Source organism: Pelobates fuscus, chromosome 12, assembly GCF_036172605.1.
Source record: "Pelobates fuscus isolate aPelFus1 chromosome 12, aPelFus1.pri, whole genome shotgun sequence".
Classification (NCBI taxonomy): Eukaryota; Metazoa; Chordata; class Amphibia; order Anura; family Pelobatidae; genus Pelobates; species Pelobates fuscus.
In genome coordinates, this window is record NC_086328.1 from 87,041,408 (window position 1) to 87,102,355 (window position 60,948).

Below are 60,948 nucleotides of genomic sequence, written 5' to 3' on the forward strand. Positions count from 1 at the left end.
TTCCACAAACTAATCCTGGATTAAGCACACTCTTGAATCACGCTAGAGCACTCACTCACCAAGCATTATCACCCAACACTGCTATCACTTACAATAGGGCAATTAATATATTTAACAAATTCACTGCAGAATTCGGTCTACAAGGTGACTTCTCTATTCAAACCATGGTGTCTTTTGCCTCTTTCTGCCACCTACACCTTAAACTATCTCACAACACCATTAAACTTTATCTCACGGGGGTTCAGCATCACAGCCTCACCTATTTTCCTAACAATACTCCTTTCCTGTCATCATACCCCATCAAAAAGGTCTTGAAAGGTATATCAAAGGTTTCACCTCCACTCACTACCACTAGATTACCTATAGATGGGCCTATCTTCAGGTCACTTAGCAATCTCCTTGACACAGCCCCATTCGACATCGGCACAAATACGGTGATCAAAGCTGCTATATATCTCGCTTTCTATGGTTTTCTCAGACCTAGAGAGTTCACCGTGGTTTGCCAAGGAGATATAACGCTATGCCTTAAAATATCACACCTCACTAAGATAGAGGATCACTATCTGCTTTTGATCCCTACCACTAAAACCAACCGATCACTACACCCTACTATAATTCCTCTCTTCCCTACTGATAATGCCTGGTGTCCGGTAAAAGTACTAGACCACCTACGGTCAACTCTGCACGGTCACCTACCGGACTCTCCGCTCTTAACACTACAAGGGCACCCGTTAACCACAGCAAAATTGATGGTTCACATCAGATCTCTGTTAGCTAAGCTCGGACACAACCCGACTGCATTCTCCGGGCACTCCTTCCGTATAGGAGCCGCCTCTGCAGCCTCTAGCACTAACACACCGGTCCATATCATCAAGAGACTGGAGCGGTGGAAATCCTCCATATATACTGCATATATTCCACAGCCGGAGAAAGAGCCTCGCCAAGCTTTCAGGAACTTGGTCTTGTAAAAAATGCAATAAAGTGTGTATTTCTCGAATTTATCTTTTGCCCTCTTTTATTTACAGGCCCACTCGTACGTTGGTTTCGGCACACCACAACCAACTTTGCTCACAGTTACTATCCATTACGTATTTAAATTCCGAGCACAAGTTAAAAGGCCTGAACTTGTGGAGGCCTGAATTTGTGGGAGGAGTAAGTCCCCTACTTAAACTCCCAGCCCCTACTCACCTCTGCCGTTCAGCTGATTGTCCCCACCCACCTACACCCTGTTATAATTACATTCTCCTTGGTGGGCCCTCTTTTATTTACAGGCCCACTCGTACGTTGGTTTCGGCACACCACAACCAACTTTGCTCACAGTTACTATCCATTACGTATTTAAATTCCGAGCACAAATATATATATATATATATATATATAAATTGTCCACACCCACCTTCACCCTTATAGCATTACAATTCGCCTTGGTGGGTCCCCTTTTATTTAGAGGCCCACTCGTACGTTGGTTTCGGCACACCACAACCAACTTTCATCTCCGACACTATCCATTACATATTAAATTCTGAGCACAAAATATATATATATATATATATATATAATCCGCCAGAAAATTTATTTAATCAATATTATTGATTTTAATATAATAATATTTTCAGCAAGTCTTGACAGAATTGTTTTAATGAAGTATATCTAAAATCCCTACATTTAGTGTATAATATGCACCTTGAGTCACATAGTGTTTGAACACTGACAGTCTCTGTGCTCTCCCCTGCTCCTGTGCTCCTTGATAAATAAGTAGCCAGTTATACACTATTTGAAGGAAAAGTATTTGGGGACACACCTCTTAATGATTGAATTCAGGTGTTTCAATCAGACCCATTGTCACAGCTGTATAAAATCAAGCACCTATACATGCAGTCTGCATTTAAAAATATTTATGAATAAAATGGGTCGTAGAGCATCAATCACAGTACTAATCTTGAATTCAATGGGTCGAAGAGCTCAGTGAATTCAAGAGTAGTACTGTGCTTGATGCCACCTTTGCAATAAATCAGTTCATGAAATTTCATCCTTGCTAGATGTTCCATGGTATACTGTAAGCAGTATTAATGGCAAATGGAAGCTTTTTGGTACATTAGCTACTTGGCCACAAAGTGGAAGACCACATAAGTCACAGAAAGGGTTAATCGATTGCTGAGTCGCACGGTGCTTAAAAGCCTGCCAGCCCTCTGCTGATTGCACAGCTGGTGAGTTCCAAACCTCCACTGGGATTAATATCAACACAGAAACTGTGCAGACGGAGCTTCATGAATTGGGTTTCCATGGCCAAGCAGCTTCATGCAAGCCTCACATCCCCAATAAAATGCCAAGCGTCGGATCGAGTGGTGTAAAGCATGCCGACACTGGAATCTAGAGCAGTGGAAATGTGTTCTATGGAGCGATGAATCACGCTTCTCTGTATGGCAGTCTGGGTTTGGCCAATGCCAGGAGAATGTTACCTGCCTGCCTGCATTGTGCCAACTGTAAAGTTTGGTGAAGGAGGGATAATGGTATGGGGCTGTTTTTCAAGAGTTGGGCCAGGTCCCTTACTTCCAGTGAAATCTTAATGCTTCATCATACCAAGAAAATTTGGACAATGCTATGTTTCTAACTTTGTGGGAACATTTTGAGGAAGGCCCTTGTCTATTCCAGCATGACTGCACCCTAGTGCACAAAGCAAAGTCCATAAAGACATGGTTGGATGTGTTTGGTGTGGAATAACTTGACTGGTCCACACAGATCCCTGACCTCAATCCCATCGAACACCATTGGGATGAACTGGAATAGAGATTGTGAAACAGGCCTTTTTTTCCAAAATCAGTGGATGAATGGGCAGAAATTCCTACAGAAACTGTTTTCACAGCAGAGGGGGGGGGGGGGGGGGGAGCGCAACTACATAATGATGTGTCCCAATACTTTTGTCCATAGTGTATGTCCTATGTGTCCCTTCCTATTTGCTTTTGGCATTATTGCCTCTAGGTGGAGCAATCACATCATAATATTGCAAGAAAAGAAATAACGATTCAAATATGGAAAACAACACGTTCCATATGTAAGTTCATGATGTTTGAATAGGAATGCTGGTACTACCATGCTTGCGTACCATTCATCGGACGGGAAATTCTTTATTTAATGGAGTTTTGTCTATATGGCAGGCAGTATTTATCATTTATTTGATTTCACTTCTGTGGTATATGAAGAAAAGCACTTTTTATACATGTTCTAATATCTTGATGAAGTGCTATGTGTTAAAGAAATTATGATGGACTTTGTGACACTAGGTGTCATGTATGTTCTGTAGTGTTTGAATTATCTCGGTGGATCTGCTCCCCCCTCCCCATGAATGCTTACTCTACTACTTTCAAATATCGCCACCCAGGCTTGGTGATCCAGTCTCCTTCCAGCAACACTGTAATCCACCTAAAAGAAGGAACTATTTGGATACCACCACTCCAATGTAGGAAATATTAATGTATAATAAAAGGTAGATCAGTATGTTCTAAGTTTTTTTTTTTTAAATGTGATATATAGTATATATGGTAAACTTGAACTCCAGGAAAATAATATTAAATGCCCAGTGCTGGTCTGACTGATGCATGCAAAAATCCTCAACGTGACCGCACTCCAAGGCCTTAATCCAAGTATAAATTTCAGGATTTGCCATCCTGATGAAAGCTCCAGAGGGAGCTGAAACGTTATTTGTTATTTTAACATTATGAATTAAAAGTTAAATTTTATACTTGGAAATAAGGCCCTGGAGTGCGGTCACTGTGAGGATTTATTTATAAAACAAAAATAGTCTTGCACTCCACTTACTGGTGTCTCTGCCCGGTGCATATCGGCATAGTATAACCAAATTACGTAGAGATAGCACTCCCAGGACTCCAAAGGTGTAAAAAATAAAATCTAACTTTTATTTTCATAGTTACATAGCTGAAAAGAGACTTGCGTCCATCAAGTTCAGCCTTCCTCACATACGCTTTTGCTGTTGATCCAAAAGAAGGCAAAAACCCCAGTCTGAAGCGCTTCCAATTTTGCAACAAACTAGGAAAAAATTCCTTCTTGACCCCAAAATAGCAGTCAGATGTCTCCTTGGATCAAGCAGCTATTACCCCACTAATTAGAAATTATATCCCTGTATGTTATGTTTTTGCAAGTATTTATCCAATTGCAGTTTAAACATCTGTATAGACTCTGACAAAACCACCTCTTCAGGTAAAGAATTCCATATCCTTATTGCTCTTACTGTAAAAAAACCTTTTCTTTGCCTTAGATGAAATCTCCTTTCTTCAAGCCTAAATGTGTGACCTTGTGTCCTTTGTATAGCCCGGTTTATGAATAGATATTCAGATAATGGTTTGTACTGGCCCTGAATATATTTGTATAATGTTATCATATCCCCTCTAAGGCGCCGTTTTTCCAAACTGAAGAGATTTAAATTTTTTAACCTTTCTTCATAACTAAAATGCTCCATTCCTTTTATCAATTTTGTAGCTCGCCTCTGCACTTTTTCTAGTACCATGATATCTTTCTTTAGAACAGGAGCCCAAAATTGCACAGCATATTCAAGGTGTGGTCTTACCAGCGATTTATAAAGAGGCAAAATTATATTTTCATCTCGAGAATTTATGCCCCTATTTATACATGACAAAACCTTACTGGCCTTAGCAATGGCAGATTGACATTGCATATTGCTACCTAATTTATTGTCTATAACAATTCCCAAATCCTTCCCGTGTGTGGTTATCCCTAGTTCACTACCATTTAGGGTGTAAATTGCTTGTGCATTCTTAACCCCGAAGTGCACAACTTTGCATTTTTCGACGTTAAATTTCATCTGCCATTTTAGTGCCCAGTCCCCCAATCTATCCAAATCCCTCTGCAGCAAGGCAATATCCTGCTCACATTTTATTACTTTACAAAGTTTTGTTTCATCTGCAAACACTGATACATGGCTTTCAATGCCCATTTCAAGATCATTTATAAATATGTTAAATAGAAGCGGCCCCAAAACAGAACCCTGAGGGACACCACTTACCACTTTTGTCCAGCTTGAAAATTTACCATTTATGACAACTCGTTTCAAAATTTAAAAGATCAGCGTTTCAGTTTGTCACCCAAACTTTCATCCTTGGGTGACAAACTGAAACGTTGATCTTTTAAATTTTGAAAATAAAAGTTACATTTTATTTTTACACCTTTGGAGTCTTGGGAGTGCTATTGATACCGGAGAAACTGACGGAAGCCAAGCACAGAGAGATGGACACAGGTTTCTTCAGGAAGGAAGAGATTCTTTATTGGATCACCGATCGGGACTCAGAGGGACTAGCGTCACCAAAATACAGCAAAGTCTGAGTACTGAATACATAGAGTACATTCCTTATATAGCACTGTAGCTCCTCCCACAATTAACTACACCCACACATACCCTTAACCTATTTAATAAATAGAGTCTAAACTCATCCATCCGGTCTAACCACGTGGCTCATCTGATACAAAGGAGAGGGACGCGTAATTCCAGTTCTTACATTCCTGCACCTGGTCAGTACAGTGATAACAGTATCTTAGCTACGTGTAATTAACTAACTGATACTACAAACACATATACATACATATGCCTTGTGGCAATCTTAGCCTGCTAAACTTGTATTTTACTGGAATTACATCACATTCCCCCCTTTGATGCCTCTGATATTTCACAATTACTTGAGGCATCACTTAACCTTGGTTTGCATATACCTCAGGTTACCATGAACCAGACCAGACTTATCTTATGATGTGAATCTTTTAACACTCATCTTCCTGCATTGGTTCTCCTTGATCTAGAGCCTTATACTTATATATCGCCATTATCTGTGCAGCAGCCTTCCTCTCTGCTATACTTCCTATCAGGCTTTGCACAGACCTAACTACTAAGGGTATAAGACACGGTAGGAGTAGACACAACAGTAAAATCAGTAGGACTCCACCTACCACTGCCTTAAGCCCTCCAAACCACTCATACCAGCTACCAAACCAACTACTTGGATTGTACCCTTTCCATACCTGAGTAGGCACATGCACTAGTTTAACCATATGGCTAGTAAGCTCAGCTATTGCTTGCCCTTCGTCATCTATTTGAAGACAGCAATTGCTCAGGTTAAACTTCCCACATACACCTCCCTCTACTGCCAAAAGGTAATCCAAGGCTAATCTATTTTGGTACACTGCTGTCCTCATCCTGGTATTATGCTTCGCTAGAAGATTGAGTGCTTGTGAGGTCTCATTAGTAATAATCTCAACCACCGCCTGTAATCTTATAATACGGTTGAGCATATAAATTGGGGTTCTATAACCAAAGGTACCATCTTCTGCCCACGTGGCTGGCCCATAATAATCTATGATACGCTGGGGAGGCCATTCATTATCTTCCCAGGTGCCTATCTCTAAGGGTCCCCTTTTCTTCCTATGATTCACATCATACACTTTAACACCTAAAGTCTCACCTGTTTCAATCGGTAACAAGAAGAAGGATGGTTTGAGCATACCCAACACACATGCCCCTTCCCAGTCCTGTGGCAACTCCGAATAGGCTTTCTTACCACAGATCCAGTACAAATTTGCTGGGGCTCTCCAGGTAGATGTGATGGATAAATCAAACCACACATCCTTTAAACTGGCATATCTAGCAAACGGGTTAGATGGTTCTGAGACATTTGAAGCCGACCACCAAGTTGTATTTTTAGTATCATCATCATAAGCTTTTTGCCCTAGACAAGTTAATTCTCCTACAGAAGTATTATACATTATTCCTTTCCTTGCTATGCAAACATAACCTATGATGGAGGTCTTTAATCTCCACTCAGATTTACCTCTAACACTCAAATGATAATCGGCTTGTGTAGATATTAGTTGGTCAACTGCCTCAGAACCGGACATTACCTCCTTTGCTTCCCAAGGCCATTGGTCTCCCATGTTAGTACCTCCACACACATAGCAGTTGGTAACATTAAGACTACCGGCAATACTTTCAGCTAGGTCAATGAACAGGTTTTTAGCGTTATGGGGGATCTTATTATCTATACTCATCTCTTCATAAAAGGAATGGTATACTTGATGAGTCTGGGAGGATACCGTATCAGTCTCTATTCCTATAAACAATAATGTCCCAGGATCTAAACCCGTCCCGTATATCTGAAACCCAAATAAATTTCCATACTTATCTAGGAACTTGTCGGGGTTATTAATAAGTATATGGACTGGGTTGCATTCCATAGACTTACAATAAGGGCTAGTCGGCAACTTAGTCACTATCATGTCTTTATCTACTGTCTGTCCCCAAGTCGCCCACCCCACACAAGACCAATATGGACAAAAGTTATAGTCTTTATTTGGGCATCTAGGACTCACATATTTATTTTTACTACTGGGACAAATATATTTATCATTAGACCCATACGTCCTCTCCCATCTAAGATCCCCACATACATTCCACGGTTTTCTACCACTTGATATCGCCTTACATGCATCAAATAGCAGAACACCCGAAGAATGTACGGATTCTAACACCGTCTTATTAATTAGGGTCCCCTGAGGATCTCCATTCCTGAGAGTCAACCAAATTGTACGAGGTTGATACTCTGGACTGAAGCACTTAGGTTCTCCTACTCCTAAATGGCACACACTATAGTCTATATTTAGGTATCTACATCTTGATACCTCTCCTTTACATTCGTATTGTGAATGCCAAATTAGGGTTTGGGAAATATGGTTACCTGTTCTCGTAGTCTTAATGCATACCTCACAGCTAGGAGTGTCGGTACCTCTACCTTCCTGAATATAAAAACACATGTAAATAAACACAATCAAAAGCACATCTTTCGCCGTCATCCTCAGTCTTCGTCCGTGCGATGGAACCTCAGCTTCCAGGATGTGAGGGCTGCAGGGAATGGAGTTCTGCTCGTCTTCACAGGTGTCCCTTCGAGACTTTCCTGGCTTATACACTATGTGTTGGTAAGCGGACAGGCTTTATTATGGCCTTCTCACTCACACCTGTAACAATAAAATTTGTAATCCACAATAATTCCTCGTTACTCCGACTGAGTAGTGCGTTTCAACCGGATCCTGCAGGGATTCTCTGGATCTGCTGTAATTTGCCAAGAATCGACTGCTGCTGGTTTAACCCTGGAGTGATGTATCCACGGAGTTACTTCGGCTACTTTTATCGCTGTAGGGGTAGACAAAAGAACAACATAAGGACCTCTCCACTTGGGCCCTAACGGTACATTATTCCACTCTTTAATCCACACTTGGTCTCCTGGATGATAACTATGAACAGGGGGATAAATATTCACAGGTAATCTATCTTGTACCCATTTCTGTACCTCCTCCATAGTCTTACCCAACTCTACAACCTGCTGCCGGGTAATTCCTTCTCCCAACTGACTCAAGTCCCCCCTTAAGTTACCAAGTACGGGAGGTGGTCGCCCATACATGATTTCAAAAGGAGAGAGGCCCATCCTTCTGGTAGGGGTACTGCGGATTCGCAATAAAGCTATGGGTAAGAGAACGTTCCACTTAAGTTGGGTTTCCTGACACATTTTAGCCAACTGGTTCTTTATAGTTCTATTCATTCTCTCTACCTTACCAGAACTCTGGGGTCTATATGCAGTATGAAGCCTCCACTTTATACCAAGCATATGAGTCAGTTGTTGTAGGCACTGATGAACAAAAGCTGGACCATTGTCCGATCCTATAGAACAGGGTAGTCCATATCGGGGTATTATTTCTCGTAGCAGGAATCTTACAACTTCTCCTGCTTTCTCTGTACGAGTAGGACATGCTTCTACCCAGCCTGAATAGGTGCACACAATTACCAACAGGTAACGATGTCCACCCGATTTAGGCATTACTGTAAAGTCTATTTGTAGATCGGACATGGGGAGTCCCCCCATAAACTGGACTCCTGGTGGCTTTACTGGTCCTTGTCTTGCATTATTCTTAGCACACGTTACACATCTGCGTACAATGGCCTGAGTCAAGTTGGACAATCTTGGTATGTAGAAATGTTTCCTGAGAGATTCTTCAGTACTGTCTCTCCCAGAATGTGTCCCGTTGTGATAATTTTGGACAATTTCTACCGCTAGTGATGCTGGTATGACTATTCTTCCATCTTCTAGCTGATACCACTTGTTCTCCAAATACTTTCCCGGTTCAGTCTTTAACCACTCCTCTTCTTGAGCTGTATAAACTGGAGTCCATTGGGACAGTGGAGTTGGTATAAGAGCAGCTATATGCCCCACATACTCCTGTCTTCCTGATTCAGCAGCACGCTTAGCTGCACTATCTGCCATCCGATTTCCCTTGGTTACATCACCATCTCCTCTCAGATGCGCTCGACAATGTATGATACCGACTTCTTTCGGCTCCCACACTGCTTCCAATAGTTGTAGGATTTCAGCTGCGTATTTGATTTCTTTGCCTTCTGAATTCAGTAGTCCTCTTTCTTTATACAAAGCTCCGTGGGCATGAGTGGTTAAAAACGCATACTTAGAGTCCGTATAGATATTTACTCTTAAACCTTCAGCCAATTGTAACGCTCGTGTTAGTGCTATTAATTCTGCCTTTTGTGCTGATGTTCCTTTCGCCAGTGGCCGAGCTTCTATCACCTTGTCTATTGTTGTCACTGCATATCCTGCATAGCGGATCCCTTCTTTCACATAACTACTGCCGTCGGTGTAATATTGAACATCGGGGTTCTGGATGGGAAAATCACGAAGATCTGGTCTACTTGAAAATACTTCATCCATTACTTCCAAACAATCATGTTGACTTTCAGTAGGTTGCGGCAAAAGGGTAGCTGGATTTAAGGTGTTTACAGTCTCTAAATGCACTCTTGGGTTTTCACACAACATTGCTTGATACTTGGTCATACGGCTGTTACTAAACCAATGATTTCCTTTGTAATCCAACAACGTCTGTACTGCATGTGGGACTCGTACATAAAGTTCTTGACCCAGAGTGAGTTTATCGGCTTCAGCTACTAGCAGGGCGGCTGCAGCTACGGCTCTTAGACAAGGTGGAAGTCCGCTGGCCACTGCATCCAGTTGCTTAGACATGTAGGCAACAGGTCTTTGCCATGATCCCAAGTACTGTGTCAATACTCCCACAGCCATTCTTCTTTGCTCGTGTACATATAAGTAGAATGGTCGTGTGTGATCAGGTAGACCTAATGCTGGGGCACTCATCAAAGCCTTCTTCACATCTTCAAATGCCGTTTGCTGTTCTTGGGTCCATAAGAAGGGGTCGTGCTCTGTACCTTTGATGGCTGCGTACAGAGGTTTTGCCAGTATCGCATAGCTGGGAATCCATATCCTACAGAAGCCTGCTGCCCCCAAGAATTCTCGCACTTGTCTTCTATTCTTGGGTATTGGTATTTGGCAGACAGCTTCTTTTCTCTCTGGCCCCATAATCCTTTGACCTTCAGAGATATGGAATCCCAGATACTTGACAGTTGGCAAACACAACTGAGCCTTCTTCCTGGACACCTTGTATCCTGCCTTCCAGAGAATATGTAGTAGATCGTGCGTTGCTTGCTGACATTTTTCTTTTGTAACTGCTGCTATCAACAAGTCATCTACATATTGTAACAATACACATTCTCCTGGGATAGACTCGAAATCCAGTAGATCTTGACTTAGAGCTGAACCAAATAGGGTAGGTGAATTTTTAAACCCTTGGGGCAGTCTTGTCCAAGTCATTTGGCGTTTTGAGCCCGTTACAGCGTTCTCCCATTGGAAAGCGAAAATACATTGGCTTTCTGCGGCAATTCGGAGGCAAAAGAAGGCATCTTTGAGATCTAAGACTGTGAAGTAAGTAGCCCCGCCCGGAATTAAAGCAAGCAGGTTATATGGATTGGGTACAACTGGATGTATGCTAACAACCGCATCATTGACTGCTCTTAAGTCCTGTACAGGTCGATACTCATCTGTACCGGGCTTTTGAACAGGCAGCAATGGGGTGTTCCAGGGGGAAGTACAGAATTTTAGGATACCATACCGTATGAACTTATCCAGATAGGATTGGATGTTCTTCTTAGCCTTCTGCGGAATGTGATATTGTCTTAGGCTCACTGGATAAACCCCATGTTTCAGTTCAATTTTTATTGGTGGAATATTGCGGGCCAGTCCTGGTGGGTTGTTCTCTGCCCAAACTCCTGGTATGTTAAACAATGTCTCATCACTCCTAGGGTTTTGGCTAGTCAACACTGTATAAAGTCGCCACTCTTCTTCCTTTGGTACGGATAAAGTCATAATACCTGAAGGTCCATTAAACTTTAAGGATGTTGTTCCATTTGGTAGGAACGTAATCTGCGCTTGTAATTTTGATAGCATATCACGTCCCAGCAATTGGACTGGACATTCAGGCATATAAAGGAATTGGTGTTTTACTACGTGGCCTCCCAATGTACAGAGTCGACTTTTAAGAACCGGTTTTTCAGCACTTCTTCCAGTTGCTCCTATCACAGTAATAGTCCTTCCAGATGGAGGAGCAACTAGATTAGTCACCACTGAATGTTCAGCACCAGTGTCGATCATGAACGCACTCCTTTTCCCCCCTATTGATACATCGACCATAGGCTCCGCTCGACCAAGGGGGATGGAGCCCGGTCGGTATCAATAGTCCTCCATGACAGTGTCAGCCAATCCTACAAAGTCCCTACCTTCTCTATCGCGGGACCTTTGCGCTGCTGGAATATACCTGTCTTCCCTAACACTTCCTCTGTTCCCATTACTCCCTCTATAACCATTACTCCCTCCGGGGCCTCCTCTACCTCTCGCTCTACCTCTAAAGTTTCCGTAGCCTGCCCTGGGTTGGTCTCTCTCGTACTGCTCTCTTTGCGGACATTCGTTCCTCCAATGCCCTTCTAACTTGCAATACGCGCATTGATCCCTACTCAAAGGCTCCCTACTCCATCTATTATTGCCTCTATCTGGGCCCCGTTTATCTACGCCTGCGATCGCTACCGCTAGCATATCAGCCTTTTTACGCATCTTGCGCTCTTCCTCTTTCTTACTTTCTGTATCCCTGTTCATATAGACCTTATTTGCTACCTCCATTAGTTGGGTGATGGACATACCTGCAAACCCTTCTAACTTTTGTAGCTTGCGCTTAATATCTCCGTATGCTTGGCTGACAAAGGCGGAGTTAACCATTCGGGAATTGTCTGCGTCTTCCGGATTAAAGGGGGTATACAAGCGGTATGCCTCCAATAATCGGTCATAAAAGACACTGGGCGCTTCATCGCTTTTCTGGATCACCTCAACTGTCTTCGACATGTTAATGGCTTTCTTTCCTCCGGCTTTCATGCCAGCAATTATAGCGTCTCTATAGGCTCTGAGTTGAACCATATCAGCACCATTTACGTTCCAATCGGGATCGGTGTTGGGATAGTGTGTCGCGGCCCATGCTGCTGGATTGGCTTGGTTCAAAGCACGGGCTCTATCCTCTAATGCTTTAATGGCTGCTTGATTTATTCTTGTCCTTTCCTCATTGTTAAATAAAGTCATTAGTAACTGCTGGCAATCAGCCCATGTCGGATTATGCGTCTGTACTATTGAGGTGAACAGATCAGTCATAGCTTGTGGTTTCTCAGTATACGAGGAATTATGGGTCTTCCAGTTTAAAAGATCGGTTGTGGTAAATGGGACATATACGAAGACTGGGTCAGCGTGTGCCATTTGACCTGCGGCATCGATATAAGCTGACCCGGGATTCAGACGAAGAGGCATCTGATAGTGCTTTAATTGTTGGGCACCAGTCAACTGTCGGGTTTGGATGGGGCTACGTAGAGAGGCGTCAGTCATGGGTTCCGGTCGGGGAGAGATAGGGTATGGGGATGTGGGAGGTCGGTTTTGGGAAAAGGTCGTAAATAAAACACTTCGAGCCGAGCTAGATGAAGCTTGACCGGAAGTCTGAAGTGGCGCCAAATCAGGATATTAGTTTCTAATGGGGGTGGATTCTGGTTCCGGAAGGGGAGATTTAGTACGAGGGGGGGTGGATCCTGTACTGGAGGAGGAAGCGGAAGTGGATGAGGGTAATGAGGGGAGGGGTGCAGGACTTCCTGCGTTTGCGTCACTTCTTCTTAACGGAAAGTAAGGGGGCGGCAAAGGGATCTCGGACTCAGGGGGCGTGTCCAAAATGGGCCTAACACCGGTCCTAGTGGACGAACAAGTCCTAGCTACCATGAGGCGACACTGCTCCTCGTGGCATGTCTGGAGCCATTTTGGCGAGTCATTTACGGCCTGTCTCCAACAGTCAATATAAGGAAACTGGCCGTAAAGTTCAGGCCTACCCGATACAGCCACGTGTAAGCGCTGTACCAGAGTTGGATCCAAACTGCCACGTGGCGGCCATGCCGCAACCAAAGTAGGCCACTCTCTAGTACACAAAGTAACTAAACGCACAGGAGACATCTTTACCCCAAAATCACAAATTTTAAATCCCTTTTTAAAATTCTTCACCATACAACCTAAGGGATCCGGAATCGTTGACTGCGACGCACCCATACTTAACAATGGAACGTCGTCGACAACGAATACTATACACGCGTACTATTCAACAGTCACACCCGTTTCCTCTGGCAACAGCACCACGTGGTACGGTTACCAAGTGAAACGTACACAATAACAATAAACACTCAGGGAATTCCCGTACACACACAGCTGTTACACCAGTCACTATATAATCAATATTATGCCCTTTGGCGTAACTATACAGTCACCCACGCTATAATTCTCTATATACGAATTACCCGTCTATAACACACCCCAGTAACATCGTCTTTTACAAATAGCGGTTACAGTACGGTTAGCATAGGTCAAAGCACAAGTTAAGGTCACAATACAATTATTAGTGGTTATGGTGTTAAACATGCAATGGACGACAATGATTAGTACTTATTATATAATGTCAGTAAATATACAGGGTTATGGTACCGTGCACTATAATACAGCAACACACTATTAACACTCTCGCTAGACGGCTGAGCTCGCGCTATCTAACAAGATATACACTTTACTAAAACAATCGTTAACACATTTACAATTCCCAACTAAACTATTGGCCAGTACCTTGAATGGACTACCTAAAACTATATACACCCGTTTTGGTTAGCCACACTGCCCAATCACCACATATATAGCGAGCTAGAGAACCGAATTTACACAGGCGCCTCTTAGTCGCACTATCAAAAGTCTAGTGGGTTCCAAATTTACACGCCTTCCCACTTAGCCCAGATAGGATGAGAACTAGCGAACCGAATTTACACAGGCGCCGCTTAGTCTCCCGGTCCCTCCGACCTAGCGAACGTAATATACACCCTAGAACGCTAGTCTAGACAAGACACCGGTGTCCGGCTAGGGCTATTTACACCAGGACCCCGCCTGACTAACCAAATCAAACGGTCTGACTAAAGAGCGTTCGATCGAGCGGTGCGCCTTCGCTCCTTCCCTCCGACAGAGGGGGCAGATACACAGATTCAAAACCCCTTTGGGCCTACCGCACAATCGGTATACCCCTAGTGGGTCCTGCCGTCTAAAACAGCAGTTGTCTTACCTCCTCGTTCCTGAACCTGAGTTCACACTCATCGACGGGGACACCCCAGCACTTCTCACGTAGAGGCCGATGATCTCCTGGACAACAGACCAGTGGCGCCGAGACGAAGGGAGGTCCACGCAGAAGTTCAGGGGTGCAGCCGTAGAGAACGTGGGCAAAGATAGACCGTCTCACGCCTCTGCCTCTCAGCTACCGTTGAACGATGAGCTTCCCGGCCAATGCACCAAATGATACCGGAGAAACTGACGGAAGCCAAGCACAGAGAGATGGACACAGGTTTCTTCAGGAAGGAAGAGATTCTTTATTGGATCACCGATCGGGACTCAGAGGGACTAGCGTCACCAAAATACAGCAAAGTCTGAGTACTGAATACATAGAGTACATTCCTTATATAGCACTGTAGCTCCTCCCACAATTAACTACACCCACACATACCCTTAACCTATTTAATAAATAGAGTCTAAACTCATCCATCCGGTCTAACCACGTGGCTCATCTGATACAAAGGAGAGGGACGCGTAATTCCAGTTCTTACATTCCTGCACCTGGTCAGTACAGTGATAACAGTATCTTAGCTACGTGTAATTAACTAACTGATACTACAAACACATATACATACATATGCCTTGTGGCAATCTTAGCCTGCTAAACTTGTATTTTACTGGAATTACATCACACTATCTCTACGTAATTTGGTTTTATATATATATATATATATATATATATATATATGACACCAGTAATCATAGAGACTTGACAACCTGCATCTGTGCCCCTAAATGACATTACTGGACATATTACAAAATCCTACCAGTGGTTGGAAAAAGCAGGACTGAAAGACAACAATGAGGCACTAATCATAGCAGCACAGGAACAGGCACACAGCACAAGATCAATAGAAGTGGGACTCTACCACACCAGGCAAGACCCAAAGGGCAGACTGTGCAAAGAGATCTCTAAGACAATCCAGCACATAGTAGCTAGATGTAAGCAGGGACAGCGTGCCCTTACAGGTACAACCAAATTGCCAGGATTGTGTACCTAAACATCTACATAGAATACGGGCTAGAATGGCCTAAGTCCAGATGGGAGATACCACAAAGAGTAGTTGAGAATGACAGATCCAGACAAGCATGTACTGGTCAACCAACCTGACATCGTGGTGGTAGACAAGGAATGGAGGACTACAGTGATGGTGGATCTAGTGACCATAGCAACACAAAGAAGGAACATCTAAATAAAAAGTGGACAAATACCAAAGGCTGAAAGAGGAGATAGAAAGGATATGTTAAGTGAAGGTGAAAGCAGTAGTATCATCAGGGTGATAGGAGCACTCACGACTGTAACCCTCAAGTTGGGAGAATGGCTTCAGCAGATTCCAGGTGAAACAACTAAGATCTCTGCCCCGACGAGTGCCATTTTAGGGCAGCCAAAATATTGGCAGACTTCCCTGCTTATTGTAGTGGAGCTGGTAGAGGGGTTTAAAAAATATATTTTCAGGGGCGGAGCCTAGCATCCAGGCTGAGCGGACGTGCCAGGTCTAAGCTCCTGCACAAAACACTAGATTTCGGGGGTAAATACCCCAACACCTGGCGCAAATCCACCCAAGAGGGGCATAGTCGCGTGGGGGACACCCGGGCACATCTTCGGATACCCAAATCACTAGGCTGCCTGCCCGGGAGCCCCATCTACGGAAACCGGGGCCTACAGGACAGAGAGAAGGGGAGAGACGGCTGCTCTCCTCTCCCCCTGCCTTCCACAAAACCATCTCAACCCCCGGATCTCCTACCACCCCCCCCCACCACCCCCTTGGACCGGCGGGGGATATCCCGGTCCTCGCTGTGTGCCAGGAGAGACACATTTATATTGATTACCACAAAGCAGACGTGCTCCAGGGCCGGCGACACATGAGGCATGGACAAGATGGCGGCTGAGTACTCGCCACAACAGCGGTTCCATCCCCAAAAGCAAAGCACAGACAGCGGCACCAACCTCACAAGATGCATTGACGAGCTGTTCGCCAAATTCTGGGAGAAGCTGCAGCTCCGAGCTCAGAATGCAAAGGCAAGACAGCAAACCCCCAAGGAAAGCAGGTGAGAGGGGCCACGCGCAGCCGATAGAAAGGGGAACACCCATAGGCACGGCACCGGATCGCCCACAAACACTCACCCACCACAGCCCACTACAGCCATGCGACGACTCACCCCTACAGCCTTACCGGCATCCAGAGTCCAGTGAGAAGACACGCTCCACGGGAAATCAGGGCCCGATACCGAGCCGCAACCCCCCGCTGCTGGCAGCCACCGACACTCCCACTCGACGCCATAACAGACAGAAGAATCAGGAACGACAAACACCTGCACAGTATCACAGATGTCTCCAAGCCCGACCTGAAACTTCAGCCACAAGAAAGACACGCTTCTGGTGGAGCAAACTGCGATGGCACGGCTTTGGAACGGCTGAACAAGGGCCTACCCTGTCGCATTCTGAGGTGGGGACCAAGTTTCCAGACCGAGATGTTGTGAGACGAGATGCACACGGACTTCTGCCTCACCCTCTGGACCCTCTGGACCCCGTGCAGTGCAACACCATTTTGGGGGACAATATCGTACCAGCTACTGGCGTGGGCTAAGTGACTTATAACACACTACATGGTTACCCAGCTTGCTGAGGATATTAGGAGCACAACTGTTGAAACACCTCCATGTCTGACACACGGCTTATAACTTGTGCCCTAGTATATGTTTCCTGTTAACAGCCTAAACTAAGCAAGCGTAACTCACTCTAATGTAAGAGATAACAGCTAAGAATTAGCCAGTATTACTCACTCTAAATGTTTATATGACCTGTGACATCAACAGACTAGCTAATATGCTGACTAAGCCTAATCACAGTTTAAACTTACTCTTCAAAGTCAATTACTTAAGCTGAGTATTAACGTTGAACCACTATTTACTTAAAAATGTGCAAGTCTTCTTCATGCCATACTCATGTTAGATTATGCCTCTGTATTCGCGCTTGAGACTGCTGTTGTGGCACTCCAAGCGCTGTTGTATTCAATTGCACGACAAAAATAAAGAATTTAAAAATATATATATATATATTTTTTCTTAAAAAATGTTTACATTCTTTATTTTTTGTTGTGCAAGGGAGAACAAACAGTCTTATGTTGCCACAACAGCACATACAAGCATTTTTGTAGACATATATATTGTCACATTTCCATGGCTCAAGAGAGAATTGCACATTTTTTTATTTATTTTTTTTATTCTCTATTTTGGCGTGCATAATGATGACAAACATGCCGGCACTGCCACAACAGCAAGTACCGGCTATTTTGAGTTAATAAACATGGATTACATCTGCACATTTTTTATATTGGATTCATGCTTGGTTCAGGGTTAAACAGTAGCTATATCAGTATAACAGGCAACTTAAAACGTGGAAGACCAGGATGCCGACCGACATCAAGGTTAGGTAGTAAGATGAGCATTTGACAATGTCACAACGGTATATCAACACTCAATTATAACATGTTTTGTCAGAAATGGCATGAAAGTAGCTGCACATCTTCAAATGTATTCTATCAGGCTAGTATGTTAGATTTGATTAGCAATCAATCAATGTACTGCGTTGCGTGGTATTTTATATGAGGAAGACAGGTTAGGCTCACAAATTATTGCTGAGTACTATGCTATGGTTTCACAGGATTGTGCATGTCAGCATATGAATATCATGTTAAGCAGGTTCTGTGTTTGACTGTAGTGTATGAGTGGGTACAACCAGCCCAGCGTTCCCAGCGCATGCCTGGCAGAACTTTGGTACTTAGCATGCCTATTTGTGTACATGTGTTCAGGTGTGGTTTCCCTAGGGTTTACTAAGATTGTGTAGCAGAAAATAACAGGCTAGGTATCTGAATAGAGTTGACTTATAGAATAGAGTCAAGACTGTTCAAGCACTAGAGGATCCAGCTTCCCATTGGAAACACTATACACCTAAGTCTCTACAAGCCTATTGGAACCCATAAGAAGTTTATCAAGTACTGGGACTATCATTTGTATATCTTTTTATTTTATTTTATTTTTACGTTTTATACATTTGTGACATCATAATATTTATTTATATTCTTATCTACAGCGCGACCTATCCTTGTGTTTCTGCCATTTCTTCTTTGAGGACACTAGAGGGAACCTCATACCCATAGGTTGCAGCTTTCTATTAGTTTTTAGCTCTTATTAGACCACTCAGCGCTGATCCTAAACCTATTTTGGTATCTGAATAGACATACTCACAAGAGCCAAACCTAACTGTAGTGTAGAGAGATACAGAAGTTGCTTGATCTGCACTTAACATAAGACACCTATAGAAGATAGAACATAGGTTGCTGGGACATTCTTGTAAACTGTGTGAGTTAAGGCATACGGAAAAATACCACTGTTTAAAATGGGCTATATGAGCATGTATACAAGTCTGTTCATATATATGAAACCTGAGTAGGGTCACATAGCTTAGAGAGTAGTACTCCTCCTTTATGGTTAGATAGGCATGTGAAACAGAAGAAATAATACTTCTTAGTTTGATCATCATAGAAGTCATTAAAATAACTCAACAGTGAAACAACCAAAAAAATAAAAAAAATTGAAAAAAGGAATAAACATGTCCCTCTTACGAGGTCAAGAAACAGTCCCGGTAACCATTTATCGTGTGTAGATGGGGGCATCTGCCCCGGTCTCCACCAGCCGCTTGTCGGAGCTCCGAGTCTCTTTGACACTCTGCATGGGTTTGGGAGAGGGCTCTTCGTAGCTTTTGTGCTTGGTGTTGGTGGAGGCTTGAGTGAGACCGGCTTCGGTCCATGTGGGAGTTTAGTGGTGGTCCGGTGTGGGTGTCGGCGAGGTGTCGCGCTGTTTTTGGCGCCATTTTCTGGTGTGCCTTTTTTGGTTTGTTGTGCCTCTGATCCATATACCGGAGGGTAGAGTCGTCGGTGAGGCTCGACTTGTGGTTTCGTTGCAGCCTGTCTTTCGTCCAGCGTGCGCCAAAAGGATTCGAATAAGGCATCCAGCCTCTCTAGAATGTCAGCGTGTCGCTTCGTGGTGAGTGGCTCCCGGCCGGTCTCCGCCATTTTGTGGCATGCTTGACTCGGTTTAGCTTGTCGCCCCAACACCCGATGGGGCCCTCCTGGGACCGGGATAACCCCCACTGGTCCATAGGGGGTGGAACGGGGGCTCAGATTCAAGCAATTGGTCGTCAGGGGCGACGGGGGGAGTGGCCGCCTCCCCCGCGCCGGCCATGCTGGTAGGCCTTGGTTCGCCATGCCCGGGCTTCTGCCGTGGTTGCCACATGTTTGGTGTCGGCATGTAGCCCTTGCCATTATCTCCTGGTTGGTGGTCCATTTAGTGAGTTTAGGGTTTGTATTAAGCATCTAAACCAGGAAAGTTTTCCTCACGGAGCCGGAGCAGCTCTATCCTGTGTCCGCTCAGTGCTGCGGTCAGGCCCCACCCCATCAGAATTGCACATTTTTACATTAAAATTAAACAAGCTAGAAGGGGGCATGGCCAGCTGAGCAACCGACAAGACGTGCCTGTGCAGAGCTCCTGCTAAATTGAGCGCAAAAACGGCCAAAAAAACACGAAATCGGCCATATTTAGAAATAAATTATTGCCTATACCTCCTATATCACGATGGGGCGCAAACACCGCAAGTTAACCCACATGGAGGGATACTGCCAGACCGATATTCGACGATCCTTCGACGGGCCGCGGCCTCAGGCCCGGACCAAGATGGCCCATGATACAGCACGAGCCTCTAGTAACTCGGAGGATTCCATGGAGGAGGAAGATACCGAGGCCCCACAGACAGTGAGTGGAGTACACCAAAGGGCGGAATCAGACACAGACACATCCCCGTCCACTAAAGGGGACATTAAACAACTCCTACTGGACCTACGGGCGGTATGGAAAGCAGACCTCGCGGGGGTACAGTCTGAAATAACCACCCTGACCCACCGAGTAAATGAAGTGGAATCCAGAGAGGGGGAACGAGACGGCCTAATAGCAGACTCTCAAACGCAAATACAAGCCATGTCCCGGCAGATCCAGAGACTTACCAACTCGGTCACGACTCTGGAGGCAAGACACCGCAAGAGAAACATCAGGCTCAGAGGCATACCGGAGACCGTGAACCAGGAGGCCCTGATGGAGTTTGCTACTAAGGTAGCCGTAGCATTGGGGGTGCAAGTGGGGAACGGAGTACAGCCCTTGATATCGGCGTTCCGAGTCCGGAAGGCCCCCACGGCCCCTGCAGACGCCCCCAGGGACACCATCGTGATTACACGAGATATCTCAGTCAAGTCAGCCATACTGTCCCGCTCCAGAAACCAGGACACTGTGGCGGTGGAAAACAGCCGTATAAGACTCTTTGATGACCTACCTTTCTCGATACTGGCAGAGCGGCGTAGATTCCAGCCCATCACCAGGGCCCTCAGAGACCACGGAGTCCGGTACAGATGGGGGGCATCCGGTACGCTAGTGGTACCCCACGGCGACTCTGTCCTGGCACTCTCAGCAGGGGAAGACCCGACCAAGCTCCTCAACACGCTGGGGCTGCCCGTTACAATGCAGCCGTCGATGGGAACAACGGCGGGAACGACCATTCCAGCAACCAGCCAGAACGGACCAGCCCGAAGCAGGGACCAGAACCCTCCTTAACAAGCCTGCAGACTGTAGTGGCCTTCCCGGCTACTCATCAGGCGGTATCCAGTTGAAGCTGAACGATTGCTGTAATTGCAAGGGACAATTAAAACCTTGACTCACAATCACTTGCAGCGCAACCCTTTAACTTCTGCTATAGCTTGCATGTTATTAGAGCAGTAGCTCAGTTTACCGAGTGCGCCCTACCAAGACAGCACAACAGACTAGGCCCCAAATTCAGATCGACACATTAACATTTTCCCTACCTACACCTTCCACATAGCGAGGGAGAGCCCCAAACTAGTGGGATCTCTTGCCCTACAGGGGATCGCTCATTAGATCACACATTCTTTCTCTGTACCCGTAATTACAGGCAAGCAGTGAAGTCCTTATAACCTCACGGTGGCCAGATTACTACATATGGGAACCACCACCCGAGACAGGCCCTCCTAGACACCACATTGTTTATTTTGCTGTACATAGGCTTCATTTGCAATATTATATTATATAATTTAAGGAGACAACGTACCAAAGGCCACAAGAGATGCATGTGTCCCCCAGGGGGGAAGCAGGCTTATAGCCCCTACTAGACAACCATAGACACCCTATTGTGCCCACATACGGGCCATGATCTAGGCTAACACGATCGTCCTCAATGCCATTGTTTCTTTTATTTTCCTTTTTTCTTGCATACTTGATGTTATTAAGAGAATACATTATATAACTTACTCTGTGACAACATAGTTAGACGGATAATCAGACATACTAGCTGGAATTGTTTTTCAAGGTGTGGAAAGTTTAGGCAGACTCTGGTTTCCAATGAAGCTAAAGCTTCATAAGATATATATATAACAAGCCAACACTCCTATAACTCCACGCTTTGTACCTACTCGTCTTTTAAAATACATGTTGACTCTGTATACATTCATATATAGTTCAACCTTTTTCTAAAAATGTGCACAGCTATCTCTATGCCATGTTATTCACTGTTATCCAATGCAACTGTTGTGGTTCGGAGAGCTAAAATGTTATTCCATGCACTAACAAAAATAAAAATAAAATGTTATTCCATGCACTAACAAAAATAAAGAATTTAAAAAAATAAATAAATAAACAAGCTAAACTGTATAACAAGCAAAAGAAATATACCAGTAGAGAAAGTATAAATGTTATAAGTAAAATCAGGTTGTAGCATCTGACATTCTGCTAAAAAACCATTGTCCTAGCATATAACCTTCTAAAAGTGCTAATACCCACTGACGGCTTGCTGCATAATCAAGCTAAACCAAGCATGGGAACATACAAAGCAAATAAACGTATAAACAACAGTGGAGCAGACACTGGCAGGCAGTAGGCAATACATTATGCTCCAGGTGGCATTCGGACAGCCAAGGTGATTCGGTAATCAGTCAGCCTATGCCCCGGCTGGGAAAGACAGCAGTGGCACACTTCAGGTATAGTCCTGCTGAGCGTGCTTGGCAGTGCTTCACGGTGCTCCCCATTCAACTCCAGCACAGTGTCCACTGACCCCAATATCCAGTTGAACCGGGTCAGGTTCTTGAGTGAGTCTCTCCCAGGTATGTGAACTATGGTCAGGGGATAACCCCATGTGGGTTCACAACCCAGAAGGTGAGAGAACATCCGCGGTAGCACTGTGATCTACTTGCATAGATAGTGAGGCAACTGGCATGGTCAGCGAAGCGAGACAGGCCCAGAATTTGGTGCAGATGTCATCATACGGTGCAAGGAAATTCTCCCTCCAGCCCTGTAGGGGATCTGTCTCCAGTGACTGCAGAGTAGCGTGGTCCGCTGCCATCTTGCAACTGAATTAGCCATGCACTACTGTGTAGTGTAAAATTGTTTCATTTCAGGAGTTAGGTGAGTATCCAATGTTACAACAATGGGGACCGGGATAACCCCCACCAGCCCAAAGGGGGGGAGAAATGGAACTCGACCGCAGCTCCGTCAGTAGAGTCACCCGAGGAGTTCGGCCGCCACTCCTGGGTAGACCTGCACTAGGCCGCATGTCAGGTGAGTCAGAGCTTTGTAACCTTCAGCAGAAGTTGAATTGCCACAGGAGATTCCGTTGGCTTTACACACCACCAGTTTTAAGCCTGAGGCGAGATGATTGCCAGAGAGGCTAAATTATGAGGTGATAAATAAATTATTTTGGGAGCTCGCTCTCCGTGCGGCTACTCGGCATGATGGCCAAACCCTGAAAGAAATAACACCAACGCGTTTCACCAACATGCTTTCTCAAAGTGCAGTTGCTGATTATACTGATAGTAGCACACCTATTTTTGTTGAAGAATAATGTGCTGCTTCCTGGTCATCCAAATTGAGTAAAAAAAGACCTGTATTTGCCTGTATCATAAAGTGCACCTTCTCCAGTACCCTAATCTATTCAACTTGGTTAGCACTATATCCAAAATGAAAAAAACAGGACACACTCGCGGGACACACAAAGCTTTTCAGCAAGCTAAAGTTGTTTGGGGGTCTGGAGTGTCCCTTAAATGATATGTGGTCATGATTATTTGCATAGTGATTAAAATAATGCCAGTTTATATTTATTATTCTTTACTTTCCATTTACCAGTTTATTGTAGCCTACTGCTCACCGTATACAAAAATAAGCACGCCTGTGGAGTTTCGTTCTCTAGGGATATAAAATAGCAAATTCCTCTCAATGTCTCAAATTGTCACTTCGACTACTGCAAACAGATGGACATTCCCAGCATTCCCACTTACGACTGCAGAACGAGTTAAAAATAGTATTTTATTATATATGAGAAGTGCGGCGGATCAAAGAATTTTTACTTGTTAAATTCCCCTACTGTAAGTGTGGATTAGCAGATGAACACTCCCACATCTAACCATTACTTTATATAGATAAAAAATGATTCACTACTTATTGATGATCCAATCCATTCAATGCAGTAATTCCCACAGTTTGAAGCAATATATATTATTCGTATTGTTGCAAAGTTTCACAGATAGTCAACATCCACTATCGGCTGTAACATGTAACTCGCACCGTAGGCAGACTAAGGACAATTAGACTTGTAGTCTGTAGCCAATCACATGCTAAAGAATACTTGTCTGTTATGTGCATTGATGAATTCCATATCCAAGTGATTGCCACTATCAGTTAGGGCAAACTTCGGACGCCAAATAGTTTTTAATCTGTATCCTAATATTACACACATGTGGGTTGGTAAAATAAGGTATTATTGCACTACAGATCATTGTGCTGTGTGTACATATTTACACTATTATCCCCTTAAGGACACATGACCGAAATATTCCGTCATGATTCCCTTTTATTTCTGAATTTGTGTCCTTAAGGGGTTAACAGGGTCTGATAGCATGACATAGCTTTTGATCTTTTTGTTAGCATTTAGAAACTGATATCTTGACCTGGATTTTGGAATGGTCTGGAGGCTTGACAGTATTAAGGGGGGAATGAAAGGGTGTAATAAAAAAATATTATGCTACCCCTATAAATCCTTGTGTTAGGGACCCTTAAAAAACTAGAACTGTCCTACGAGCGATTGTGCTGACTCTATCCACACACAGACTGACTGATTTTATATTATTCACTGATTTTTGTATGTTTGATCTGCCTGGATCATATTTCTCTAATATATAATAAGTAACCAAAACTTGACACATTATATCAAGTAAACGTTTTTTCCCTCCTTACGATTAAATTACGATAGCCAATAGAATTCCAGGGGTATTTAGACGACAAACTGTTTATAAAATCCTTATTTTTCATTTTAGGGATATCTTAGAGAATTTCTCCTATATAGTCTCTAACCAGGTATCACAAGAACCAAGTGGTAATGCCGAAGAACAAAATGGCTTCCGATTGTGCCAAAATAGATGTGACACCAAAAAAACTAGACCTTCATGAAATTCAGTCCATAAATAGGTTGAAGTCAATTAATTGGAGATTTGTAGATGAGATTCCATATCCTTACATCAGCTCTTTTAGGGATTACACAGTGTACTAACCATATGGAGAATCACTATAAGATTTTATACAGTTGGTACCTGGCCTCTCGAGACTCCAAATAATAAATAGGTAATACAAATAAGGTAGCGCCTCTGAATAAATAAATACAATAAATATATAAAATAACTTAAGCGAGTCCAGGTGATTTAGCACTAGTCCAAATGAGATAGTCCAAAATAGTAGAAGAGGGTCTTTGTGGAACAGCAAACTGGCTATGGTGGTGTTAGTGTCACGGAATAAGACTTGAATCCAATAGGCCATATGAAAAATAAACAGAAAAGGAGAACTCCAATGGTATGGTATGTCTGTACACTAAATGCAGAAGGTATATAAATAAAATATTCCTCACAATTTCCAGAGCTACAATCCAGCTCTGATTTTGAAAGCGTGAAGTGGAACAATCCCCACTCAAGGATATATGGTGTTCTTTAAGCTGTTTATCTCGAGTAGCAGCAAGGTGATCCAACACAGAAAATAAAAGGGGGCAGAATATAGTGCTCACTATATCTTTAAGGGTGTAAATAAAATTGTACTTACAATTTTCCGAGCAGACTCACTGCTCGGTGTACAGCGTATGGGTGGTATAATCCCCACCTAGGGATTCTTGGTACTTCTTTAAGGGAAAATAGAAAAGGAATGTCAGGCAAAAAAGGATGAATAATAAAAGCTAAGAAAGGAATATGGCAAATAAAATATGTAGCCAAAAAAATTTATTTATTTAACATACATATAAAAGGTTTCTAAACACGTTTCACCTACAGAGGCTTCTTCAAGTAGAAACTGATATACAATATATTATACAATTTTATTGTATATCAGTTTCTACTTGAAGAAGCCTCGGTAGGCGAAACGCGTTTAGAAACCTTGTTATATCAAACTACCGAACAGCTGTTCGGGAAAAGGAAGAAGGCTTTTGTATACTTTGACCGGTGTCCGGGAAGGTGAGTGTCCGATTTTAGTTCCAGACACTCAATGACCAAGTCCCGCTGCCTCCTTTCGTATGAACAAGATGGCCGCCGTTTTCTCTTGCACGTGGCATTCGGCTATACGGATGGCGGCCACACAGGGAGAGCGCTTAATTGACGGTTTCCTTTGAAGATAATGAGCCAGCTACCGAACCAATAAAACATAAAAAGTCTTCACACATCTCTACTGGGAGCGTTCAGCGCCTCCATGCAGAACCTGAATGTAGGTGCTGCACACGGTGCAGCATGGACTAGAAAGCACCTGTAGTGTCTGAGTGTCTGAGTGACTGCCACTAGAGGTGTTACTGGCCAGCAAAGTAAACAATGCCTTTGCTCAGCTTGCAGGGACAGGCTATTGACACCAGAACCACTACATTAGACTGTAATGGTTCTAGTGACTATAGTGTCCTATTTAATAAGATGTCTTTCTCTCACCTGTCAATATTCGGGGCCAGTACAAACCATTATCTGGAAATCTATTCATAAACAGGGCTCTACATAGGACACAAGGTCACACATTTAGGCTTGAAGAAAGGAGATTTCATCTTAGGCAAATAAAAGTTTTTTTTACAGTAAGAGCAATAAGGATATTGAATTCTTTGCCTGAAGAGGTGGTATTGTCAGAGTCTATACAGATGTTTAAACTGCAATTGGATAAATACTTGCAAAAACATAACATACAGGGATATAATTTCTAATTAGTGGGGTAATACCTGCTTGATCCAAGGAGACATCTGACTGCTATTTTGGGGTCAAGAAGGAATTTATTCCTAGTTTGTTGCAAAATTGGAAGCGCTTCAGACTGGGGTTTTTGCCTTCTTTTGGATCAACAGCAAAAGCGTATGTGAGGAAGACTGAACTTGATGGACGCAAGTCTCTTTTCAGCTATGTAACTATGTAATCAATTCTTCAGGATAAACTTCTGTGCTGAAGAACTACAAGGAGTTACAGGGAGAGCAGAAGACACGGGCTTATGACACCTCCCTGCCCCATAGCAAATAAAAAAAATGCATCTTCACCTGTGTTTCTCTTATCTCTTAACCCCCCTTTTGTGTTTCTCATCAACTCTCTTGATTGTCTTACCCACTTCAGTGTATCTTATCCCACATTTTCCCCTTTTTGTGTCTTAACCCCCCTTGTGTGTCTCTTACAACCCCCCTTTGTGTGTCTTAACCCCCCTTGTGTGTCTCTTACAACCCCCCTTTGTGTATCTTTTACTTACCCTTAGCACCTTTGTGTATCTTTTTTTTCTCCTTCTCCGTCCTCTCTGTATATCTCCACCAGGCCATTTTGTGTGTCTTTCACCCCAAGCTCTTGTTGTGCCCCAGCACCTATGTGTTTCTCTTTCCCCACAGCCCCTTTGTGTGTGTCATTCTCACCTTCTCCAGACCCTCTGTGTTTCTGGTTCTCCTTCTTTAGCCCCTCTTTGTGTCTCTTTCTTCTCCACAGCCCCTTGTGAGTCTCCCCCTGTCTGCATGTATCTTTCTTCCCCCAGGCCCTCTGTGTGTCTCTTTCTCCACCCCCCCTCCCCAGCTTCTTTGTGTATCTCAATCCACCTGTGAGCCCCTCCATGTTTCTCAGTTCAACCCCAACCCATCCATGTGTCTCATCTCCCCTCAGCTCATGAGCAGACTGACAGCGCATGGGGTCCCTGGGCAACAAGAGATCATGGGGCCCCCCTGTACCTACCAACTTGCAAGTAACAGAATATACATCACGCCCACATACACGCACCGCCCACATGTACACCCTTCTGTTATGGAAAGGATTGTAATGTGGGGGGCTTCAGTGAGGGACAGGAAACGTATGGGACTGGGACTGTAAGTGGGGCGATAAGGACTCTCATGGATGAAAGGGGCTCTAATGGAGGAATAGGTGCTATAGTGGGGGTATATTGGTTGTAATTGGGGATAGAGACTGTAGTGTGGGGATTGGATTGTTAGGGGCTGTCATGGGGGATAGACACTGTAGTGGGGGGGGTAAGAGATAAGAGCTTTAGTTGGGAGATAACGGCTCTAAAGAGGGAATAGTGGCAGTAGTGGTGGTATAGAGCAACGGTTCCCAACCCAGTCCTCATGGGCCACCAACAGTCCAGGTTTTCTCAGTATCGCCATTTGAATAAAAAAGGGAAATACATAAATCCTGGACTGTTCGTGGGCCATGAGGACTTGGTTGGGGACCACTGGTATAGAGGATGTAGTGGGTGGAGAAAAGCTGTAGTGGGGTCTAGGGGTTGTACTTGGGGATGGAGACCGTAGTGTGGGGTTTAGAGGCTGTGAAGGGGGAATATGGCTGTAGTGGGGGGACGAGCGCTAATGGGGGGCAGGAATACTAATGGGGCAACAGGAGCTGTAGTGGGGTAGTAGACGCAGGGCCGCCTTTGCCCCGGGCCCTTTTACTTCTAGGGGGCTCAAGGCAGCTGCCCCGTGGGCCCCGCTGCCATTGACAACTTTCTCCCTACCCATGGGCCCCCGGTGCATCCTAGGGATGCATACTAAGGAGGCCCACCAGGTGGCCCATGCACTAAGGGCCACCCAGAGGGCATTTGTAAGCAGAGACCTAGTTGCGTGCTATATATATATGTGTGTGTGTCTGTCAGTATGTCTGTCCGTGTATATGTCTGTGTAAGTATGTATGTATGTGAAAGGTGCGATTGCATGCCAGGGAGTGAGGGGTGCCCAGATGGCCGAAGAAAATGCTTTGTCCAGGGTCCTAGATATATTAAAGATGGCACTGGGTAGACGCTGTAGCGATTGTATAGGGAATGTAGTGGGGGAAGAAAGGCTGTAGTGAGTATAGAGGATGTTATTTGAAGATAGAGACTGTAGTGTGAAGGTTGGGTGATTAGGGTCTGTCATGTGGGATAGGAACTGTAGAAGAGGGATAAGATTATAACAGGGGGATTATAGCAGCAAAGCTTTAATGCAAACGGAACACTATATTTCTTGCAAAAGCATATGGTGTGTAAGATGTTAACCCCTTAAGGACACATGACGTGTCTGACACGTCATGATTCCCTTTTATTCCAGAAGTTTGGTCCTTAAGGGGTTAAAGGAACACTATAGTTACAAACTTATTCCTGACACTTTAGTTGTAAGAACACATTTTAGGTCCCCAGCCCTCCCTGCCTCCTATTAAAAAAAAATGTACTCACCTTTTTTCCAGAGTCTCACCACATCTAGCTCTGCCTCCATGACGGAGATCATCAAATTTAACAATCCCAGTCAATCCAATTCTTTCCCATAGGAAAGAATATGGAGACTATTTTGCATATGCTGCCAAACGTTGTGCTACACCAGGAAACTTCTCCACAAACAGATGCACTGAATCGATGCATCTCTATTGGGAACATTCAGAGTCTCCATTCAGAATGTGGAGACACTGAATGTAGGTGCTGCACATTGTGCAGCACTAACCGAGGGAGCCCCTTTAGTTGTCATCTGAGTGACAGCACCTAGAGGTGTTAGAGAGAACAACACTGGCTAGAAATGGAACAAGTCCGTCCACCAGAGTTGTGATGGTTGAAAGATACAATGGGGCATAACCCCTGGAAATACAGAAGAAAAAAATGGACTAATGGGTGGCAGATATAAACAGTCTGCCTCCCAAAAAGACCTAGTATCCTTGTAGAGAAAAGGCTGCTCTGCAGTTATATGATAAATATCAAAGTGGAGCGCAGAGAGCAGAAACAAAAAAACTCTTTAGTGGTCCATCATAGGGGAAAACTCAAAAAATACTAAACAAACATAAATAAATAAAATAGGACCATATGGAATTATATACTGACTCGTCCAAAATAAATGATCAGGGAGATAACTGTAGGTATTATGCAACAAAATTGCCGAATATAGTTATAAACAGTAACCTTATCCCTTTGATCATAGATTATTAAATACATGTAACAAACTGAGAACCCTTTAGATACAAAATAAGTATGATCTATAAATAGATAAATAGGTGCACCAAATAAGTAAATGGCAAAATAAGTTTGTGACATTGAAGGATAAACCAGCAGTCCAGATGTAGAAAATTAACTACAATGCTATAGGAGATTTGGGGGAAGGAGTCCCTAGCATGGAAATAGTAATAAGCTGGTATCTTATCCCTCCATAAAGTAATGAAATGAGACAGACGAAAACCAAGGTAGTCCTAAGCTAAAATCATCCGCTTAAATAGATGCCCAACGCGCGTTTCGGCGAAACATAAAGGCGATAAAGGCGACTATAACTGCAGAGCAGCCTTTTCTCTACAAGGATACTAGGTCTTTTTGGGAGGCAGACTGTTTATATCTGCCACCCATTAGTCCATTTTTTTGCACCTAGAGGTGTTACTAGGCAGAAATATAAACACTGCCTTTTCTCTAAAAAGGCAGCGTTTCCATTACAAATCCTGCAGGAACATACTATACACGCCAAAACAACTACATTAAGCTGTTATTGTTCTTTTGACAATAGTGTCCCTTTAAGTTTGCCTCTGATATATTATTCCCCTTGTTATATGAATGCTTTCTATGTGTAGCATTTTTTTAAAGTTGATAATCTGCATTGCGCTCAGCAGTGGAACTAAAGTAGAGAGGACCCACGTGCAATAATTTTTTTTGAGGCCCCCCCTTAATCGCATGGATAGAAAAAAAAAAAAAAAGGTAGATCTCCATCTGTCATACAACTTCAACAATGCGTTGCCAGCTGGATATCTAATATTTGCCCATCCTTGCAGAGTTGCACTTAGCACTGAGCAGTGTTTGTATGTTTGAATGTAAGCATGTTTTGAATGGAGTATGTGTTTGAATGTAGCAGTGTATGTGGGTAGTGTGTTTCATGTACTGTTGCCATTTAAAAGCAGTGGTTTACTTGTGTTTAGTGTTTGCCTTTGAATGTAGGGTTGTATCTGAATGTAACCAATTTGATAAAGCCCTAGTGGTGAAACGCGTTATGGTTATTTTAATTGTGTATTTTTTTTTGTTTAAATGAAAGGCTTTTTGGTTACAATTTTGTGCCAATCATCTTTTCAATACACCTTTTTATTTGGAATTTTTAACCTGGCTTCCTTTTACCTTTGTGTGACTCCAAGTATATCCGAGGTGGGGATCATACCACCAACGCAGTTTGCCTGCACTTCACTTGTGAGTACATTTTTATTTATGTTTACTGCATATTTTATTCTACTGAGAGCACTATTGACTGTCTTTTATATATCCCTCTCCTGAGTGTTGGATACCATCCCTCTGGAGGACTCCCATCATATATCCTTTAAAGCGGGGATTATACCCCTGTACGCCCTTCACACCAGAGCTGGCAATAGCTCTTTTCAATGTGAGTTGATTACACATATTTGTTTATTTTACCCATATTGGCTTTTATATACTGCACCATTGGGTCTCCTCGTTTTTATCTTGCATATAAGCGGGATGGTTGGACCACTAGGGACATTGAGGAATCTACACCCAAAAACAGGCACCTTATAAAGATACTTACTTCTGAGTGAGATCTCGATATATTGGACTTTATCTTCAGTTAGTCCATCAGAATTTTAGTCCCACCATATCAGTGAGATCAACTACGTTATATTGCCCTACCTATTCAGACAAACTATTGTACCTTTTAACTATTGGTGCAGCCCTTTTCCTGTATTTCTTTGTGTTACATGTTCTCTCCTCAGAGGGTTTGAGGGTTACCTCCATTTGGCCGCTGCCTATCTTACTTCAATTTTATTAGCACTGACCCTTTTCTTATTTTTGTATCTGTATGTGTATGTAGTGTTAATGTTTGAATGCAGGGATGTATGTGTGAAGTGTTGGAGTTTGACTGCTACACTGCCACACACATATGCATACACATACTAATACAGACACACACACACACACACACACCAACTAACACACATACAAATACAGACACACACTAACACACATACATCAAAACAGATACACAGACACACACTAACCCACATACAGATACACTGATATAAACAAAGACACATACAAATACAAACACGCACACACCCATTGACACACAGATATGATTACATCACATATTTTTAACCACCCCCATGCTTCCATGAGGGAGTCTGTGAGTCTAGTCCAGGCTCTCCCTCCTCTCTCTCTTGGCTTGTTTGTAAGCAGAGAGGGGGATAAGTACAGCTTTACACAGAGCAGGGGCACAGTCAGGCTAATACAGGGCCGCTGCGCCTGACAGAACCAATGATCAAGGGCTCAGAGCTGGAGCGGCCCGTGCAGGCGGCGCACATCGATGTCAATATCTGAATCATCATCTGCTCCGCAGGGCCCCACCTCCGCTCCCGGGTATGCAGTGCCATAAATTTAGTCGTGCGTATGACAGTACCACACACACACACAAAGTGACTGGGTTGCAGGCCCCCTTTCTAGGCTAGGCCATCTGACCATGTCTGAAGTTCCTGAGCTCACAGTCCGCCCCTGCCTCTTCATGTGTCTCCTTCCCCTCCCCTCCTGTGCCTACTAACCTCCAGGTAGGGTGGAGGAGCTTCTGTTTCCTCTAGCCAGTCTGAGAGGAAGTGTTTACTGAGAGCACTTCCGTCAGGCTGGTTAGAGGATAAAGACGCTCCAAAACCCATGGTACACTCGGCTATGCTACAAGAATTGGCCGGCAGGAGGGTAGCTCTTCCCTTACTGATGGTCACCTGGCCATTGTGCCCCCTGGACCAGTGTATTTTAGGTGGCTATGCAATAGCCCCGAAAATATACCGGCCCATTAGGAAATTTCCTGGTATCCCAGTTGGCCAGTCTGGCCCTGGTCCCTGGCTCCCAATGGCTCTGCCCCCACTGAAGGTGTGAATTAAGGCAGTGATTGTATACTTTCTTCTAGCTATGCCAATTCTTACCTGAATCGGTGATTGTGATAGGCTGAAAATAGTCACCTGAATGGAAAGACAGTGTCTGGGAATTACAGACACTATAACAACCTTAATGAGATGAAACCGTAATGATGCTTACTAGACTTGGGCATTCATTTGTATTATTTCAAATTATTACTAACATTTACATTTAGTTTAGAATTAGTGTATAAGTGTCAGGGTGGCAGTGTCGGCACTGCGCGAAGGAGAGAGGCATGGGCGCAAGGAGCACCTAGCACCCTGGGGGTGCAGACATGAAACTGGATTCCCTCTCCCTGGCCCAAGATAAGCCTGAGGGAGAAGGAAGAAATATGATTTTTTGTTTAATATATATATAAAACAAAAAAGTAAATATATTTTTTTTTTCAACCGTCCCCTTTTTAACCAACTAAAGTCCTAACCCCCTACTATTTCCCCTTACCACCCACTTCTACCCCCGAACCCCATACTATCACCCATTGCGGGTCCTAAGCCCCCATTACTGACCATATCCCTCCACTGCAGGGCCTAACCTTCCATTTTTGCCCCTAACCCTCCACAACTGCCCTTATTTAATCCTCTAACCGCCCACTACTAGATGAAAATTCCACTACTTCCTACATCAATTTCCCACGTATAACACTCACAGCGGCCCAAACATATCACTGACAGCTACCCATATGCAGACACTCAGAGCCTTATACATCACAGAAAGCCACAACACACACCTCACACATAGCTACTACACTTACTGCAACCTTACACTACACACACCACACATAATTTTCATAAATATTCACATTACATAACAATAAAAAAAAATAACATAGGGTGTGCACTTCTTTCCCTAACAAAATGGGCTGCGTGTGCTTATGTGGCAGCTTTAATGGAGTCTAGGCAAATGAGCTGCCCAGGCAGACCCAGCAAAGAGCCTTAATACTGCCCAGTCGGTCAGACTGCTGTAGAAGCAGTCCCTCAGGGATGGGGAATACGTGATGTCATGATATGGGTGTATCATATGGGAGGACAAATAATTATTTTGCCTAGGGCGACAAAAATCCTTGCACCGGCCCTGACTGGTTGTACATATTGCTAAAGCCAGCTAAATGTAAAGAGTATTAGTCTCTCTAGTCATAGATTCGTTGTTGCTTGTTTATCTATATATTCTGCTGGTAGGCTATAACTGAGTCAAGCACGGCCTGCGTTTCACCGTTCAGACGACTCTTCTAGGGCAGTATTTTCCCATGCCTCAATAACAGAATGATTGCCTATTTTTTTTTTGTCAAGGTTAGAAGTTAATACTATAAAATATGGCGTGGTTATTAAAAATGTTGCATGAATTGCCAAAAATAACCTGGCAAGAGATAGCACACTCAGCAGTGCCCTCTTCCCAGATCACAGCAAAGTCCTGCACGTTTACGAGACTGTCTTGCATAGCGTGAGCAGACGGTGCTTGCTTAAGCTATGCAGCTCCTTAGACGGCCAAAGAAAAAAAAAAAAAGTCTTAACATTTACCAAGATTGCAGTCATAGAATGTTTGTGTATTTTTTTTTTTTTTTTTTTTTATTTTATTCTTACATTTATATAGGTATTCTCACAAACATATTTCCTTGTTCGTTTATTCACGTCTATAAATGATCAGTCTCTCTATCAACTCTGCCAGGTGGAGGGTTCATGTAATAATATCCCTCGAATGGCACGGTTCATTACAAATATAACAGATGCTCTACAACAGAATATAACTGATCCAAAGACACAGTAAGCAATGTGGGGTTGTGTGCAGGACAGTTATGTCCTAAAAGGGACAATAGCCTACAAATTTCCCATTAAAGGTAGTACATTTTGAATTTAACTCTTATGATTAATTTAAATAAATAGCATACCTCCCAAGTGTCCCTATATTAAGTTCAAATCCCTCTATTACTTTTTTTTCTGCCCTAATGTTCCTCTTTTGTTGGAGCCTAGTATTCTTGGTGTGGCTATATTTTTACCAGAGCTCCACAGCAATAAACACAGTACTGTGTCTTTAAACTACTTTTAATGTGTTAAAAAATAATTTAGAACACAAATAATGTATATCATTTACACAGACTGTTTTTTAATGTATGAATTGTTATTAGTAAGTAATCTCAAATTTTTAAGAACAACCCCCCTCTAAAAATCAAAGTGTACCTCTTTGTCTATTTAATAAATCGGACGTTGAAAAATACAGTTTGAGAATTTTTTCGGTACGATCTTATAAATTTAGAAGGGCTGTGCATATTTTGCAAAGGTCATAATGTCCACTTTTATGAATAATAAAGACCATTTAAATATGAGAGGGACCTTAATATAAGACCAGGGGGGAGGAAACCAGTGATCTATCTCCCCCTTTTAGTTTACATTAGAGACATACTATATAAAGAAAGCGTTGTTTCCCTGTAGTGTACCCAACTTCTATAACCCAAACTACTATTTAAAAAAAATAAAATTGTATTGGTAAAAATTTAGGACATTTATTGACTTTTTAATTAAATACATTTAATGCATGGGAGAAATGTCTGCTACACAACTCCAAAAACCATATGTTGCTCCTATTTTGAGGCTTGTGCCTTCTTAGAAGCTACAGGGATACGTTTACTAAGGAGCCGCAGCTGCTATTTTCAGACACTAAGGGCATTTCTAGACAGAAATAGCAGCTGCTTAAGTCCATAAAAGCTGAAAACGATGAGTTTGGAACTTTTAAAGGTTTCTTAAGCAAAGCGGGCAACTACAGGATCGAGTTATTTAATTAGCCTTCAGCAGAACCAATTACCAACAAGACCTGAGAGATAATCACTATTGGAATGAATTTCGCCTTCAGCTTCTTGTGTTAGGAAGCAATGCTAACTCGTCTATTTCTATTGCTTCCAAAAACAAAAACACACATACCACTGCAGTAGCAGAACAAGAGGTAAAGAACATCCCAACCTTCTATTACCTGAAATTATTATATTTAAATTGCTTCACTGACCTTCCAGCCCTTCTAAAGTGACTGCGGCGGGGAATAAAACCCACTGGTAACAGCATTTCTGAACATTAATTAGGAGGTATGAGATAGATACAAGGTTATTCACTAAAGGGAGCATTGTTGGGAATTCAAAGTACCGTAAATTTTTAATTTAAGGCCAATCCAGCCACACTGGAAAATAAATGTTAAATTCCCACCAATTCTAACTCTAGTGAAGAACACCGGGAGAGGGAGGGAGCGTATAAAAGGTGAGAATTCAAAGTCAATTCCAAATTTAAGGTAAAAAAGAGTCAGTTATGCAGTCACTTTGGCTACTCTAGCCTCACATTTGAAATACACATACACTAAAATATTTTCATGTAAAAGGAAACAGATATACCATGACACCTATTGAGGCAAGTCATATTTCTTCGTGTGGAGACTCTAGGATAGGTTAGATACTATTAGCTCTACATGATTTAAGTACAAATGCAAAAACAATCCAGTACAGAATAATATGTAAGAGTCTGAAGACTATGTTATACAATGAAGTGGGCATATAAAATTACATTAAGAATAAAAGAAATAATGAATTCTGGAAAACACCAGTATAGGTTAATGAACATCAGTCGTTTAGATTGTAAGCTCTTTTGAGCAGAGCCCATCTTCAATTCCTGTCTTTTTGCAACCCACCTTTTTTATGACGGCTCGCATTTACGACCAGCTCTCTCGCAGGGTGGCAAGTGCGAGTAGTCATGGGCAAAGCGCACCAGAGCAGAGAATCCCTTAACTCCTCACTTACCGACCATTTTGTTCTACAACCGCGCCGCAGGAACGGAACCCGGTAGGTAAGTGGTGAGTAACTGTATTTGTTAGCTCCCCTATTGTGCATAGGATACTCTGGTGGTTTAGAAATTAAACTTATGTATCCCCATCTTAAAAATGCCTATGCAGCATGTGAAACGCATTACATGGTTGAAGCAGGGGTTGGAGGAGGGGACAACTTGGTTTCTTATTAGGCAGAGTAAGCACCTGCAGCACCCCTCTTAAAAGGCACATTCCACTGTCAAAATAAAGTTCACTGCTTAGTTGATTTACCCCCAATGGCAACATGCATGCATTTAATTATCAAACAGTGGGAAATACTAAAATACACACACAAAAAAATGTAAAATATATACTTATCGGATACTAACCACATTAACACGATCTGCCTGCATCACTTGTGCATACAGGAATTTAAAATTAGAAGGCACATCACCATCTATTTCATGTGTCTTCAGAACTTAATGGCAGCACCTTTCAGAACAACTCAAAAAAAAATAAAGGGAAAAAAATGTAGCCATAGCTAGTGAAATCCACTACAAATGTAAAAATATTTTTATTACAACTGCACTTACAAGAAATTTGATAAATAAAGGCGAGTCTCAAATCTCCTCCCTGGTCACTCCTTCCTCAGTTTCCAGCCGGGGACAGTAGAGAAGAAGCAGTCAAAAAGAGAACGCACACAATGAGAAACTCAAGTCCTACACATTTCATCAGAAATACTTCCTCAGGGACAGTCAATACCAATACTTGTGAGTATGTGTTTCTTTTGAGGGAAGTGTATTTTATTCACATGTGAATGAGTTTACACTGTGGGTTTTTATGCATTTTTTCATTAGGGGTATATCCAAGAACATCTCTCTTGTCTGCAGCATTTGCAAGCCATACGTTAACCCATCCCAGACTTTGTGGTTGGCCAATCACAATACAACTCAATGAGAAGTCTTTGCAAGGCAGGAGCCCTGGGCAAATGCCAGTCTTGTTTTTAGTTCCACAGAGCTATACAACCAGGAAACAGATTTGTTTTCTGAATGACAGTCACGAGGTGTAACATGGTGATGGGGGTGTAACTAGGGCCATGCACACTACTACCCATACAGTTACAGTCCCACTGCTACACATACATGCTACTACCCACACAGAAATGCATGTATTTGTACATATGCACACACACTTTATTTTATAAATCATTTAAACTACAAAGTTAGTTTTTTTGAGAAATATCTTGCTCAGTATACCAGCGCAGACTCGGGATAAGAGAGAGGGCTGCAGATTTTGCAACACCACCCCTCACCACCCAAGAAAACATGTATTTTATTTTTCTGCATATCGACTAAAAAGTAACTTTTTCAATGGAGTGATTCTTTTGTTACTATCCCAAATTTAAACCCCTTTCTCTTAACAAAAGCATAACTGTATAGCACGGACAATGACAAAAATGGCATAGGGGCCAAATAATGTCAAACACTGTAGTATGATTCATAATGTGAGTAAAGAAAAAAATGTTCCCATGTTAAGTTCAGCCCTCTCTTCGGACTTTAAGAGGACACGTTAAGCACCAAAACCACGACATCTTTATGTAGTAGATCTGGTGCATAGATGCTGTTGCTTTCCTTAGACAGTTTAAAACAATGAGAAGCTGCAATGTTAACGTTTGGGACAAACAGACCCTAGAGCTGCTTCCTCCTAAAGAACTTTTTTAAATGTAATTTTTTTTACGTTTTTGCATTTGGCACCATTGCACATAGCACGGCAATGTTAAACGTGTCTGCAGAAACACTGAACTAAAAGACAGCAGTGATTGCCATACATATACTGTATGATTGCAATACTTTAGATTTATTTGAGGATATTCGAGTGTTCCTTCAATACACATGCATTAGGCTACAAGTGCAGAACATCTGCGGCATAATCCATTCAGTGCCGTAGCTAAATCATATGCATTTTATGGCATTTCTTGTAATGCTTCCTTCATACACTTTTTGGCCAAAAGCTCGTACACATGTGATATATATGGACAAAAACACTCCTTATAACATTTAAAGAAACACCCCAAGCCCAATAGCTACTATGGCATTCTGTAGTAGTTATGGTGCCAGGAGTACCCTGCTAACTACGAATGCGAGTAATCAGTTTCCTAATGGTTTGACCACTTACCTGGACCTGGCAGGGCTTAAGCTCAATGGCTGAGAGCCCCAGCAGGGATTAGCTCTAGAGAGCTAAAGGAAGCTCCAAGCAGGAGACTTCGGCACTCATTTCTGGGTGTGAGAACCTCCCTGTAGACCACAAGTTAGAAGACAAACAATTAGGGAAAATGGTTGGACTACTTACATTGAAGGAGGCACTCCTGACACCATAACTGCTACAGCAGGCAAAATCCAGTTTTACTGTTCATGTTAAAAAACAAAACAAAACAAAAAACACATTCTTCTCACATCCTTACACTCACCTACACTGACAAAAAGCTGTAGTGTTTCATCGTTTATTTTGCTCCATTTGGATAAAACGTAACAGACAAATGAAGGGGAAATCAAGGATGTGAAAGCACTTGGGGCCTTGGAATAAAGAGTGGGAATTGTCAAATAGAAGACGTGCAGAAAAGCATGGAGCATTTCATTTGTAGAGAATATCATAGTGTCCAGGTCGGTAGAGCAGGAAGACCTGTGGGTTAGAGCCCTCTGGGAACACATGCGTGACTGTGCTTCCCCCTTCCCCCCTGTCCATATATTCTACTTGAATGGAGACGTTCAAAGCCTGGGAGAGAGCAATGATGTGGATGTGATCACTTTCCTTACACATGGGTTCTACTTCCTGAACAGGGATGAGAAGAGAAAATGGGAACAAAGCAGAAAAAATAAGTCATTTTGTTTAACAAGATGCATTGATTTAATTCAAATTCATAAACAAATATAGGCTTAAATTGCATTTGGAAATGTACTGTACTAACTCAGCAATCTGGCACCATTAGTTCAATCTACACAATGGATTCTAAAAGCAGGGCTTACAATTCAAAGGGGTCCAGTATCACATTGGGAAAGTGCATTAAATGACTGTTCTAGTCAATCCTCAAATGTCATAAATTCAGTCAAAATATTTTCATAGGTGCCAATGTCTTACCAAATTACTCCTTAAGCTTCTTCTCAGGAACCTATCCTCCCTATAAACAGATCTTAACCCCTTAAAAGGATATGCATCAATTGACCATTCTTTTAAACATCAGATCCAAAAGAAAACAAGAAAAACTTTGAAAATTATGTAATAAAAGTTTATAAACTCATTCATTTCTAATTATTAAGCATGCCTATAACTTTATGGAGTTTCTTCAGCCTCCCCCTCCGTTACCCAACAATCTAAGTTTCAGACCAGCCCACTAATGACAGAAACAGGGCATCATTGTGCAGCAGCAGGAGAGAGAAACACGACACTAGAACCTGCTCTGTATAATCACACTGATCAGACACCCTCACTTCTCCCCCCAATAAATACTGCAAGTGAAGTAATCTTTATACTGCACATGTGTAAAACTGTCAGCATGCCCAATGCACTTTTCCAGCATTTCTTGGGATAGGACACAGATTGGCTTGATCAGTGCTTACCCTGGAATGGATGTGGAAAGCATTAAAATAAATTTTTTTTTTTTTTTTCCTTCTTAAAGACGGTGAACGATGGGGGAGAATAATCATATTTACCTTCTTTTTCCAGACTGCACAGCGAGGCAACTCATTTAAAGCTAAAGCATGTCCCTTTAAGAACCATTTGTCACCAGCACAACCTTGTCACTAAAGGGACTCTCCAGTGCCAGAAAAGCATATCCGTTTCATGGCACTGCAGCACTTTGCAGTCCCCCTCTCCCTCCCACCCCCCCATCCCATGTTGCTGAAGGGGTTAAAACTCCTTCAGTGACTGAATCCAGCGCCGATGTCCCTCGGTGCTAGGTCAGGCTCCGCCCATGCTCCTCCCCCAAAGTCAGCCATCAGGGAAGACCTTATGCGCGGCAATTGCCGGGCGCATTAGACCTCCCCATAGGAAAGCATTATTCAAGGCTTTCCTATGGGGAATCCGGAGACGCTGGAGGTATTCATTCATAGCGTGAGGACGTCCAGCATCGTTTAAAACACTTTCGTGTTCTAAGAACACGTAAGTCCCTATAGTGGTTGTCTGATAGACAGCCAATAGAGGAGGAGGACTTAACCCTGCAAGGTAATTATTGCACTTTATAGAAACTGCAATAATTACACTTGCAGGGTTAAGGGTGGTAGGAGTTGGCACCCAGACGACTCCAATGGGCAGAAGTGCCTGGAGTGTCCCTTTAAACAGCTTGTGCCAGCGAGGAATGCCCGTCTTTTTTGGCTGGCTCTGTCAACAGGCAGAACAGCATTTATAGAGCGAGTCACTGAATTTTGGAATTTGATTCTCAAAGAATAGATTGGTATAATGGCATAAAATAGACAAAAACACAACACAGTTGTCCAATGATAAACCACATTGAAAAAAAATAAAAATGTTTATATTCTGAAATTATACAGCTGAGTAAGCCACTTAAATAAACACAAATGTACATGCTCAAAGGGAAGCGAATATACAGAGGCTAATATACAAGCACAGCAAATTGCCGAGCTGCAACAATCAAATGCTGCTCTAAGAGACAGTAACTGGTTCTCAATGTTGGAACACAGCCTCAAGAGGTGTGTTAAACGTGCAATGAAAACATTGCAGTTTTGTAGAACATTTAATGTCAATAAAGTGTCCCTGTGGTTTTAACCCTGCAATTAAGATTAAGTGGTCTGGGTGCCTCTAGTGGTCCGCTAATCATATACTGGAACCAGAAAAAGAAGCCAATGATATTAAAAAAATGCATAAATGTATACAACAGTTTGACAACTGGATATACAAGTTAAGGAAAATTTAGAAATTGTTCACCAATAATGTTTCTCTTATAGTACAATCATGCTTAAATTTGAAGTTATTGATCATAACCATAGAATGTCAGGGTCTATGCAGAAATTATAATGTCTGACACAGAATAATCAACCTCAATGTGAAAATGCTTTGAATAGTCATCTACCATATAAATACATTGCTGTAATATGTTTAACTTTTGGCAGAGAGGAATGCAAGATAGGCTACCTTGTTACAGAGCTGCAACAAGTAAAATGGTAGAGGTTTATTCACTAAACATTTATTCATAGTGAAAAAAAAAAAAAAAAACTAATTACATAATTTACAGGATCACTATAGGGTCAGGAACACAAACATGTATTCCTGACTCTATAGTGTTTAACCCACCATTTAAGTGGCTTGCCCCCCTTAATAAAAGTTGGCTTATAAAAGCGCTGGCTCTGCCCACTTTGTGACATCAAAACGGCAGATTTTTAGCCAATCCAATGCTTTCCCATAGAGAGTATTGGATTAGCTAAAATCGGCACGGGAGGGGCCAAATGCGTTTTGGCCAATCAGGACCTCCTCTATGTGAGGAAAATTCAGCATCTCCATGCAGAGCGTGGGGACGCTGAACAGCAGAGCTGCCTACTATGCAGCACTAAGCCAGGAAGCACCTCCAGTGGCTAAGGAGTGGCCACTTGGAGGTGTCCCTAGGGGCAATGTAAACATTGCCTTTTCTCTGAAAAGGCAGTGTTTACATAAAAATGCCTGAAGGGAGCTATTATACTCACCAGAACAACTACATTAAGCTCTAGTTGTTCTGGAGACTATAGTGTCCCTTTAATTAACATATAAATTTAATGAACGTTTCAAAGGTTTTTTTCTCAATGGGAGGCCAGTGATAGATGGAGTGTAACAACTCAGGCTCTCTTTCGGCCTATTACCAGCCTCCAGTAAAAGGTTTCCATATTGAGGGCTTGTTAAGTCTTTAGACAAGCGATAAAAGATGGATGAAGACACTATTTTTAGAACCTGGATCATAGAACAAAGCAGAAGGAAGCCAAAAGAACATCAAAGTATATAGGTGGCTATGAGGAATAAACATTCAGATGCAGAAGATTATATAACCAATCATTAATCTGAAATAAAGATGCCCCTTAGAAGGACTCAAAATGTTCATATTAAGTCATAACGCACTTGTTATAAGTTACCTGCCACCACAAATGCAGGTAAACAGCATTTTCATTTTGATTTATTTTTTGTCTGCAAAATGGAAGTTGTGTGTGTAGTGGGTCAGAACATGTATGTGTGTGAAGGAAAAGTGACAGTAAGTGCATGTGTGGAAGATCAACGTGATGTAAACCTAATGTAGTTGGAATCAGGGCCGTTTTGTCTGTTGGCAACCTCAACCCCAAAAATGTTTGACGAGCACACTTGGAGTGTTCCATTTAAACGCAATTTGATTTGGGGGTTAAAGGGTTAATATTCATTATTTGTCTGCACTACACCAAAATAAGGATATAAAAATCCTGCTTAACACCCCCTACAGTTAAACAGCTGCCACCAGCAAGGCAATGTAAATAGTGCACCTTTGGTTCTTCCAAGCAGAACAGATTTTTTTTTAAAAGCTTTAAAAAAAAAAAAAAATAATAATAATTTTAATTACATTTTGTGGAATATCTATGTTATCAAAAAGAAGTCTTCAGGTCTGTGAACCCAGATTCTAGAGCCCAAAAAATAGAATTGGTTTATTAATATTTTAATAACAAAAAGACTAAGAGTTACATTCCTAAAAATTACAGAACAGAAAATGACAAAAACAAAACAGACAAATCTGTTCTTAAAAATAAAATGGGACCCCACCGGAAACTCCAAAGTAGGGAACCCCCAAAACACACACTATCCTCGAACTGTGTTTCATCCCCTCTCACCCCTTAAATGTTAGTTACTGTTCCTCGTGCCGCAACGAGGAAACATGACTGTACGTTCAAACTTGTTTATATTTGTTTTGGTTTGTTTAAAATGTTTAGAAACTTGTCAGAACAGAACCGCTTACGAAAAAATAACGTTGCATTACCAGATAACTACTCTACCTGTATATGCCTCTCTGTATCACAATGTTTTTTTGATCTGTTCGCACTTTGGCTTTTGCATAAGCCCACACAATACCTTTTGTGCAACATTTGTGTACTTGTTAATTCTGTCAATCGTAAAATAAAGAATTAAAAAAAAAAAAAAAAAAGAAGAAAAAAAAAAAAAAAAGGGACTAACATAACATACACAGGAGCAAATATCACTGGATTTTACAGTAGGCTAAGTGGGAACTCCTAGTTAGATCCTGTGCAAAGTTTTCCAAAAAGAAGTCCAAAAAAAGTTCTGTCTCATCTGGGCTGGCAATCCATTATATGAGGGCCCTGTGATTTGTTCCCAGAAAATACATAAATATAGGTGACCTACTTATAATAAATTCAGTAATTCTACCAAACAGCCCAGAAACAACCCCTCTCTCCAATGACACCAGTGCTCTGCAATAGAGCATTCCCACCGGGACTACGCACCACTGACTTTAAAGGGATAGAGGCCACAGGGATACAACGATATACACACTTATACCAAGACAAACAAACAGTTAATAACATACGACCACCTAAAATCCCTTGCACCCCTGACAACCTGAGATTTCTTCCGCTACATACAGATACAAGACTTTGCACAAACCACAGAAGTTAAAGACAGCAATCACCAAACAAAACCTTTTTTGAACGCAGGTGTCTCAATGAATGCCTGCAAAACTGATCTCTATCATGTATAGCCACATTGGAACAGAATCCGAGGAATGGGGCACACTAAATTACACGGACAGATGGGAGGCAAACTTGGGTGAGACATTAGAAGGAACAGACTGGCAAGATATATGGGAAGCGTGCGCCAAAGTCTCCATATGCACAACACTTGAGTATATTGATTTTATTGTTTTAAAGTTGTATTTACAATAAATGTTATATTTTCCATTCAAGTGGACTAGTGATATATTTAAGCTGCTGCAAAGAAGGGTTGTGTCACTTGACACTACGTCTGCAAACTCGGAGCCTGGTTATTGGCTCCTGACAAGGTGAGAAGCTAATTGTTACCCACATATGACCACCCACCATATCAAGGATTTCTACACCAGGGTTAGCAGTGCTTCCCTTCTCTGTCTTTGTCTCCATTTCTGAGGTTGTTTACCTACCGTGGATACACAAGGACTTCTTGATTATCTCCATATACCTCCTGAGTACTACAGGAGTAAGTGTTCTTTTTATTGTTAAAGCGCTCCACATTTTCTGCACTATTAGGCATTTATTTGCACAATATCGTTTTTTGTATAAAATACTATTCCAGTGGTACACCACCCCAGTCAAACAATGCCACATGGGACTCAGTCCCACAGACACTTGCTGGAGATTATGTGGAGACAAGGGCACATACATCCATATGTGGTGGCAATGATCCAAAGTAAAAGCGTACTGGACAGAGGTGACAGACATGAATTCACGTATTTTGCAAAAAAACAACACCGGAACCATGGATGTGTCTACTATCCAGACCGACTCGACAAACACGAACAGAGACTATTAGACATGCTAAACCTTGCAGCACGAAGAGCAATAGCGCAGCATTGGATTAAACCTGACACCCCACCTATTACATTAGTGCAGACAAAAATCTGAGACAACCACCTAATGGACAAACTGACAGCCCAGGTTCAAAACACCACAACCACCTTCCAAAAAGTATGGTCGCTATGGGAACAATTCGATCTATAATACCTGCTCACCAGAAGGGCGACCATAATGAAAAGACCAGACACCCTCATATCCCAGAGACCGTGCAGACAGCGGGGAATTGGACACGGACAGTGAAACGCTAATAGCACGACAAAACATGATATAGATATATTATACATGTTTATAAAAACAGAAAAATAGACAGTTACCAAATGACTCCCTTTTACCACTAGGCTTCTGCGTAAGCCATGAATCGAACCATTACTGCACTGTAACGGTCTTTGCTAACAAAGAATTTAAAAAAATAAAAAAATGTCAGTAATACTTTTTCAGGGAAGTTACAGAAACTTCGGTACATTATTCAACACCAATTAACTAGCCTTTCACAGGCTTCAACTATAACCCATCAGGATTCAGTCAAACTAAAGGAACACTCAAAGCACCAAAACATGCTAATGAAATGGATTTGGTGCATAGATGCCCATTTTCTCTGGTAATATAAAACTGTCAGTGTACCCACCTCTAGCCAGCATCGTTCATCCACTCAATGAAACAATGTGCTCTAGCGTCCTTTCAGTGTAAAAGTTACACAAGCGTTCCTTAAACCAACAGATATGATGCCCGCATCAAAAATAACACCCAAAACGTTAACGATATTTCCTTACATAACCAGAAGCATGCAAGCAGTGTGTCATTCCAGTGTCCACCAAGAGACTTGTGTCAGGTCGTGATCTATTATAGCCCAAAGGGGAGTTCTTTATGGTTCTAGGATTATCCTATTATTGACTTTGGCCTGCTTTTGTCTATTCTGATCTCTCCAATCCTGACCTTGGCTTGTTTAATCATATTGTTGCCATTCTGTTCTCCTTTGACCATGGTCTGATCCTTGACTATTCTACTTCTCTACATTATGTTAAAGGATCACTCCAGACCCCTAAAACACTTTAGCTTGCTGAAAAGCTTGGTGTGTGAATAGTGTGTCATCGTTTGTTCCATTTTGCAAAAAGTGCAAATTTCAACAGAAATTGACAGTTTTATAAATTTTACTGCTTACACCTCCTAGCAGTCTTTAAAGTAGACAACAGGTCCGGTTACTTCTGTGTTTGGTTAGCTTTTCTGCACTGAACTCAAGAGGCAGCAATTGCCCAGAGCCCCTGCCTTGCAAAGACTTTTCATTGAGCTGCATTGGGATTGGACAGCCACAGATAGTCTGGGCAGGGTTAGAAGGGGAGAGCTTGCAAAGGGCAGCAGACATGAGAACTGCAGTTTTTTTGCAAGCTGTTTTTAGATATAACTCCAATGAGGGAAAAAAAAAAAAGAATAGCATACTTAAATGCATGCAAGTTTTCATTTGGAGTATTTCTACTAATCAGCTATTTTTATTTATTTTGTATGTGGGCAGTGAAGTCCAGGCACCTAGAAGGACCGATAATAAGTACAGTCATGTATTTGCAGGTTGGGACTCTGTGCCATCCTGACAAAAACATTGCAGTTTCTAAGAAATTGCAATGTTTACATCTGGCCAACCAAAATGCCCCTACTGGCCATCAAACTGCCAAAATAAAAATATATTTAAAAAGACCCCGTATGGCATTTAATGCAGTTAATGATTCTTCGTGAGTAGCATATGATTGACAGAGCACATACTGTATGCCTCCAATGTTACCTATGAGAAGCATTGGGTGGGCGGTTTACTGGGAATGAAACTGCAGTATCTATCAATGTCAAATTAAACTTATGCCTGCAGTTAGTGAACTACATGGATTTGATTTGGAACAATGAAATTGTAAACTTTATTCAATATAAAGTGTCTGCATACAGAACGTCTCTCTCGATACACACTCTTATATAGTATTTACATATTCATCCATATTAGACACATGGCATTAATAGTATTTTACCTGCTGGCAAAATTCCTTGACACTCCTTCCTCCCTCTATAAAATGCTGGTAGAATAGATTCTCTCTCTGCAGGTGTCCAGAGGTCAGGAGACGGAGATAGACCACCACATAATCCGAGACAGTCTGCTCATTGAATGTCGCTAAAAGCTCTGAGACCAGTGGGCGCTTATCCACAAGAGCGATAAGATCCATAAACTGTGAGTGTGTTGGAAACAGGGGGGTCACACACAGAGCAAAATACATTTCTCAATGAAAGACCATCTCAAAAGGATTCACGCAGACTTCAAGACCTCACTGGAAGCACTCACCGTGTTGTGAAAATCTTCTATAGTAAACTCTGTGAATCCTTGTTTGATAAGATCCTCCTTACTGTGCAGAGAGACCTCTTTAAACCTAGAAGACCGAGGGGGGGAGGGGGGGGGTTGTATATAATCAAAATTTAAGCTTGGGCAAAATACAAACTGGGTTGATGCAACATGGTTGTATCTTTTATAATTTAGCCCTGTTCCTATCCCAAACATTCAGCTATTACCTGAAGACAGACATTTTAATTTAATGCAATGTTTGTAAAGAACCCTTTTATTTCCCGAACATAAAATGCTCAAAAAAAAAAAAAAAAAAAAGGAAAATTAGGCAAAATGGAGCCTTATTAGGGTAGAGAGAAAAAAAGTTACACAAATACATATCAAAGACAGAGGATAGAATTATTAGGGCAATTAAGAAATGGATGGAATGAGATAGGGATAATAGAATTTGATTTACATGTATATCCTAGGTGTTATTTTACAACTCCACATCTCATTTACTCGCAAAGTATGGCAGCTTAGCTCTTTTACTTTATGCCTAAGCTCACCTCTCAAGCTCAGGACCTCCATCTACAAGAGCTTCTAGATACGAAAACCCAAATGCTCGGTAGAAGCAGTTCCCATCTGGTCGCGTCCTGCGAATGTGAGTGTATCTTCTGTTCAGGTCCTAACATTAGGAAGGGAATGAATAAAAAGAACTGAGCAAGGCCCTGCTTTCAATTTCATTTCAGTGTCTAGACAAAAACAATACATTCTGGATAAACTCATGCATAAGGTGTACAAAATACCTTAATCTTGCTTTGATATACTTGGTCATCAGAAGCATATTCCTGGTACAGTACAGAAAGATCCAGTCGATCAGATAGCAGTGGAGTCTGACCAGCAATCTGCAGTTAAGAAAGAATTATTTAAAAACATGTTGCCATACAAATATAACAGGTCTCATCAGTTACTAGTAATTTACCAGTGCAACATCCATGAAAGTGCTTTCACATTCATTAATGTCCATGAACACTGGGCTCAAAATATTCACTCATTCAGTAGCTACCAGTCCAGAGGATACTCAGCCTTGGCAAGTGGGTTCCCCGCTGAGTCTGAGGGTTAAAGCATGAAACCAACACCTTAAAGCAGCTCTCTAATCACTAAAAATACAATTTTTAAAAATTGAGAATTTCTAAAGATACAATATTTATGAAATACTCATAAAGACTCTTGGAATTCCCCTTAAATTCCATCACAGTAAAATGATATAAGTCAAAGTACAACTACTTTGTCTTATGGTAAAGCCTCAAGATGTCAAAGCTTAAAGGAAAACTACAGTGTGAGGAATACAAAAAATTTTTCCTGACACTATAGGTCTAAATAGCCGGTTAGATGGCCAGCCAACTTTGTCCCCTGTTAAAAAAGGTGTTTACTCACCTTTTTCCAGTGTCGTGCGGATCTCCTCGCACTGCCTTTGAAAAGGCAGTGTTTACATTAAAAGGCCAGGAGGGACAGGCAGAAGACACCAGAACAACTAAATTAAGCTGTAGTTGTTTTAGTGTCCCTTGAACAAATGTTGTTAAAGTTTGGTAAATTCCCTCAGCCTTTGTTGGAACGGCTGTGAGTGAGTTACAACATTGATGTCTATGGAGGCTCCTGTGGTATCCTCCATAGACATCCATGTTGTACTCAAGCATAGGCAAGAGTACAGCACTAACATGAAGTACAATGAGCTAAGGATTGAAGATGGGGCTCGTAGAAGACAGTGTCATAAAAGTATAAACTTTCCCATGGGCATCCTAACCCCGAACACAATGTCACAATTGGAGAGGCTCGCAAAATACGCAAGAAACCATGAATAACAGCGCCGCTATAAAGCCAAGCATTGACATTAATGTGCTAATTCCTTAATGTCAGTGACAAACATATATATGATGTTTTACATAATTACAAATTTACCTTTATATAGTGCTAGCCAAATCGCTTACAACTGTATAGCTACAGGCAATTCATTTTTTCTGACTTCCTTAGCCTTTGCTGCTACATTACCAGCTTAGTAAAACACCACCAATACGGACTCCACAAGAAGCTACACAAGACATCCTGCAGCTCCTTGGCTACACACACACACACACTGGAAATTAGATACTGAGACAATCATTTAGGAAAACTGTGCATACTGCTTCCCTGTCAATATCTAGCAGTCATGTTGCAGGACTGAGTGACTTTTAGAAATCATAGGACGTGCAAGAGTTGACATTTTGAGCCATGGTGAACTTTTCTCATAGACCAAATCAGTGGGAAACCAATAGTTACAATTACTGCATATGAGATTGTCATAAAATAACATGGAGACTTATCATATGAAAAGTGTTACTCACTTCTTGTTGTATGCGGTCCTGCTGAGCTATAATTGCTTCATCGTAAGTGAGACAATTGACACCTGTAGCAAAAAAAAAAAAAAAGAATGTAGGATTAATTAAATTTACTACATGGGGAACTCAAAACGTGGAGATATAGGAAAGTATACAAGCACAGGACTACTCTAGAATTCTGCGCACATACACAATCTCAATATACAACACTATAGAAAAAAAAATCCAAAAGTCAGATGTGTCTAAACGCTTACTGCTAGAGCCCAACTCCTTTTAATGGTCTGTTTTACTCCTAAATTCAAAACGTGCATGGCATGAGTTTAAATGAGGACAAACTGCTGAGTGTCTATTGTTGCTGTGTTCATATGTATTAATACAGCTCAACTATAAATGGCGCATTCTGAAACAAATTAGCTACAGTATGTTACAGTGTCTTTAGCATACAGTTGTATTGAGGTTAGGAAGGACTTTGACAAAAAAAAAAAAAAAAATACTTAGTGGCAATGTTTTTTTCTCTCATTTTAATAAAAACAAAAAAACAGGAAAGCGTGAGACGCCACAGTATTAATATCATTGTAGGCTTACAATAGATATTTTATAAGTATCCGTAATTGAAGCAGAAGTGTTCCGTTAAGACTAACAGTAATGAGAGACACTTACAGAATTGGGTCCTGCAGTAATGTTCGTCATTATAAACAGAATAATGTTGACATATGTTCAATGCACAAACATTACAGGATCACTTTATGCTATTTGTCATACCAACAGAAACTATTTTGGCTCTTGAACTACCATAGTGACCTCATGTGTCACATTTTGCTGATTGTTCCTGCTTCAAAATACACAGAGTTAATGTATATAAATAAAAATAAAAAAAACAAAGTTGCCCGTTTGCAAACCTAATTTCCCCTACAACCATGAACCATTGTGTAATGAAACTAGCACTTCAGAATCCACAAATACAGTGGATGTTTGTTTACATGCCGTCATAAAATTCTGTCGACACACACATTACAGAAAACACTAGAGAATCTGAGCTGCAATTGTAAAAAAAGAACTTAAAAAAAAAAAAAGCAAATATGAGTGGTATCCCAACTTATTTAACCCCTTTTATTCCAGAAGTTTGGTCCTTAAGGGGTTAAAGAGATACTCTAAGCACCAAAACAGCTTGAGCTTCAGCTTACAGGGATGGTTTTTGGTGTATAGATCATGCCCCTGCAGTCTCACTGCTCAATTCTCTGCCATCTAGTAGTTAAAGGACCACTATAGTGCCAGGACAACATACTCGTTTTCCTGGCACTATAGTGCCCTGAGGGTCCCCCTCCCGCCGGGTTCTAGGGGGTGGAAGGGGTTAAATTTACCTCTTTTTCCAGCGCCGGGCAGGGGACTCTTCTCGTCATTGGCTGAATATGCATGCGCAGCACGAGCCACGCGCGCATTCAGCCAGTCCATAGGAAAGCATTCTCAATGCTTTCCTATGGACGCTGGCGTCTTCTCACTGTGAAAATCACAGTGAGAAGCACCTCTAGCGGTTGTCAATGAGACAGCCACTAGAGACTGGATTAACCCTATTATAAACATAGCAGTTTCTCTGAAACTGCTATGTTTATAGAAGAAAGGGTTAATCCTAGCTGGACCTGGCACCCAGGTCCATCTAGGTCCTTTAAGTCACTGTCATTACTGTAGTCTTAGCCACACCTCCCCTGGCTGTGACTCACACAGCCTCCAGGAAAAAATGGTTTCATTTTTAATCAGGTCTGACAGCACAATGTCTTTAGTTAAGAAGTTTTAAACTCCTGTCCTGTTAGATGCCGATCCTGCCACTCATTCATAGGCTGAGAGTGTTAATTGCACAGAATTGACATCTCTTTTGCCTTGCGGTTTAATGATGCTGCCGTCAATGAAGGCACCACAACCACTTCAAATCACTGAAGTGGTGATACAACATGAAGAGGTCTTGTTGCAATTTATAAAAAGTAAAAAAAAATCAGAGTCAATAAACAAGAAGTGTAAGCATTCAACTATGATAAAAATTCAATGTAAAATCCGGGCAATATACGATAAATCATTCTCAACCAATAAAAAAAAATTACTATACAATATAAAACACATAACTTCCCAAATTGAATATCCTTATAAACTATGCTCATTTACTTTGTGTTGAGGTTTTATTAGTTTTGTTTCTGAAACAATATTAATGTTTTGATTACACATATAATCTACACTGCTTTCTTTCTAGATTACAGAATACTTAAGAACATCAAAGGACAAATCAGAGCTAAAAGGAGAGAGAGAGAGAGAGAGAGAGAGGGGGGTGGAAAAGAGAGAGAGAGGGGGGTGGAAAAGAGAGAGAGGGGGGGTGGAAAAGAGAGAGAGAGGGGGAAAGAGAGAGAGGGGGAAAGAGAGAGAGAGGGGGAAAGAGAGAGAGAGGGGGAAAGAGAGAGAGAGGGGGAAAGAGAGAGAGAGGGGGAAAGAGAGAGAGAGGGGGAAAGAGAGAGAGAGGGGGAAAGAGAGAGAGAGGGGGAAAGAGAGAGAGAGGGGGAAAGAGAGAGAGAGGGGGAAAGAGAGAGAGAGGGGGAAAGAGAGAGAGAGGGGGAAAGAGAGAGAGAGGGGGAAAGAGAGAGAGAGGGGGAAAGAGAGAGAGAGGGGGAAAGAGAGAGAGAGGGGGAAAGAGAGAGAGAGGGGGAAAGAGAGAGAGAGGGGGAAAGAGAGAGAGAGGGGGAAAGAGAGAGAGAGGGGGAAAGAGAGAGAGAGGGGGAAAGAGAGAGAGAGGGGGAAAGAGAGAGAGAGGGGGAAAGAGAGAGAGAGGGGGAAAGAGAGAGAGAGGGGGAAAGAGAGAGAGAGGGGGAAAGAGAGAGAGAGGGGGAAAGAGAGAGAGAGGGGGAAAGAGAGAGAGAGGGGGAAAGAGAGAGAGAGGGGGAAAGAGAGAGAGGGGGAAAGAGAGAGAGAGGGGGAAAGAGAGAGAGAGGGGGAAAGAGAGAGAGAGGGGGAAAGAGAGAGAGAGGGGGAAAGAGAGAGGGGGGGGGAAAGAGAGAGAGAGGGGGAAAGAGAGAGGGGGGGGAAAGAGAGAGGGGGGGGAAAGAGAGAGGGGGGGGAAAGAGAGAGGGGGGGGAAAGAGAGAGGGGGGGGAAAGAGAGGGGGGAAAGAGAGAGAGGGGGGGGAAAGAGAGAGAGGGGGGGAAAGAGAGAGAGGGGGGGAAAGAGAGAGAGGGGGGGGAAAGAGAGAGAGGGGGGGGAAAGAGAGAGAGGGGGGGGGGAAAGAGAGAGAGGGGGGGGGGAAAGAGAGAGAGGGGGGGAAAGAGAGAGAGGGGGGGAAAGAGAGAGAGGGGGGAAAGAGAGAGAGGGGGGGAAAGAGAGAGAGGGGGGAAAAGAGAGAGAGGGGGGGAAAAGAGAGAGAGGGGGGGAAAAGAGAGAGGGGGGAAAAGAGAGAGAGGGGGGGAAAAGAGAGAGAGGGGGGGAAAAGAGAGAGAGGGGGGGAAAAGAGAGAGAGGGGGGGAAAAGAGAGAGAGGGGGGGAAAAGAGAGAGAGGGGGGGAAAAGAGAGAGGGGGGAAAAGAGAGAGGGGGGAAAAGAGAGAGGGGGGGAAAAGAGAGAGGGGGGAAAAGAGAGAGAGGGGGGAAAGAGAGAGAGGGGGGGAAAGAGAGAGAGGGGGGGAAAGAGAGAGAGGGGGGGAAAAGAGAGAGAGGGGGGGAAAAGAGAGAGAGGGGGGGAAAAGAGAGAGAGGGGGGGAAAAGAGAGAGAGGGGGGGAAAAGAGAGAGAGGGGGGAAAAGAGAGAGAGGGGGGGAAAAGAGAGAGAGGGGGGGAAAAGAGAGAGAGGGGGGGAAAAGAGAGAGAGGGGGGGAAAAGAGAGAGAGGGGGGGAAAGAGAGAGAGGGGGGGAAAAGAGAGAGAGGGGGGGAAAAGAGAGAGAGGGGGGGAAAAGAGAGAGAGGGGGGGAAAAGAGAGAGAGGGGGGAAAAGAGAGAGAGGGGGGGAAAAGAGAGAGAGGGGGGGAAAAGAGAGAGAGGGGGGGAAAAGAGAGAGAGGGGGGGAAAAGAGAGAGAGGGGGGGAAAAGAGAGAGAGGGGGGGAAAAGAGAGAGAGGGGGGGAAAAGAGAGAGAGGGGGGGAAAAGAGAGAGAGGGGGGGAAAAGAGAGAGAGGGGGGGAAAAGAGAGAGAGGGGGGGAAAAGAGAGAGAGGGGGGGAAAGAGAGAGAGGGGGGAAAAGAGAGAGAGGGGGGGAAAAGAGAGAGAGGGGGGGAAAAGAGAGAGAGGGGGGGAAAAGAGAGAGAGGGGGGAAAAGAGAGAGGGGGGGGAAAGAGAGAGGGGGGGGAAAAGAGAGAGAGGGGGGGGAAAAAGAGAGAGAGGGGGGGAAAGAGAGAGAGGGGGGGAAAGAGAGAGAGGGGGGGAAAGAGAGAGAGGGGGGGAAAGAGAGAGAGGGGGGGAAAGAGAGAGAGGGGGGAAAGAGAGAGAGGGGGGAAAGAGAGAGAGGGGGGAAAGAGAGAGAGGGGGGAAAGAGAGAGAGGGGGGGAAAGAGAGAGAGGGGGGGAAAGAGAGAGAGGGGGGGAAAGAGAGAGAGGGGGGGAAAGAGAGAGAGGGGGGAAAGAGAGAGAGGGGGGGAAAAGAGAGAGGGGGGGGAAAAGAGAGAGAGGGGGGGAAAAGAGAGAGAGGGGGGGAAAAGAGAGAGAGGGGGAAAAGAGAGAGAGGGGGAAAAGAGAGAGAGGGGGAAAAGAGAGAGAGGGGGAAAAGAGAGAGAGGGGGGGAAAAGAGAGAGAGGGGGGGAAAAGAGAGAGAGGGGGGGGAAAAGAGAGAGAGGGGGGGAAAGAGAGAGAGGGGGGGAAAAGAGAGAGGGGGGGGGAAAGAGAGAGGGGGGGAAAGAGAGAGAGGGGGAAAAGAGAGAGAGGGGGGAAAAGAGAGAGAGGGGGGGAAAAGAGAGAGAGGGGGGAAAAGAGAGAGAGGGGGGAAAAGAGAGAGAGGGGGGAAAGAGAGAGAGGGGGGGAAAAGAGAGAGAGGGGGGGAAAGAGAGAGGGGGGGGGAAAGAGAGAGAGGGGGGGGAAAAGAGAGAGAGGGGGGGGAAAAAGAGAGAGAGGGGGGGAAAAAAGAGAGAGAGGGGGGGAAAAGAGAGAGAGGGGGGGAAAAGAGAGAGAGGGGGGAAAAAGAGAGAGAGGGGGGAAAAAGAGAGAGAGGGGGGAAAAAGAGAGAGAGAAAGAAAGAGAAAGAGCGAGAGAACAAGAAAAAAAAGAGAGAGAGAGAGAGAAAGAAAGAGGGAGACAAAAAAAGAGGGAGAGAAAGAAAAAGTGTGTGTGTATGTGTGTATACACACACACACCATACACAGAGCAGGTTCTAGCATTAAAATAATACATTTATATATTTAGAGGGAAGGTACATATTGACATATAGTGAGTATAAGAACGTGTCTGTGAATGCTCAGGCTCCCTTTGTGTCTGTTTGTAAACACTGCTCCTTCTCACCATCACAGTCAGTTTGCTTCTGTCGCTCGGATTCCTCGGCCGCCATATTTCCTACGGGTCGCCGCTGCTTCCTATCACTTCCGTGCGATCACACACCGGAAGTCCCGCCTTCATTTTTACAAGCTGCGGGTCGGAAATGGCAGTCGCCATGGCAACAGCTGAATCCCGCGTGCTGGCCTGGGCAGAATGTCCAAGCCACAGCTATTTGTTCTTGGTCTCAATGATGGGTGTGAAGTGTGCACCCAGCGTCTTGTGTTCAATAAAAAATCAATTCAATAAAAAATAGTTGATTGTTAGTGTATTCCTTTACCAACCTGTGGAAGCACTTTGGGAATGTGAGGGTGTAAGAGAAATATGGTCAAATCTATTATAACTTTATTTCAAGAGATTTTCTAAAAAATAAAAATCCAAGGAAAGCCCCTTTTCACTTAGATTTAGCTGAGTTTACATTGATAGATTATTTATTCATTTATGTACCTCCTTTAACATGTAACATTTTTATTGCCAGAAAATGAAAAACTAAGGAAACATGAATTGTCATATTTTTTTAACCAATTAGAGAATTAGGAATATTATATAACATTTGGACAAGATGGTTTGCAAACTAAAATTCTAATCCTTTCTGAGGTTTGGTTGATGTATGGATAAATATGAGTACTATCTGCATTACAACAAAACTACAACTCTACGTCCCTAGAACGGTATTACCCCAAAAATTAAGAAGCCCACCACAAACCATTAGCAAAGGTTACCATATGTCTGGCTTTTGCGACTTTTATTTTAGAAGATATGTCTAGCAGAACTGCATGAAATATAAAACATTTTGTGTGCACAACTGTAGGGCAGATCTGGATTTATCATAAAATAGGTTCGGCTTTTGCCTAATAGGAACTCAGCAGGTATTTTGACTATGCTGGCCACACAATTTTAAAATGTAAAAAAACAGCCCATCCTGACTGCCTGTTCTGCTATGCTATCTTCCAAGACGACAAAAGGCACCAACCAAGGCTCCCGGAAGTCCGTGTATTAAGCCTGAAGTAGTTGGGATAAAACTGAACTTTATATACATATAAACGGACGGGCATATTTAACCCCTTAAGGACAGACGACGGATATATTCCGTCATGATTCCCTTTTATTCCAGAAGTTGTGTCATTAAGGGGTTAAGTGTTCTTGCATAGCAAGACCACTTAATGTTATCTCACATATATATTATTATTATTATTAAAGCCACATTTACCACCCTAACTCCTCCCACAGTTTTTACACTACATAGACAGTAATATACCGAAACGTGCGGATTGTTTACGATTGGTGTGCTATTACTTTGTGGAACGTTTCGCTGAATGGTTCACGGAATATCGTCGTTCTTGTGGCGAAATTTGTCCCATAGGAATGAATGGCAAAGCTAGAGTGGGAGCTGGCAAAAGCTGAAAAATCAGGACATGATTTCTAAACTGCCACCACTCCCTCATTTTCAAGCCCACCTACACAAATCTTATATCAAAACGTTCAGCTATCCCTGCTGCCACTAGAATTGTCCACAGCTAAGCCATAGTCCTGATAGTTTTCACAATATGACCATTTGTTTGCAACTCACGCCGTCCATTGACATTCATTGAAACTCCACTCTAGCCAGCTAAAATTTTAAAGGGCAATTTCTAAACTGCGACTGTGCCTTCATTTGTAATACTTCAGAGACATACTATGCATCGAAATGTAGGTCTGGGTCTTGTGATTCTCACAATATAAAGCTCTTCGCTTTTGGATGTTTAGTTTTTAAAATACGACCATTTGAAGATGGCAACCGCCAAAATACTCTGACCTGTGCCAGGCTGGAGCAGCAAGTGATGTCATAAACAGGGCCTTTTGTACACCTGCTAATGTTTTTATAAATGTATGTTTTAATGTAGCTGTGAAGCACTTTGGGCAACAACGTTGCAATTAAATGTGCTATAATAAATAAATAATAACAGTTACTCCGCCCACTCCAGTTGTAGACTACTGGTGGAGGCAAGAACACTTCACACAATTTCCTCAGAAATTGTAGCTTTTCTAGTTGCACATGCAAGACACATACAAACAGACAAATAAACAATCATGCAGACCTACATACAAATAGACGCATGTATTTACACACACACTCAGATAAAACCATACATACAGACACATATATAATGCATAGAGATACATACATGTATACACAAAGACAAACAGGCACTCACATATATACACACACTATATATTTCGGTGTATACACCATATTTAATTATATTTAACTTTTTTTCTTTTTTAATTAATTTATGTTGAGCTTTTTTCTTTTATGGGGAGACGAGGGGGAATTCATTGCTCTCCCTTCAATTCCTACACCTATGCTTGCAGTACTCTTCCAGTGCTCTTTGCATGGTCCAAGTACCCTTAGCAGTGGTGGAACATCCAAGGTTTGAAAGGTCATGAGTGAAACTGGGCCCTGGCTGTTCCGCATGTCACAGGGGAGCCTGCGCCTGGTGCACCTGGGGCAGCTTTATTGAGTCCTGCAAGCTTGAGGTAAACTTTGGGTAGCCAACACACTTAGAGCAACCCAAAGGTTATGTCTGATAAGATGTAAGAACAAAAAGAAGAGGTGAGGGTTGCGCCAATAAGTCTCGTAATGATAAATATACAATTCAAAACAGACCAGTGGTCTAAGTGATTATACAGCAATAGTATATCTCACTTAAAATAGCAATGTAGTTCTCAAGATAAAAATATTCGTATAAAAAGTCTCACAGTATAACAGGATAACAGGATAAAATAGGGGTTCCTCAGGAGTTGATCCGTACGGATGGGTAAAATATCCGTATATGTAAAGAGCTAAGGGAAGACATGGCAGACTGACAGTGTAATATATCAAAATCCAAAGGTAAAATGAGGTGGAATGATCCCCACCTAGGATTTCTTTGAGTACAGGATACGTAAAAATGCCAGCAATAAAAAGTAATTAGGGTGTATATAAATTACAATAAAAAGAGAATTGGTATAGCTAAAAGTAACCAAAAAACTTTAATTGTTCAAATACGGTGGCGGAGCCAGCTGAGGAACAGAGCAGACACGTTTTCCCCGAGCTCCGAGCGAAGTCAGCCTAAACACCTACCAAATTCGGTGAAAAAGGCGACTTTTGTTGACAAAACCCTTCCTCAGTGGTGCAGGAAGAAGTATGGGTCGGAAAAATAAAAAACCTAAAGGTGATCTGACCCCGACAAGCCGAGACATCGGCGAACTCCTGCGGGGAGCCCAGAGGGCCGCATGGGACAAGATGGCGCTGGAGGGAGACGAGACCTCTTACTCATCGGGAGACAACCCGTTTGACATGGGAGAGGAGCTACCCCACGATGCGCCCAAGAGACCCACGATCCCTCAGCAAGCCCCGGCCAAGCCGGTAACTGCCGCCCAGCTAAAGGACATGCTCGCCGAGCTGCGAACGAACATCGCAGCGGACATAGCGTACTTCAAAACGGCGGTTGAAAATGCCACCTCACGGATCACACTCCTGGAGGCCACAACGAGCACACAGGACTCCAGACTCACCGTGGTAGAGAGCCAAATTGCTGAAATTATAAAGCTGCAACTGACTACCACGGATAGAGTGGACGCCATGGAAGACCAAAAAAGGCGATACAACGTTAAACTCCGCGGCATTCCAGACTGGATTGACCTGACGGACTTACCACATTATATCCGCAGGCTGCTCAGCACACTGCTGCCACCCACGCAGGCTAAAGCGGTGAGATTAGATGGCCTATTCCAGCTGCCGAAACCACCCACGGCGCCCACGACCGCATCCGCAGACCTCATCATCCGATTTCAATCAATGTCGGATAACGCACTCCTGCTCAAAGCTACAAGGGGAAAGACCCCATTACACTTTGAGGGCTCATCTCTAACGATGTTCCCAGGCCTCACCCGGAACACCATTGCATGGCGCAGGTCACTGAGACCGCTACTGCAGCTTCTTCAATCAAAGAACGTTTCCTACCGCTGGGGAACGCCTAAACAACTGATGTTCACCTACATGAACACTACCTACAAGGCACGGAGCTATGCAGAACTAGACGCTCTCATGCGCAAGCTTGGAATCACAGGACTGCAGAGTGTGGCCGGTACGGGACTGACTCACTTGGACCGCTCTGCCATCGAGGAATTCATACCCCGCACGGCGAAACGCCCAGGGCCAGAGAGACTGACCTGAGGATGATAGCCCGTTTGGCTGCCCTCACTTTTTGCATAAAGGACAATCGGGTTCCTTCCAACCCCACCACCGATGGACGCTCAGACACCTGACCTACCAGGCTCATTTGAACGTACTCTGTTCCCTAGCTGAATAAGTTTTTATGTCTTAATTTTGTTTCTCTAACGGCCAACATGCTCAGACCGTCACGACCATTACCTACAACGAGTTAGCTCCCGTTAACACACACATCCTTTGCACTTCTAAGCATGGGCACACCGTGTAAGAAGCAACCCCCCCCACCCCCCATCCTGCCCTAGACGACATAGTGCAGCACAGAACGTGACTTCTTACTGACACCAGGAGGGAGGTTACCCCTGACAGGGAACTACACGACCCACATCAGTGACAACACTTATGCACCCTGGGGACAATACTAGACGAACCCCGCTCCGACACCACTCTTTTTATTCACCTAAGCTGTTCACATAGACAGCCTTAAACGCACTGGCACAATACTTACCTTTTCTCACGGAAATAAAAAAGAGAAGTAGATGGCGCTTACACAGTAAAATCAAAACACAGTACTGGAGTGGAAAAAGGTGTTCCCCAACACCCTAGAGTCAAAGTAATAAAATAGAGTATTGAAAGCAACAAGTGCCAAATACACACACCACTCCCTGTGTCTAAAATAAGAGATAATAATACTTATATATATACAGGTACATATGGAAGATGTAGTCAAGTCCTATAAAGACAAAAAATACATAGTATAGACTGTATATATAAAAAGAAATATATGAAAGTGATAGAATACACTCACGGATTCCAGAGCCGTACCAGGCTCTGTATATAGTGCCCAAGGGTGCCTTAGAAGGCTATATGGAGAATCTTGGATGGTGTCCCCCAGAAGCAGGAAAAAGCAGCAAGTGATGATAAAAAAATTACATTTATTGTAAATAAAAGTTTAAAAATAACTGTGCAGGTCCCATATGGTGACACACAAAATCACAGTAATGCAGACGCGTTTCAACTCAGTCCGAGTTTTCATCAGTGCATAAAACATCCAGCTGCTGTTCCGTTTTAAGTTCTCCGCTTTTCTGATTGCCGGTCACATGGGCGGAAGTTCGGGTGGCCGGCGTCTGACGTCACTTCCGGTATTTTCGGCGCTCGTTTT

At 42.9% G+C, this 60,948-nt stretch overlaps 1 protein-coding gene across 1 annotated transcript; it reads right to left on the reverse strand.

The window, feature by feature from the left end:
- Nucleotides 1-39,373: 39,373 nt before the first annotated feature.
- Nucleotides 39,374-55,665, reverse strand: OTUB1 (OTU deubiquitinase, ubiquitin aldehyde binding 1). Its single transcript, XM_063438630.1, has 7 exons — nucleotides 55,565-55,665; nucleotides 50,123-50,184; nucleotides 48,548-48,646; nucleotides 48,308-48,426; nucleotides 47,763-47,847; nucleotides 47,455-47,649; nucleotides 39,374-39,716 (listed from the first exon to the last, which is right to left on the reverse strand). The coding sequence occupies exons 1-7, from the start codon at nucleotides 55,608-55,610 to the stop codon at nucleotides 39,519-39,521; spliced, it is 804 nt and encodes a 267-aa protein (XP_063294700.1). The 5' UTR covers nucleotides 55,611-55,665; the 3' UTR covers nucleotides 39,374-39,518.
- Nucleotides 55,666-60,948: the final 5,283 nt, after the last annotated feature.

Coding starts and splice junctions, on each gene's coding strand:
- OTUB1 (XM_063438630.1), bottom strand. CDS start 55,610: ATGGCGGCCGAGGAATCCGAGCGACAGAAGCAAACTGACTGTGATG. Junction 48,647..50,122: donor AGGACCGCATACAACAAGAA/GTGAGTAACACT, acceptor TCTTAACTGCAG/ATTGCTGGTCAGACTCCACT. Junction 47,650..47,762: donor TAGAAGATTTTCACAACACG/GTGAGTGCTTCC, acceptor ACACACTCACAG/TTTATGGATCTTATCGCTCT.